This window comes from Lipophrys pholis (assembly GCF_963383615.2).
Source record: "Lipophrys pholis genome assembly, chromosome: 19".
In the NCBI taxonomy this organism is placed as follows: Eukaryota; Metazoa; Chordata; class Actinopteri; order Blenniiformes; family Blenniidae; genus Lipophrys; species Lipophrys pholis.
The window spans coordinates 18,752,148-18,822,768 of NC_137647.1; the positions used below are offsets into that span (position 1 = coordinate 18,752,148).

At 43.5% G+C, this 70,621-nt stretch overlaps 4 protein-coding genes across 6 annotated transcripts; all 4 read left to right on the plus strand.

Annotated features, from left to right (window-relative positions):
- The first annotated feature begins 1,609 nt into the window (after window positions 1-1,609).
- Window positions 1,610-16,009, plus strand: rundc3aa (RUN domain containing 3Aa). Of its 2 annotated transcripts, none has more exons than XM_080487679.1 (11): window positions 1,610-1,927; window positions 9,831-9,958; window positions 10,184-10,317; window positions 10,417-10,502; window positions 10,594-10,683; window positions 11,890-11,970; window positions 12,038-12,203; window positions 12,285-12,442; window positions 13,183-13,296; window positions 13,404-13,510; window positions 14,718-15,453. In XM_080487679.1, exons 1-11 carry the CDS (start codon window positions 1,821-1,823, stop codon window positions 14,858-14,860), a joined length of 1,314 nt encoding a protein of 437 aa, XP_080343805.1. In that variant the 5' UTR covers window positions 1,610-1,820; the 3' UTR covers window positions 14,861-15,453. The 2 variants fall into 2 exon arrangements, with proteins under 2 accessions (XP_080343805.1, XP_080343804.1); XM_080487678.1 differs by having other exon boundaries at window positions 1,631-1,927; window positions 9,831-9,946; window positions 14,718-16,009.
- Window positions 16,010-17,609: 1,600 nt separating this feature from the next.
- Window positions 17,610-30,258, plus strand: fam117aa (family with sequence similarity 117 member Aa). 2 transcript variants are annotated; one of them, XM_080487062.1, is made up of 8 exons: window positions 17,610-18,045; window positions 19,239-19,384; window positions 23,034-23,129; window positions 23,315-23,419; window positions 24,837-24,953; window positions 26,376-26,601; window positions 26,687-26,861; window positions 28,174-29,572. In XM_080487062.1, the coding sequence occupies exons 1-8, from the start codon at window positions 17,922-17,924 to the stop codon at window positions 28,385-28,387; spliced, it is 1,203 nt and encodes a 400-aa protein (XP_080343188.1). In that variant the 5' UTR covers window positions 17,610-17,921; the 3' UTR covers window positions 28,388-29,572. The 2 variants fall into 2 exon arrangements, with proteins under 2 accessions (XP_080343188.1, XP_080343189.1); XM_080487063.1 differs by lacking the exons at window positions 17,610-18,045; window positions 19,239-19,384 and adding an exon at window positions 22,105-22,545 and having other exon boundaries at window positions 28,174-30,258.
- Window positions 30,259-30,939: 681 nt separating this feature from the next.
- Window positions 30,940-40,193, plus strand: slc35b1 (solute carrier family 35 member B1). The gene is made up of 9 exons (XM_080487064.1): window positions 30,940-31,338; window positions 32,540-32,631; window positions 32,732-32,862; window positions 32,969-32,999; window positions 33,363-33,523; window positions 34,650-34,776; window positions 36,867-36,973; window positions 37,046-37,199; window positions 39,096-40,193. Exons 1-9 carry the CDS (start codon window positions 31,214-31,216, stop codon window positions 39,146-39,148), a joined length of 981 nt encoding a protein of 326 aa, XP_080343190.1. The 5' UTR covers window positions 30,940-31,213; the 3' UTR covers window positions 39,149-40,193.
- A 691-nt stretch (window positions 40,194-40,884) lies between these two features.
- On the plus strand, window positions 40,885-44,110 carry ndufa4a (NDUFA4 mitochondrial complex associated a). Its single transcript, XM_080488223.1, has 4 exons — window positions 40,885-41,034; window positions 41,562-41,650; window positions 42,441-42,501; window positions 42,792-44,110. Exons 1-4 carry the CDS (start codon window positions 40,993-40,995, stop codon window positions 42,846-42,848), a joined length of 249 nt encoding a protein of 82 aa, XP_080344349.1. The 5' UTR covers window positions 40,885-40,992; the 3' UTR covers window positions 42,849-44,110.
- Window positions 44,111-70,621: the final 26,511 nt, after the last annotated feature.

Genomic DNA, 70,621 nt, shown 5'->3' on the forward strand with positions numbered 1-70,621 from the left:
TTCCAGCAGTAACCATGTTGTCCTGTTCACGCATCCATTTAAAGAAGAAGAAAATTCAGCAGAACCATCATTTCATCTTTGATTAAAAAAAAAAAAGCCACAATTCTTGTGATTCTTTCTTTTGGTCTTTAATCCAGTGGAGAAGAGGTTTGAAAGGCACTTTTCCCTTCTCTTGATCCCAATCACAAATACCACCTCACTTTATCAGGCACTGATATCACTTATTAGACCTGAGAGAAGTTGGTTCAACTAACCGGTTGGGTGAATCGCATGAAGCCGTGAAAACGCTCTCCTATGCTTGGACAGACACCACTTTTTGGTAATGATGACTTCCAGCCAGGCAGGGCAGACCCCAGATTTAAATTCTGGGCTGATGATGGTGCAGCGAAAGTGTCTGAAAATAACATGGAAGCTCCAGGCTAACAACACAATACTACAGTATTTAAAATAATCTTCAGTCCAAGAGACGGGTAACTTTGCACTTGTTATGAGCAAATTATACTTTAACAGTTGAGTGTGTATTAACTAGGGAGCCAGCCGCTGACCACTCCTGCAAATCACTTCTCAATTACTACAGTATAAATGGGGTTTTCTACACCACAACTGCTTCTCAATTAGTGCCAACGACCTCCAGGGGGCAGCACTCAGAACCTGTTGAAAACCTCGGCGCCTCCAGGGGGCAGCACTGAAAACCAGTTGTGCTGTAGAAAAGCTATGAACCTTCAGGGGGCAGCACTGAGAACCAGTTTTGCTTTAGAAAAGCTCTCAACCTCCAGGGGGCAGCACTATCAACCTCCAGGGGGCAGCACTGAGAACCAGTTGTGCTGTAGAAAAGCTATAAACCTCAAGGGGGCAGCACTGAGAAAGCAGTTGTGCTGTAGAAAACCTATCAACCACCAGAGGGCAGCACTGAGAAACCATTTATGGTAGAATGTGGGCGTGTTGAGGGCGGGAGATGAACATGCGCACCCTTCCAGATGGACTCTGATCTATAAAAGGAAAGTGCATACAGGTCCCTGATGTTTCCACTGTTTTGTGAATTTCGCAGTGTTTCCTCTATTTTGTAGTGTTTTCTTGATTTTGTGTTTTATTTTTTCTTATTTTGTAGGTGTTTTATTTTTTCTTATTTTGTAGGTGTTTTTTTTTTTAGATTTGTTAATGTTTTCTCTATTTGGTGTTGACTTTTGGATTTGGTATTGTTTTCTCTATTTTGTAGTGTTTTTTGTTTGTGGTGTTTTGTGCTTCCAAGCCACTGTAAACATACTGACCTGTAAATGATAGATTTAATGAGCATCAATGAAGGCTAAGTGGACCATCTATCCCTCTAAAATAACCATGATGATGCAAATGCAGGAAATTATAAATAATTACTTACAATTAGAGATGAATAAATGTGGTGACACTTTTAGGTGTGTCACACATCCACATTGTTTGTGTGATTTATTGAAGTAAAAATGCTGTTACTTTGATTTGGAGATAGACTTTCATGTTGCTGGGTTTTTAATATTATTGAAGGCGTTTAAAAACAAAAGCTCGCGCTATCTAACTTATTCTGAAATAAACCGGAAGAGTTCCGCCCCACGGAAGTCGTAAATGTGTGGATGCTTTTATTCTGAAGGCGTACGCCGGAACTTCGTGTGAATATGTGTGCTTTGTAGGACGCTGGTCCTGTACTCCTCCTCTTCGGCCGCTGCCGCCGCCTCCGCCTCCTCCACCTCCTCCTCCCCCGGCAGCATCCGTGGCTCCCCGCAGAGGACAGCGGGAGTTTGGAGGTCCTGGCCTGGGCACGGATCCCGAAGAGGCCCCGGGGCCGCCGCTGGATGGAGCCGGGCTGCATTCACTCCGCCATGGCTCTGGGTCTGACATCGAAGAAGGCGTCCGCCCGGAGCGTCGGCGTGGAGCGGAAAAACCTCATTACAGTCTGCAGGTACACATCACGACACCGAGGCGGTGGGCGGCTGGGTGGAGGGTGGAGGGGTTTAATCCAGCCGGGCAGCAGGATTACCGGGGACATCTAGATGACAGTGAGGAAGAGGAAGCAGGTGTTCACCTTCACACTCCCCGTGACATCATCATCATCATCATCCTCCTCCATAGCCTTCATTTCCCTGAGAGCAGTGTATGAAATCCTATCAGCACAGTGGCGGTCTGCATGTTTACCTTTCTCCTGGAAAGTCATCAGGAGGAATCTTCTACATCTTCCTCACAGAGCTGTGTGCTCCTGCTGTCAGCTGGAGGCAGCAGGCGTCCTCCTCCATCCTCGCCCATCACGCCTGGATGGGACAAGGGCATTGGGAGCAGTGCAAGGACTCCTCCCTACACACACACACACACACACACACACAGGCTCTCCATCCTCCTCTGCCTCTTCCTCCTCCTCCATCAAGCTGGGTAATGAACTCTGATGTGCGGCCTTTATATGGCTCCAATAAATCACTGTCTGTAAGTGTGAGTGATCCGAGTGGACCCTCAACTCGCCGTTTTCCTGTAGCCTTAAAACTAACAATGATAAATTCGTTAAACTGCTTCTGCGCGTTGAGATGTGCAAAGTTTGATCAGGATGTCTAGAATTCCAATGAAAATGGGTGAAACTTCTTCATACGTCTCACAATAAGAAAAAACATTGTGATTTCAATCAGTGATGCCATATTGGAAGATGTTCACTGTGAATAGAAAAACAGAAGGATTTTTTTTCTGCAATTATTGCATTCTCCATGGATTCAAATGTGGACAAAATAAATATATAAGAATTGTTTTCACATGACAGACAATATGTGTTTTGAAAGCCTTTTATGAAATACAAAGGAAATATAGCTATGTGTACTTTAATAGTTATTATTTTCCAGAGTTAATGACATGATTAGTGATAAATACAAACACTTATGTAGATGATTGTGGCAGTAGAGCATGCCACCGCCAGTGTCACCCACAGAGACGCCGAGTCACAGCTTTCCAGAACCATAATTATTTTTATCTAAATAAATCAAAACAAACACAAAAACTCACACAGACAAACTGCTTCTCTCAGCCGCTGTCATGCCTGCGTCTCCTGCCTGTCACCCCGTGTGTCAGGGCGGCTCGTCCTTTATGGGCAGAGAGGTGAGACAACACACCTGATTCACATCAGGGCTTAATCGCCTCTCTGCCACAATGATTAATGCCTTTTTGCTTTGAGATTTGTTCCTCTAACTGCTCTGCTACCTGCAAAAGGTAGGGGTTAGAGGCGCCTGGATTGCATTTGAATCCAGTCTTCATATCAGTAAATTGACTTATTTATTTTATCTCAATAAATAGTTTATGGGCTTTTGAGTTCGAAGTTATGACCACAAATTGCTTATTTATTAATTCACTAGGAATTTAACAATCTTGGACAACAGATAACTTGACCAAGCCTTTTGTCTTAAAGCACCCTCTCATGGTTTGCTATAACCTGGTTTTCATTTTCAAGAGTTTTACAGTAAGCCATCAAATTTTGGGATAAAAAATCTAGAAACAAAAAACAAAATGTGGGGTCAATTTAGTTTTTTCCTCGATGTCGGCGCGTTACCCTTTGTGTTTTGAGAGATACTCTCGGGGACTTTCTTCTCTTGAGTGTTTCCTCAAAATTCATCTCTGTACGTGAAATGAACTGAACCCACAAAAGACAACAAAATGACGACATCCACACACATAGCCAGGCTTTTCTTTGTTTGTTTTTTTTATTCCAGTACCTTTCTGTCCCAGGTCCCGTCTTGAGTTTTAGTGGCACGAACAGTGAGGCGAACAACACAACAACACACAAAGCATTGCAAGAAAAGTAAAGTTCTCACAGGACTTACACAGAGACAGATTAGCAGGGGCACAAAAGAAACCTTTGTTTGCTGGTCCCGACTGCGCAAAGACAGGTTTTATTGTTTTAATCGCATTTTAATGACAAACAATCTGGACAAGACAGAAATAAACCTTTACAAACAGCTTCAGTAATGCTCAAAGACACAGTTTCTCTCTGGTTCCTAATAAACAACTTGACTATGATTAGGTTCAGGTTCGGGGGGGGGCGGGGCTCGATGTCCTCGCTCGTGGCAGGTTCCGACCTTCCCGCGCCGCCGGTTGATTCAAGTACTCGATGCGTGACGGCACAGTCTCTATTGGGGAGAGGTCCTGTATCAGCTGGTCGTGAGTTGAGGCTGGCTGGACGTCGCGTTCGAGGCCAGAACCGGAATCTAACATCCAGGATCAAGAACTGAGACGCAGCCAAACTGCTGCCGGGCTACAGTGGCTAAATGACGGTTAGTGCTCGATTAGTACACCGGGCCAAGCTTCGATCTACCCTAACACATCGGTACGTGTATATATTCATTTATAGAAAGTCTGACCTCTTTCCCGTCACACGTTTTAAAGTCACAATCAGCACACACAGAGATTAACCTTTACCTTGACGTCGCCAGGTGGGACGTCAAAAAGAAAACAAAGGGGGGTTTGTTTCTGTTCAGATTCGGGGTCACAGAGTTCACATCGGTTTGTTTCACGTTCCTTGATTATTTCACTCATCAACAGGCGTCCCAGTCCGGATTTAAACTGGAGTCACTTACAGTGTGGACAGCAAATGATACGCATGTGTGCTCAACACGATTGGACATGAGCATCACTTATGAGACGAGTTTGTGCACAGGGGCTCTAGGGGGGGCATTAGGAAGTCACTTAATGATACACTTGAGACTATAAATGAAAAAATGATGAGAGAAAAATAAGAAAAAGACAAAAAAAAGGAATTTTAACAATGGGGGTTTCTTTTTTTGTGTTGTGGCGCATTTAGAATAAAAGTAAAGGGGATATCAGTTGCAACTTTTGACCATGATATCAATGAAATGAAAAGACTGATATTTCCACTGAAGCGGTGTCGCTGCATCTTTGCATTGTTGACATCAGGCTAACTTTGTTCCCCTGATCTCACTGTGACAACCTGTCGTAGGTGCTGGTGGGGATTGGCCCACAGGCCAGATTTACTAGCCCAGTGAGTGTTTTTGTTGGCTGTGGGCGCCTGGAGGAGCAGCGCTGCTGCGGGCATGGTGAACCTGAGGGGGGAAGAATAAGATAAGGAGAGTGAGATGTTGCTTCCTGTAAACAGAGCGAACAGGAGGGGATGACGAGGGGGAGAATCTCGGCTCCTCCGTGGTATGGCTGGAGAGGAGGTGTGGGATAAAAATGCTGCCGTGAACACAAATAACATTCACATCTCCCAGGCGTGCCTCAGCGAGTGGGTGGCCTGTCTTTTTTTTTTTTTCCTTGTTTTCTACGCGGCGCGGTTGTAAAAAGCTTGTTTCATTGGAATACGAATCTTTGAATCTAGTTTAACGATTCCATCAAGTGCGGCTCATTAGCTGGTTGGCCCTGCTCTCTCACCGTTATCACATTCCTTTGTTGACCTCAGCCCCTCCCTCCCTCCTCGTGAACGCTCAGATCACCGATTCGCACTCAGCACTCCTCAGCCCCAACGCCTTTCACTGTCCCGACTCTCGCCCTGATCGCTCTGCACCTCCTCTGACCATGAAAACACTTCACCCAGACGCTGGTTCACAGAGGGGACCGGTGAGAGAGTGACACACCCAGATCCCATTTTGCATTTGTTACTCAGTTGTGGCTTTTTTTTTTTTCTTTTTTTTTCAAATCATAATATTCATCCCCCCCCAACCACCATCACCACCACCTCTTCCCCCCCAACAGTCCAGGATGATAAACACAGCATTGGCTGGTGTTGCAAAATGCTGCAGCCGGTGAGGAGTCCGCCTGTGTCATCTGATCCTGCTGGGTATGCCAAGACTGAAGAGGGAGATATAGGAAGAAAAAACAGAGAGAGAGAGAGAGAGAGAGAGAGAGAGAGAGGAGTCAGGGAAATGTTTATGTTGGGGTTAGAGTGTGAAAGTATGTAAAATTCTGCTACGCAGATCAAACACTGTTGTGTAAAGAGTACAGTAGCGGGGCAAACAGAGACAGAACAAGAGGGCATTTGAAGAAAGCTGAAAGTGGGCTTGGCAGAGATCCAGGCAGAGCGAAAGGGGGCACAAAGGACGCTTGTCAGTATCGGCTCGTTGTTTTTCAGTGTCAAATCGTACCAAGAGCGTGCCGCTATTCCATTCCAACCATTTGCATCTGAGGCACGTCAGCAATTCCCTCCTTCACATCAAAGCACTTCGGTTACATCAACATCTGCCCGGAACGTTTCTTTCGAGATATGTTTGCCTTCTCGGGTCAGGGAGGCCGTCTTCAACTTGCTCCTGTTAGAGTTTGGAGCTTACTCATTGCCCGGTGGGACCAAGGAAACGCTGGTGGTTTTCCCAACATTTGACAGGCAGTAATTCAAAACTTCCATCAATGGAAGTGCAACCAAAATAACTATTACTACTCGGTTCTATTCTTTGATTTTTCACGGAATATCACATTTTCCATTAAAACTTCTGGTCTGATTGACCTCAAATCAATCAGAGTTTATGGATTTTATTTACAGAAATGTTACTGAAAAACCTCTTGCAATGGTATACATTGGAATGTAGATTAATCTATTGCATTTATTGGCAATGTGTGGCCCCTTTAAATATTCTTCAGAAAAAGTAATACATCATTTCTTTCGCACAGTATATTACAAGGGAAGCCATTTTAACCATATTTGAATTTCAATTATTCCCATCATATGAAATCTGTGTGATAACATTCAGGTTAATTGGCAGCCATGTTTCTAATATATCTTTGTCGTGTCCTTTCACAGTTTTGCAACGGTTGGCTGTCAGGATAATATTTTTGTGACAGTTGCCCATCCTTAATCTACTCGATCTTTAAAAGCATCAAAGTATCAGGAGCCAGATGCTTAAAGATCAAACTTGATTGATCTACTTACTCTTTGCAAGACACACAATCAGAGAGACTTTAGAAGCCACTAACCTGTTTCCGTGGTAAATCCGTCATGACCAAACAAAGTCAAAGCTCCAAAAGTAAATTTAATCCAGTTTCCAGTCGTATAAGACCCCATGCACACGCCGACGTGGCCTCCCTATGTTCTCTGTGACATCGCTGCTTCCCTGTGACATTTTGTGCCAGTCCCCCCACCCCGTGACGCTTTCCCCCCTCATCTAGAGCGTCTTGCGTTTGGGGAAAAAGGCTTTCCGGAACGAAGTGGTGGTGGAGCCCCTGCTGAAGGAGGCGCTCCCCAGAGAGATCTTGGTCTTCCCACTTGTGATGGTGGAGGAGCCCAGAGACGTTGTGCTCCTGCCCCGGGTGATGGAGGAGTTCCCCAGGGCGAGCTTGCTCTTCCCCCTCTTTATGGTGGTGTTGCCCAGGGTTAAGGCCGTCTTCCCCTCTGTGAAGCTGGTGTTGCCCATTGGGGAGAAGCTTGTCTTCCTGACCCAGATTCGACGGGGGGGTTCGGGAATCACTCGACGTGAAGCATCGCACGCTCATGCACGCCCTGCTCTGCAAGCCCTCGAATGTAGTAGTAACATGAGCTACGATCCAGAGCAGACCAGAATGCTAAGCGTGGACAGCGCGACCCCCGTGTGGCATAATGCCTTCGTTGAGCTGGCCTACGTGGGCTTTGGAAGGCCACATACCACCCATGCGTCTCTGTGAATGGACAGAGGCAGCCGTAGGTGGCCGCAGCCTATCTGGGTGTACTGGGACAGTGGAGCGATTGTCCCAACGCCACGACGACACCGGACGGTTGAAGGAGACATTGTTGCAAAGAGGACAGTCCGAGGTGACATCACTTTCTTCTCAGCCATTGTTCCCTATACCATCTGATTGTAAGACATTCCCTGTGTGCACAGCTGTATATACCATACATGAAAGTGTCACCTTCTATGAAAGCTTAGCTGATTGCGTTCCTCTCCTTGTGTTTTGGAAGGTTTGATTGCAACCTCTCTGCTATGTGCCGTCTTGTCTATTTCAGATCTGGGCGTGGCTCCTTTTCCGTGTTAAGTGTTTATGTTTAATGTCATAATATCTTGGAATATCTCATAAAAAAACCCCAGCTCTATGCACAAATCAATCAAGCAAAGCAGTGTTTAGCCATGTTACTTTTATAAGCACTGTATCATCAGTCAACCTTCACAGTTGGCAAACTGGATTTGCTGTTCAGTGTGTGTTATGGAAACGCCACAATATCAATCCGCCATAATGGGCATACACACACACACACACACACGCACAAAAAAAATAAACTAAAATAAAACACATTTGTACCACGTTGATGACTGCACAAACAGAATATACAAGAGAACAGTGCGGATGAAAGGCACAGACATGCTCTTGTGTTTCTACATACATCACACACTCATCTGTTTCCCCTCTCTGCCAAGTCAACACCGTAAACCGTCATATCCTCGCTATCACATTTGCATAACACACCCAGCATGGCTTTGGGTTACCTCACTGTTGATCGCAGACCCATTAGATCTGCAGCTCACTTAGCATCTCCTCTCAGGGGAAGCCACCTTTGAGCTTTATACAAATAGGTGACAGATGAGTAACAACACATCTTTTTGATAGATTCTTCTCAAACACACCACCGACAAAACATAGCAGCTTTCGTTTTATTGACTTTTCATGCTACTGACCTTCTAAAACTGACCAGACATATCCATGGGTTTGTAAGTGTGTGCAGGACTCAAGTGTGAAAATTCCAGTAGACGTTGCTGTGTGTTTCTTTGCCCCTGACGAGGACCGTTTTGACCACAGACACGGACTTGGTCCCATGGGTGAAGGTCAGTGTGGTCAGGGAGCTGGTGGTCTCCCCTCGGGTGACAGAGGTCTGGCCCACTGATATGCTGGTTTTGCCCAAAGTGACGGTTGTTCTGCTCCAGGAGATGGCGTATTTACCCCAGGAGATGGCGTACTTAGTCCTCAGGATAGAAACCCTGCCTTTGGTGAAGGAGGTCTTGCTTGACGAAAATGTAGTTTTCCACTCATTGTTAGAGTCTTTTTTGGACTTCTTGCTTGCTTTGGGTGCCTTAGTCCTTGTTTCAGGCGTCCCGTCCATCTAGGTGTTCCTGCGCTTGGACATCAAGGCTTTGCGGAACGAGGTGGTGGTGGTGCCCCGGCTGAAGCTGGCCCGTCCCAGAGCTACAGTCGTCTTTTGCCTTTGGATGGTGGAGTCTCCCATGGAGGTGGTGGTCACTCCCCTGAAGATAGAGGAGTTGCCTAAGGCGACGGTAGTCTTTCCCCTGGCGATGGAGGTGCTTCCCACCGCCAGGGCAGTCTTGCCCTCCGTGATACTAGTGTTGCCCATCGGAGCGGAGGGAGTCAGCTGGAGCCTGTGCCTGGATCCCGGCTCCTAACATGCACGCCGCATAGCAAGCCCCTCTGTGGCGCCGCAGCGGGGCAAGCATGTGAGGTCAAAAGGCAAGCTGCAGCTGCAGCAGCTGCCCTAAATAGATCTAACCACAATGTATAGATAGGGGGAGGGAATTATTTGATCATTCTTTGATGCCGGCCGGTCCCTCAGAGAGACGAGACCCAAAGGGACCTGGAAGCACAGCGTGCACAAAGGCTGAAAAGACAGGGGGTTAATTGTATTGTTTTCATGGTAACACTGCCAAAGCACTGAACGGGTACATTGTGTAGTACACAAGACAATTGGGGTGACCTCAGTGTGATAAGATGGCGTGGTTCCCAAAAAAAAAAAAAAAAAGCCATTGCCACCCTGCCGTTGTTCAAATACAGTAGTACATTTGTGCGTTTGGCTACAGTATACAGTACATTTTGCATGCACACAACAGAGAGAAAGCCCAAACCTTTTAGTCTGTATGAATATGTGTTGTGTTTTTTTCTCACTCTTCTCCATATCTGTGCTTCCATTACAGATTCTCTGTAAAGACTCTCCTAGAAAAGTACACAGCAGAGCCCATAGATGACTCATCTGAGGAGTTTATTAACTTTGCCGCCATACTGGAGCACATCCTCAGCCACCGCTTCAAAGGTAACACTGCAGGTAACACAGAGCACAGGAAATGATGGACGAAATAGTTAGTGCCAGACATTTCTTATATGATCTGACAGACAAACAGCTCCCACATATGTCAAAGCAAATTCAGTTGTCAAAGGGCCATAAAATGAGAGTAATTGCACCATCAGCATTTGCAATTACTTCATATTAGAGTTTTAGTAGCTGTAGCAGAAGAAATGATTGATTGCCGTGTTTTTTCTCTTGGACCAGGCTCAGGAAGCTGGTTCAGCTCAGACGGACAGCGCAGTTTCTGGGAATACATCCGGCTGGCGTGCAGCAAGGTGCAGAACAACTGCATCGCCAGCATTGAAAACATAGAGAACATCAGCACGTCGCGAGCCAAGGCAAGGGAGTTTTCTCTGCCACAAGTGTGTGTTTGTGCACTGGACCAGAGTGAGACGAGGCCTTGTGCTCCCACTCACACTTCTGATGTATCCCTCCAGGGTCGGGCGTGGATTCGAGTGGCGCTGATGGAGAAACGTCTGTCTGAGTACGTGTCCACTGCCCTGAGGGACACCAGAACGACCAGGTCAGCTTGAATTCTTTACCTCGTAATGCCTCGTGAGGTTTTTTGCTCTCTCCACCGTGACAAAACTCGTAACGAGCTCTTGACCTGACAGGCGGTTCTACGATGACGGAGCCATTATGCTCAGAGAGGAGGCGACAGTGCTGACCGGTATGCTGATTGGACTGAGCGCCATTGACTTCAGGTGATGTGCACTAAAACGTGTATTTTCAAATTATTCCCCAGTCCCCCATGAACTTCACACTTATGACATTTGTGGTATCCGATGATTGTCTTTTATGTGAAACGTCTCAAAAGGATCAAATAATGAATAAGGAGCTTCTATGATAAGAAACGTCAGGTTTTACACCCAGACATCAGCTTGTCTCAACTTTTGTGGATCCGATCATCAGCTCCAATCACAGCATGCTCAGTAGCATCTTGCAAATTGATGAGGGCGGGGTCAAATTACAAGCTTGTGTGTGTTGAAGGAAGTAGTCCTAGATCAGCTGAATTTCATTATACTTAAAAAAAAAAAAAAGAAGAACAAAAAAAATGGAAATGATTCTAATTATAGCATCATGCGAGGTGCAGCAGCTCTCAAACTGAGGAGGAAAATTTATGGGCCTGGTTGAAATTATGAGCACCAACTGTGCGACGTGGGCCGGCTCAGTGCTGTGAACCACTTAATCAGAAGTGGGTTTTTTTTTTTTTTCAGAGGTGCTTTAAAAAGAATAGAAGCATATCAAACAGAAGATAAACAGAGATTGTGCTTTAAGAGTTGTTTTTTTTTAAATATGTGAATCATGAAAATTGCACTTCCAGAATCTAAACCAAGTCAATCTGAGCACACGTCTTGTGTAATATATTGAAGGTTGTAATTAGTAAATCCCACATTTGTTCTCGTTTCTTTCAAAGTCAGACGCACTAGTTCATGACAGTCACAGACACAGCACAATGAGATTGTAGTACCTGGAATTATGGAATCTGTGAGAGTTCCAGAAGGTGCAAAAGTTCTAAAAATGCGTGAGGATTTAGATATTTCAATTTCAAGTCTGAAGTATGAAAAGTAGCATGATCGGTCATCTTTAAGTATTAAATCTTTAAGACATGATCAATTAACCTTCTCCAGATTTAAGCGAAACCAGTGAGGGAGGCATGGCGATGCAGTGATGAAGTGTGTGTGTGTGTGTGTGTGTGTGTGTGTGTGTGTGTGTGTGTGTGTGTGTGTGTGTGTGTGTGTGTGTGTGTGTGTGTGTGTGTGTGTGTGTGTGTGTGTGTGTGTGTGTGTGTGTGTGTGTGTGTGTGTGTGTGTGTGTGTGTGTGTGTGTGTGTGTGTGTGTGTGTGTGTTTGTGTGTTTGTGTGTTTGTGCGCTTCCATTAAATCATCAAAGTCTCTTTTCTTACGCAGCTTCTGCTTGAAGGGTGAGACTCTGGACGGTAAATCCACGGCTGTGATCGACTTCACGCCCTACCTGAAGTTCACTCAGAGGTGAGGCAGGTGCAGGTTGATCTTAGCGAGCGCCACGCAGTCCTACTCACGCCTCTTTGCCGCGTAGCTACGACTACCTGAGCGACGAGGACGACCGGCGCAGCGTGGACAGCAGCAACAGCGAGGAGAGCGTCCCCGAGCATCCCTACGTCCCCCTGGTGACCGACGAGGAGAGCTGGAGCAACAAATGCCGCAAGATGGAGCAGAGGTTTAAAATCGTCTACGCCCAGAAGGTGAGCTGCGGCGATCCGAGTGGGCTCCCTGCGTGCGCCCCCGGGCCCAGCCGCTCACCCTGGTGAACGTGTGCTGTGCAGGGCTACCTGGAGGAGCTGGTGCGCCTGCGAGAGTCGCAGCTGAAGAATGTGGAGACGGAGAACAAGCGCCTGAGAGCCAAAGTGGAGGAGCTGACGGTGCAGAGCCAGCAGGAGAAGAAGGAGCTGGAGGCTATCATCCTGGAGCTTCAGGCACAACTGTGAGTGAGCGCCGTGTCGTTAATCATCTCACCCAGTGTGAATAAGAGATCAGCAAGTGCATCAAATCATGTTTATGGAGATTGTCTGGTTTTTAAAAAAAAAAAAAAAAGACCCATTTGAAGCCTTTAATGATAATCTTTATTGACCACAAGCAACAACCGACTGATATTTCTGGTGTCGCCTAATGAGTGGAGGAACGTTTAATCAACTCATTCACAGTGGGACCAGAGTCAGGTGTCCATCAAAATTACTCTTATTTGATTTCTTCTTATCAAAACTTTGTATAAACGCAAATAAGAAGGCTGCTTTGTTCTGCCGATCGATCATATTTATGAGAGGAGAGACGACCCAGCCATCAAAATTGGTAGTTTTCTAGTTGACAATCACCTGTAAAAACTCAGTTGTTTTTGTTTTTTAAAAAAAAATTTAACAGCACAACTCCTGACCCAACAAGAAAAGGTCATTTTCAGCTTTTCTGCCGTCGTCGTCGACATCAAAACATGGACGACTAAATGCAAATCGTTTCTGAAATGAAAACGCAAAAACGATTCGTTTTCACTTGAAGAAGTTGTTGTGTAAACTAAACAGGGCCTGAGGCTGTGGCGTCCATTAAGGCTATGTCTCGCTTAGGTACAAAAGAAATGATTTAGCTCAAGCCTGTCGGGGCGTTGCTCTCCTCTGTCTGATTCATGACTTGAGTTGTAGCAATCATTTTCCTCTTGTTCTGTGGTGTTTTCAGCTCGGGCCTCATGCCCTGTGACCCCTCCCACCTCTCTAAAGATCTCTCAATCCCATTGGTCAACCAGTGGTCCGCCATCACCAACAACCGCGGCGAAGTCAAACTGTTCCGCAGGTAAACTCACACGGACGCCTCGGCACTGTGCTGCTGTATATAACGGTTCTTATTCATGCGGTAAAGATCAAATTGCAAACACTTCATTGATCAAACCTGGTCTGCAGGAGGAGTTTCCACAGCTTGGAGCAGCTTTCCGCTGAGGTCAGTCTGAACTCTGACTCCCAGAAGATCGACGGGAGGCAGAACGGAGACGCTGCCTGGACCTTGGCAGGTACGAATGCATCATCAAACATTCATGACTACCCTAAAGACTTGCAGCAATACAGTTTATTTATAGAGCACTTTTCAGAAGAGAGAGAAGGTACTTATGGGGAAGAAAAATCATCAATCATAAAGAGAAAGGTGAAACGAAGAGTGCTGTTGAGGAACTGGAGACGCACACTACGAGGGACGAAGACTAAAACTAAAAAATGATGAGCAAGGATTCATCCTTGTTTCGGCCCCGTTTACGTGACAACATTTTCAAGTGAAAACAGAAAACTTTTGTTGTGTTTTGGGTGTCTGTTTACACGACAACGGTACTTGGAGCCTCCGAAAACACAACTTTTATCCATTTTAACAAGAATAAAAATCCAGGAATAAGCAGATCGTAAAGAAAGAAAACAAGTGAACAACAGACAAAAAAACCCCAAATCATCCAAATGTTGCAGACAGGTGAGAAAAGTAGTAGATCAGGATATTTTATATCCACATCGAGAGAGAGAGAGAGAGAGAGAGAGAGGAGAAGAGAGAGAGAGAGAGAGAGAGAGAGAGGAGAGAGAGAGAGAGAGAGAGAGAGAGAGAGAGAGAGAGAGAGAGAGAGAGAGAGAGAGAGAGAGAGAGAGAGAGAGAGAGAGGAGAGAGAGAGAGAGAGAGAGAGAGAGAGAGAGAGAGAGAGAGAGAGAGAGAGAGAGAGAGAGAGACATTTAATAGGGTTTTCCGGCAGTCTAAACCTATCGCAGTTTTGCTAAGAAAATGATCTACGATATTCAGAACCACCTTAAACTATCTAGTTTTTCTTCACCGTGAGGATTTCATGTGAGAGAACCCAGAGGACCAAAGAGAAAGCATGCAAACTTTACACAATAGGACTCCAAACATGGTTATTTGAGCAATTTAATGTCCTGAAAGGATAAACCCTGTCAAACTCAAACGTGTGTTGATTCCTGTATTTAAGTTATGGTGTTTACACTCACCACTTTCCTTTAAATGTCATGTTACTGATGGTTACGTGTGCAAATCAGCTGCTGTTTATCCTCCAGTGGAGCAAACATGTACCCAGATTCCTGCTGCTGTGTGAATATATTTGTGCTCCACCACTACTGAGGAGCCTTTCAGAGGCAGCCACCCATGCACACGCGCATGCATATTCATCCTCATGTTCCCGCCGTGGGCAGCCGGAGCTATGCTGCTGTCTTACGCTGCCGTTTCTCCCGCAGAGAAAGACGACACTCCGTCCATGCTGGGCCTGTGCGGCTCTCTGGCCTCCCTGCCCAGCTCCAAGTCTCTAGCCAGCCTCAAGTCCAGCGAGTGTTTGGTGAACATCAGCACCGAGCCCAGCCCCGCTCTGTCTCCCAGCTAGGAGCTGCCAGCCCAGACTGAACCCCCGTCCAGTCCGTCTGCCTGGTGATGCTGCATCAAACCCCCCCCCCTCCTTCCCCCCCTCCACCGCCTTCGCTCCTATCATCAATCGAGATCCACAAGCAGAAACCCCTAACATCCCATCCGGAAGTCATCACAAAGCCTTATTAGTCGCCCCAGTCTTTCTCTCAATCCGCTCATGTACATTCCTGACATCTCTGGAAATACATCCAACCAACCTTATTTTTCTCCCTTCTTTACTTCAACACCAGTGATCTTGTTCGTGTTTTCTTCTATTTACTCGTCAAAGTGTATCGGAGGTAACACTCACAGCTCTTTGGATGTAAACACAGACCCAATGGCAATTTGAGAAGCTCCAGATGGTGGCGTGTTCTCCCTCTTACGGACTCACCTCGTGCTGTCACTGCATCAGGACGTATGTTCCATTGAGTGTGATGGGATGTGAAGTACAACTCAACCTGTTCCACCTGTGCAGCTATTTATTGATTCTGTTGAATATCAAAGCTACCACGTGCAGTCATTTATTTCCTTTGATGGTTTGTGTTTCAATAAACTGCCTTTTTTTTTTCCATTACGCTTGTGTGTTTGTGTAGTATTCAAAGTAGATGGATGAGTTCAGTGAAAAGAGGAGCTGCTGGTTTTGGGGCTCCATCTAGTGGTCATAACAGAGAATACAGCGAATCATAACTTTAGTGGACAAATCTGTGCAAGAGATTTAGGCAGGTCTGTTTTTTATTTTTCACTAAAACAACAAAGACAATAGAATGTGATCACTTTCAGAATCCTATTCTTAATAAGATGAGCCTCACATTGCACTTCCCGCAACTGTCTTGACTACACACTGGCTGTTTCGCAACAGTGCTTCCCAAAGCCTCCACTAGGGGGCGCCAGAGAGCTTCAAAATAAATTAAATGTTGAGGTCAGGGGGCCAGATTTCCAACAATAACTCCGAACTTGCAAAAGTAAAGTTGTGTTTTAGCTGATCCCAGCAGCCTGTAAATGTGAATGATCTGAAAAACCTTTTAAGCATTTAACATAAGATTAACACTACTCATACTTTGAATTTCAAACATCTGGTAAGTCTGCAACTGTACAGTATGTGTGTATGCGAATAAAATTACTCTTCCAGTAATGTGTTTTAATATATTAGTTAAGTTTCAAAGTCCAGTTATTAATTCTTTTTTTTTTTTACGAAAAAAATTCCAAAAAGTGATAAAATACTTCCATTTGACAATGACTGCTTTGATAAAATAAGAGAAAAAAGTCTACTTTAATTACAAGCGACACCATGCATGTGGATCAATTTAAGAACACGATGCACGATCCTTAACAAATGTGGCACAGTCTGAAAAAAAAAAAACCTAATCAGAAATGAACTTCTAATGCAAGTTTTATATGAAACTTTAGCAATATTTCACTCTTCTCAGTTCCAGTCCCGTCATTGTGCCCCTGCATGAACAACACAGGTCTCATTTTACTGTCATGGACGACAACGGTCCGGCTCAGACAAGTGGCATCATTAGTGAACGACTCCTCGAGACTGGGAGGCCTCAGATGGAGAGACCTGCTCCTACCCCAGACCTTAATCCCGTAGAAAACCTCCGGGATCAGCTGAGTCACCGTGTAGAGACTCGTAACTCTGAAACCAAGAATCTCAATGAGCTGAGGGATGCTCTTCATGAAGAGTGGGATAATAAGGCACAATTTAGACAACGTTTAAAGTGAAAACGCATAATTTCGTTTGTGGTTTGTCCGTTTACACGGCAAAGGCAGACTTGCTGAAAATAATATTGTTCTCATGTTGGGCCACTAGTGGGTGCTGGCGCTTGTTTTTGTAATGAAACCGCACACGCATGCACAGAGAACCACGACTACACAGACATTCGTATGGACAGACGAGTCAACCGATTGTTATTACGCTGACTCTCAACTATAAAACTATCAAGTTCAAGGCTGTATGGACTGGGAGTCATTCCACTCTGGAGGCCGCCATTTTTGTTATTGTCCATCTGATAGCTCATGTGGCTCCGAGGACTGTTGTTGTGTAAACAAATGCCTGAAAGTTCAGCATTTTCACATAAATACGTGGCCTGAGTCGACTTGTAAACAGCATTACACGTCGTTGTCAAGACATTATCATTGTTTGCTGTGGTATACGTCACCACTGTCGTTGGCCTTCCTTTCAATACATTGTGTGAGATGAGGAAATGGCCACCGCATGCTTCCACTTTAAACGCCTCACTTTCACGATACAACCTCGCTGTAGCATTAACCTTTTTTCAAATTTTCCATAAATTTGACCAGAAAGCCAAACATCCCTGTGGTGGATGGTGAACATTGTGCCCGGGACCCCTCCTAATCCTGTGCGGTGACCTTTCAACGGTCCCCGAGCCACGGTTTGAAGGACCACACAGAAGGAGCGTACACTCTGTGTGAATAGATGCAGGGTCTGGACGTGGTTTCACAGGGAGGAGGAGGAGGAGGAGGAGGAAGAGGAGGAGGAGGAGGAGGAGGACGAGGAGGACGAGGAGAAAAAAAAAAGAACTAAAGTGGGTGGGAACTTTAAAGTTTTCAGAGTGGGCGTGGTTTTTCCTGAGACAGATGGACGTGCGGACCAATGAGCGCTCAGAACTCCGCTGCCTCGACCAATCAGATCGTTGCATTGGAGAGCGACAGAGAGAGAGAGAGAGAGAGAGAGAGAGAGAGAGAGAGAGAGAGAGAAAAAAAACACACGCTCCTAGCAGATAGTTGCACAGGTTGTGTGTGCGCGTGTTGTCAGTTCGCAGACTAGAAGAGAAACAAGTAGAAGGAAAGAAAAAGAAGAAGGATGAGACGCAGTTTGTTGTGAAGCTACAGACTCAGAAGAGGAAAGAAGTCATGGAGCTCATCATCATCACTGCAGCAAGCGGAGCTCTGGATCATCGCTGTGGATGAGTGTGATCAGGGAGGGCAGAGAAAGAAAAAGAGAAGAAGACGAAGCATAAGAAGAAGAAGAAGGAGCGTGTTTCCAGCCGTGGGAGTGTTGGGGGGTGTGGGGGAGGATGTCAGGCCGGAGTGCAGGAGCGCCTCGGGGGTGCAGCAACCCCATCCTGCAGCCCCTCAGAGCCACCGTCCCATACCAGCTCCAGAGGGGCTCGGCCCTGCTCTGCAGAGAGGTCAAGACGGGTAAATACACTGAGGAAGAGGAGGGGGAGGAGGAGGAGGAAGGGATCACTCTGCATTCACCTCCATGTGGTCCAGAGAAAAAGTTTAATCATCACGATCTGCCCCTTGAAACACACCAGGGCTGTGTATCTCTGGTGATGATCAAACTTTGCAGATTTTCTATTTGTCATAGATTTGATGGTTTTTCTTTGTCATCTGTCAACACACACTGAAGTTTTGTTCATGTGAAACTGTGATCCTTAGTTAGTCTGTGAAGTTTCAAAGAGATAACGTCTGATGCAGTGATCTAGGAAACAATCTGGAGATAAATCAGAAGTGTTTCAGGCTAAATATAATGTATAGCACCAGGGAGTGGGTAAAGAACAGATGTGTGCTGTGTCGGTTGAACTTACTATGGATCTGCCATTTTATATGACCTTTAGGCATGACAAAGGAAGATGATTTCTCCTAAAGAAAAAGCCATCTTAATAGTTTGGTGATTGGTAGAAGCTGAGTTCAATAGTATCTGACTTTCCTTTGTCCTCCTTTTCATTTCAAATGGTTTCAGTTTAAAACTGCAATTGTTGTTTCTTTTGTGAGATTTAACAGAGAAACCAGCTGATAAAGTGATCAAGAGAAGACTTTTCTGTCGTGTTGGTTAGATTTTGTATATATATGCCTCTTTAATTTGACCGCATGTGCCATCGCGGTTCTTTTCCTTACGTTGACATTGAGAATCTTCCATAACTCAGCTTGTACCGGTGCTTATTCTGTTGCAGCAAGGTCTTGTTCGTGACACGCTTAGTACCGAGCATCAAGAGGAAACTGTTTCCATGCTTCTGGAATCACTCTCTGCTCGCTTTGAGGTCTGAGAACTCCAACTCACTATGAGGGGAAAGTAAAGTCAACAAGCAGGCCTGCTCACCCTGAAACATAACACTCTTCTCAAAATGTTATTTGGACACTCGGCTGGCCCTTTTTGCACTCTGACCTGCAGGATTCCGTCTGCGTGCTTGGTGCTAACGCTGCAGCAGCTTTTTAAAGGCCTCTTTGTTTTGCCCTGGGAGCTTCTTCTCGGACTGAACCCCGAAAACTCACATCTGCAGTTTGGACACGCACTGGGGGTGGGGGTGGGGGTGTGGGGGTGTGTGGGATGCCTGCTCAGCTGTCGCACATTTGACCGAATTGTGTTTTATTTGTGTTTTCCCCTGAAGCGGACAGAACCGCGGCCCGCCCTCCGAAGCCCACCATCCGCAGAACTCTCTCCTTGGACGCAATCGTGGCGCCCTACCTGCAGGGACACTGGCCCAAAGAGGCGGAGGGCACAGCCATTACCTGTGTCAATGACAAGGCCACACAGGTGAGCGTCAGGTTGGGACAGAAGAGAGTATGTTTGTGTTGTGAGAGTAGGTGTGTCCATCCAGTGGTTGTCCTCACTTTAATGATTTGCCAGGCTGGTTTCGTATTTTCTTAAATCCCGAGGCGTTCTGAGGAAAACAGGTTGGGCGTCACACTTGTGTCACATCAATCAAACAAGTTTCCGATTGAAACCAATGACGAAACATATTTCTCATGAAACCTGTTGCGTCCTAATCTGGAAAAGTCTGGGGGTTTCTCCTCCGCGTTCAGAGGACGAGGTCTGTTACGACGGCTCTGCAGGTGTCGGCTTGGTGCCAGTGCAGAGGAAGGCAGCCAAGTGGAAATAGTCGTTTTGTTCTTCTTTAAACTCTTCTGTTCGTCACCCCCTTCCTCTCCCCACCGCCCCGACTGTATGAGCTCCCTAACTGGTGCACAAAGCCCCCCGGGGGCGACGTCGCCAAGCTCTGCGGCTTCGTCTCCGCTCCTGACACAGTTTTAAACCCGAACGAACCCCCTTCGCCTCCATTGTGAGGAGCAGACCCCTCCTGACCTCATTATACAGACACCCCATCCCCCCAGCGCTCTCCTTAACCACGCTCACACACGCTCCCCACCACCCACTAACTCCTTCTGCCTTGGTTCCCCTGCATTATGTCTGACGATCGATCCAGCTGCCGCTCGGTTCACTCTCTTACCTGTTTCAAGCACTTTCAGAAGAGTCGAGTAGTGAGTCGTTGGAAAATCTTTAGGGATGCAAATGCTTCAGAAAGTCTTGTACAGAACTTTCGAGAATAACGGACTGAAGGTCGTTTTTCATTCTGTTATGAGGAGAAAAAGCAAATAGCAGTCAGGATTTCTTTTAATTGTATCTGGATCATTGATATTTGTGTAAAAGACTCAATTTCAGCTACATATTGAGTCTTTTACTGAATATGTAACTCTAGGAAGAGTATAATTTCTGCGTTAGAAGTAGCGTTTAATGTTTAAGCCTTATGTAGAATATAAAACAATAACGTCAAGTATGGGTTCATTTGGCTGAACCTGATTGTTAATTTGACAGGATTCAGCATGCATGCTCCTCATGACTATGACTCCAGGACCTTTTATGACATTAGAGAAATCAAACAACTACCTAAAAGCAAAGTTTGTTTATATATTAATGAGCAAGGTGCTGATCAGGACTTTTTCCAGTATAACCATCCAAAAAAATACACAGTGATATTGAAAGTTTAAGTGATTTTTGTGGTGGGGGAAGCTAAAAGTACTCACCTAACTCAATTTTTTTGGACAATTCTACAGCCAAGAAATCAAAAATAAATTCACGAGAGTTAAGACTATAAGGAAGCTGTTAATCTTAAGATGAAATGACTTCTTATTGGAAGTGATAATAATCATATTGAGTACTTTTTGTGAACCTCGACATCACACAGTGGAAATCCTTTGTTCCACCGCCTCTGGTGACTCTTCAGGCCGTTTGAGTCCAACGAAGTCTCCGATGTGCTCATGAAATCATTCTGAGATGACTGGAGCTTTGTCCTGTGGTGTTTAATGCTGCTGATGCTCTTGTCAAGGTCATCTTCGATATTTCTATTGCCCTGAATGCCTTGATTTGCTATGAAGCGATTGGCCTTATGTGAGTGTACACGCAGGTTCTCAAGTATGTTCCTGTATGGCCTTACAAAATGTTCATCAAGGGACTATGTCTTGAATTATTAGTGAAAATTGGGTTTAAAAAAATTCTCAAAATGTGGCTCCTCCTCAGCTCCATGCTGCTTTCACAACAGTTGTTTTAATCTCCTTTTATCTCAGTAAATCTCTCAAGAGAACTCGTATCCCACAGCTCCAGGTTACAAATTTGACATTTAAGTTAAACAGTTCAATTATCTGTCGATTAGAATCTGTATCAGGTCCCAATGAACAATATAGAGTTTCTCTGTTGTGTGGAGAGACTATGAACACCGTAAACTATGATCAAAGTTGTAAAGGCAGAAAATGGCTACCAGTATCTAACTAGGGTAAAATAATCGAAATTTAATGTTGAAACTGTAAAACATTGTCAATAATGCTTGATTGTACTTTCTAAAGCAAACTATTTATACAAGCTCATGCTCTATCTTCATTTTATAGGTTAAACATGTTCAGGGGCTCGTTATTCGGTATAGTGTGGGACAAAAAATGCCTGTTTTGAAGCATAAAGTGGCCTAAGTTATTCATATTATACCTGCAGAGAAGGACACAGGAGGACACAGTCAACATGGTGGAAAAACTGGACTTCTTTTCAAAACTTGTCATTCGCTCAACAGTTGCTTGGATATTTCAGTCTGGAACAAATGCTGGATTCACTGACTCACTGACATTGCCATCTGTGCGTCCATACTGCTCGTATGGCAAAAGAAACGACCCTGATCTCGGCTTCCAGTCTCTTGAATGTGCCGATTTGCTGTTGAATTAAATGTTTTTTTGCATTTTCCACTCCATCTCGAAGTGAACAAGCATTTTGATGGGTCGACCTTGTGTTTTAATGACTTTATCGCCTGTTTACATCATTTAGAGATGTAAAATTGAAATGAGATAAATAAGGAACAGTTGTAGACTCTTTTCATTTTTCTCGTTGCAAATTAAGGCCATGTTGAGGTCCAAGCTGGAAACATTAGCCATGCACGCCACATGCTCAGCTACCTTGGGGTCTTTTTATAGGGCTGCGTCCCATGATCATGTTTTGGGGAGGGTAGGGTTGGTAACTCGACACCGGTGTCACCGTATGATTGACTCGGACTCCGTTTGGACTTATTTAGCCGGGGGTGAGAGGCAACAGATGAGTGGAATGAAACGAAGATGACGTTGGCATCTTCCCGAAGGCGGTTATGGCTCCTGTGAGGTTCCTCTGAGAAGCAGGTTGTACCTCAGGAGACAGACGCTCATTATTTAATCAGGCTGCAAGGGGCGAGAGGCACATGATTGCGTGTTCGCTCAGCCGACTCTGGAATGGACGGTACCAAGTCGGTGAGCGAGGAGGCATGCAGAGCTTCACTCGAGCCCTGAATTCAAGCGGGCCTTCACGGGGGGATGATGAATGGCCAGTCACCTGCTCACGGCCAGCAGGCAGCGGCGTTCAACCAGGCCTCTGCTGGTAGAAAATCAAGAGTCAACGTGAAGAAATCGGTACGGGGAATTGGAGTGAGACGCATGCGGAGCTGCGACTGACAAAAAGGAGAAGTCCTTGTGGGCGGTTGTTGTTCCTCCTTTACAGTTGCATGGCTTTACTAATAACAAGGCGGTTGTGTTTGTGTGTTGGGCGCACCGCGGCTGTTGAGAGTTGATACTGACACTTGTATTTATAGTCTGCACAGTAGTGTGTGTGTGTGTGGAAGTGGGTCTGTTTTGCAGCTGAGTGGTTTTTTTGTCGCCTTCCTCTGCACAGCTGTTGTTGGGCAGGTGTGTGGAGACAGCTGCAGGGCTCAGCGTCGGTGCGGCACTCGAAAATCCACTGGCGTAGACTGGGTTTCTTGGAGAATAGTAAAAGGCCTCCGAAAGGCCGACTCTTGACAGGCAGGACTGCTGCCAGAGAGCTCATTTTCCAGCATGGCCTCGCAGAGAAAATACTGGAGTCATTATTCACCATCCCTCTGTATGATATTTTTCTTTTAAAGACTCCAAGTTCTTGGGCAGAAGAGACGCGGGGAAGAAGAAGTGTTGGCGGACACAAGCGGTCAGCATCTTGGGGCAGTGCAGAGCACCTGAGAGAGGCAAGTAGTGTCCGCTCTATAGGAGCTCATTAATCAGTTCCTCTGTTCCTCTTTGTCTCAGCCTCCACTCTGCAGCCTCCCACTGCCAGCATGAAGCATTAACAGCCCCCGAGGGGCAAAGCCAGTCAACTAACCCCCTCATGGTGTGACCCTCGAATCATTCTTCTCCCTGGCTCTGCCCTCAGGTGGCCAAGCTGAGGCACCAGTTGCAGAAGCGTTCCCGCCACGCCCCCCCCTCAGCAGGATGCGAGCACCCGCAGCCAACGGGTCATGCAGCCGGCATCACTCAGGTAACCCACTGCCCCCCAGTCCCCACCGTGACGGGTCGGCCATCACCCTGTGTCCCACAGGCAGACTGGGGCGAGGCATAGTAACAGGGATATTAAAAAAAAAAAAAAGGATCTTTTCTTAGGACCGGCTGTCATCAAGGCTCCTGTGTTACTGCCACCTCCTCTCACACAGAAAATCTGAAACCACATGTCGTACTGTACCAATCACTCAGCATTAAACTACAATTCTGGGAATGTCATGTACAGGCAGGATCTAAATCTAGAGCAGACACAGAAGATTTTCACTTGGGCGGCTAAAATAGGACCCGGGCATTGTGGCTTAGAAAACCTCAATGACTTTGTGATGAATTATCATGCTCAGACAAATTTCAACGACCAAGAAATTAGGTCGTACAATATTAGGCCCCCTATAGTGTTGCGTTGTGGTTGCCATGACAACAGCCATACAAGTCTGAAAATTTAATTTTTGGAAACCGTTCCCACAGTCCAGTGTTTTTTGAAATCCACTGGTTGACATGTAAACGGTGGAAAACGCAGTAATTTGTCTGAAAAGTTCTGGTCATAGTAAATAGTTTTCTGATTCATATAGATTGACTAAAACTTTAGAGAATTCTCCAGTGTTTCGTGCCGCACACCGTTTTGAATTTAGCACTGTACATTTATCACACCATCATCTGCACACGTGCAGACACTTTACTCACATACAGCAGATGCTGTGTAGACCTGTACGACAATGAAAGACAGTTTAAAGGTTGGATTACAAAAAACACAGCACCCACTAGTGGCCTGACATGCGAACTGCATTGTTTTCACCATTTCTGCTATTACTGTTTCTACGGTGATCATTTTTAAAACGTCTGTCACCTGAACATGAAACATTTCTGAAACAAAACCTGCATTTACTACTTACAATTACTTTCAGGAAATAAATAAAAATTTTTTATTTGATTCGTTATCCACATGGCATGCCAGTAGTTTTACATGTCAACGATCAACGATTGAAATACGATCAATCTTGAGCAGAAGGCTCCATCTGATCACCCAAATATGTTGACATGCAGGGTATGAACACACGATGCATGAAACATATACTTTATTGTTCATTCTAGGAATCTGTCACATGTTTATTGCAAATGTTGACGTCATGATCGCGATGAATTTGTGAAATGTCGTTCGGCCCGCGCAAAATTGATAATAAAGTTTGAATCAAGAGCTCAAACAGCATGTGTACCAGATGTAAGAGCATGTGTGCTACTGTAAGCGTCCACACATACTTCCTCAGAACTGAGAAAGTTATGTCTCTCTCGCCACCTTGAGAAACCAAACAAATGTCTCTGTTTTGTGAACTTCGGCAGCCAATCGGCTCTTGTGTGGTTGTCGAGGCGACTGTGCTAACCACTGCCTCCACTGCCCTCAGACGTTGCCCCTGACGCCCCTGAACAGACTCGCCCCGCGGCTGCGGCGAAGCGTCGAAGGCCTCAACTTGGAGCTGGAGGAAGTGTTTGTGTCTGAGAAACCGGACGACGATCACGAGGTGAGGCTATGTGATGTAAGATAACCGAGATTTTATTTATATTTAATGACCGGTCAAAGAAGGTTTTTCAAAGAATTTATCACAACATTTATTGACTCATTTTGTCTGAAAGTGGTTTTCCCAACTATGTAGATCAACAAGTTCTAAAATACTGCGGTTGTCCTCTCTTACTATAATACACAGCTATAAACGCATGACATATAAAATTTATTTAACAAATCTCGTATGTTAAGTAACTTTTTAAGTCCTTGTAGCACAACTTCAGTAGATTTTGGTGTTTCGGCTTCTAGGCTGCTTACAGCTAATAAACAGATCCTATCATCAGGACCACAAACTACTGTAAGTAAGTGAGCTGCAGCACTTTGCACCAGTATTGAAGCTTAAGAACAGACTAAAGTGTGCTGCAAGAGATGTCAAATACATATTTCCAGCTGTTGTAATAGTACCATAAATGCTGAAAGAATTGAAGCCAGTATTCACCTCCGACCTGGAAGAAAAAGATTCTCAACAACGAAACTGTGTAAGAACAGCATGTTATTTTTTTTTTCTCTCTTGACTTTCGCTACAGACTCATGTTGCCACAGTGAGGAGAAACTTTCCTTTTAATATCGTACTGCTGATCGTCAGCAGTCACGGATGAAAGTTTGTAACTCGCGGTGCTTCGATGTATATTTCCCAGTAATTTCAGCTGAAGCTGTATATTTACCGTCATTTTACACCTCGTGCTTCTCTCTATAGCAGACTCCATCGGCATCTTTTATGACCCACGAGACGATTTCCGGAAATAATAACCGGTTGGTTTCACAAGTAGTGACAGGATAATGGTCATTTTAAGCCCATGTGTTGCAAGTATCAATTAAAATGGCTCCAAATGAGTGTATTTCTGGGTTCATTTCAAGAGAAAACTATTAAATGCATGAATGTTGATCAACATTCACATTAACAGTCTCAGAAATCTTTGGATTAAATCAAGCTTCACATTGTGGCGGATGAAAGAGATTTATGGACCTCACAATGATAAAAGTGCCTTTTCTCCTGGCGGCTGCTCACTTTCTCTCTTTTTTTTTTTTCTCAAGCACACGAGATACATAATACACTTTTGAGACTAGTTTTTGCACGCACAGCACTGGAGATAAACTGGAGATAAACTGTATCAGCAACATAGTTTTGTTTTGTTTGTTTTTTTGCTGTAGAAAAGCTTTTAGCCCTCTGACCTAAAATTATAGCCAAAAGCGACTCGGTGTAACGTTGTTGTTGTTTCACTATTCACGAATAAGTAAAGAAAGAACGAAATGTTTCCAGCGTGAGCTCAGATGGAGAGCTGCCACGTTGCCATCAGCGCCTCGGGGAGTTCAGAAATGTGCTGAAATGAGAATGTCTTCTGAGTTATAATGGTGGCTGTCCTCCTCTGGTACACATCAGATTTTGGATATCCCAGACGGCCACAGGGCTCCGGTCCCGGTCCAGAGATGCAGCAGCGGCTCCCAGAGCGAGCCGTCCCCGGGGCCCCTGGACCCGTCCCTCCTCTCGCCCTCACAGTCTCCGTGTCCTCTCGACCCCTCGCTGCTGTCGCCTTCGGCTTCCCCCTGTCCTCTCAACCCGTTACTCATGACTCCGTCGCAGTCTCCGTGTCCGATGGGAGAGCCGGGTGAGACGCTTCTCCTCGGGAGTGTGTTTGTAAGACGGTAAAGCTGCTGCATGGTGAGTCAACGTGTTTCTGTTTCCCCGAGCAGAGGCGGCGGACTGTGGAACTCTGTGTTTGTCTCCACCGACATCGCTCCCGTCCTTCGCCCTGGACCCTCCGCTGCTGCAGCCCTGCTCCTCGTCCCCCCGTCCCAACAAGACCTACGCTTTCCAGCGCCAGCCGCCCGAAGGCTGCGAGCGGGTTCGAGTGTGCGAGGAGGCCATGTGAGTTCAGACACCAGATCATCGATCGTACAATCACGCTGGACTTTCCTGGGCCAATGATTGGAATCATGTATTGAGCTCCATCACTGTTCTCTGTGTGCAATATACATCATTCACTACTTTATTCTGTGTGTTAATAACAACCTCTGGTGTTCAATCCAATAATTACCAACACTATCGTAAAATACTGTCACGTTTTCATATTATTCTTACTGTTATTGTTTTTAATATTTGAAAATGTTCATATTCTTGCTTCTCTTTTGTTACTGTTCACTTTCTGCTGCAACAGTGAAATTTGTTTATTTCAAAATCTTCTCTTGTCTTGTCTTATCTTATAAATTTTTAATTGAAATTAGAAGATAAAGTTCAGTTGATCATCAATGAAAAACTGTCTGCAGATATTTTTACTTTAAAGATTTTTTACACACATTTATCTGTTCGCTGCCTCACAAATAGTAATTTTTGTTCCATTTATCTTGTCATTGACTTTTTTTAGGGGCCTTTTGGACTGTCAATAATTGATTTTGAATACTCAATATTATTAGACACTGCAGCTTTAATTATTGTGTGTTGTATCAAAAGCAGCAATTTTGGGGATAAATTCAATAAATCCAGTTACCAAACAAGAAATGAATGCTTAGCTTGTGATCAGGTACAAGTTTACCTCTTCTTAAAACACAGACTTTCACATTTACTCTTATACGGTTGATGTTTTGGTTTTTTTCATTGATATTTCACAGATGTTTAAGATGATCTTTAATTTGAAAGACTTTGTTTGAATTTTGTAAAAAAAAAAAAAAAAAAGGGATTAAAGCAGAGCTGTGATTAACGGTAAACTCACAGAAACACTTTGTCAATTTTAGTTGAATTATGAATGGCAAATAAAAAGGCATTAGTTGACAGCTCTTCCTTCAAAGCTAAAAACTCTTCACTTCGCGCATCTGAAACATTCATCATGGTTCTTCAGTAATTTATACTAAACCACTATGTTGTATTATTTTATTTAAAGCTGTATTTCTGTTTTTGTCCAGTTTTTAGTATTTTATCTTCATATTTATTCGTATTTCCTCTGATGTAGTTTAATTTTCTGAGTACAGGTCACATAGATTGAATTCAGGCCACGTTCCTGCACATATGCGTGATCTTTATATAATCCTGACATGCATCTTGAGGACAGTTTGTACGGTGATTTCTCTAATCCCTTAAAGAAGACTTTGAAATGTGAACAATGTTTAAGACCACACAGCAGTCGTTTCTGTTTGTGGATGTCGGTGATGCAGTCTCATCACTCCTCTCATCTCTTCCTGTGCAGGTCTGCCTGTCAGGACGAGCCCCTCCTGCAGCCATCCTGCCCGGACCCCAATAAAGTCAACTTCACCCCGCACGGAGGCTCGGCTTTCTGCCCCGTCAGCCTCCTGAAGCCCCTCCTGCCCTCCATGGACCTCCTCTTTCGCGGCCTGTCGGTGTCTCCCGTCACCGGCTGCTCGGGTCAGGCCTCTCCCACCAGGCACCTGGGTATGCAGTAGGTGGAGGGAGGCGGCTCTGAGCGTCCCACCCGGGCCTGGAGGGAGTGGAGGCGTCGTCGGAGGCGCAGCGTGGCGTCGAGCCATGAACACTGAGCAGATTCTGTGACTGCGAGTGATCGGAGGACCTGATTATTCCCACTGGTTTTGATTCAGCTGGTGTTCACCTGCTCAGCTCCTGGACCTTCGCTGCACGTCCCAGTGTGAGGCGCTGATCGGAGTGCAAAACAGGCAAATTAAGGAAAATACTAGAAAACTGTGGTGTATGTTTTTTTTTTTTTTTTTTTTTAATCTTTCCTTTTTTATATAAATTGGCTGTAACACACAGAGACTGCAATCTGCCACGAGTGTGCTTGAAGTAGGATGCACGACATTGGATCTGATACTGATATCCTTTTTTCCATGTTTTTACAAACAATATGAAGTTTCTCTCCTCTACTGGAGTTAATCGATTGCCAAACTTCCTTTTATCGTAATGGTGAGTTCTACACGGGGACATCTTTAAACTTTTTAATACTTGAAGCTTAAACCAGTCGGCAGAAATACTGACGTCAAGCCAACACTGAATGGATTTCCCCGATGACTGCTGATGCTCCATCCCCATTTCATTGTCAAAATAAGTGACAAACCCCAAGCACTTAGAAGGCATCTTGAAACAAGCCTTACTTTATCACTACCCTTAACTCTTGCTTGATCTCCCAGTAGAGTATTGTTACTTTTAGATAAAAGATTCATGTTCATCAAAAAAATGTACTTGATGCAAAATCTGTTTGAAGAGGGTATTTTTGGGGGGGCCTGTAGTTTTTTTTTTCTGTGTGTGTGTATTTTATTTTTTTTTAATGCAATGGCCTTCTTTTCTACAGATACCTTTCTAGGAAGATTTCTATTTTTGTATCTTTGTAAGGAGTTTACAAAGCTAGTGAGGTGCTGATGAAACAAAGAGAGTTTGAGTTTATGCTTTGTTGGTCAGCGGCAGGGATGAACTTTTTCTATTAGCTTTACTTGCCCACAGCAGGCATTGATGTAACCAAACTGTTCAGTCCATCTTTTCTTTTCTTTTTTTGTATTTCTAAGGATTTGTTTGTCAGTCAAAGAAGTTGGTTCTCTGTTCCAGTTAGTATTTGTTTGCATAAATGCAATGTTGTTCATGATATAATGCAACACTGATTAAAACATGATAACAAGGAGCTTTTATTTGCCACCTTTTCTTTCAGGGGAGCTCCGGACACAATTTTAGGGTGAAAACAGTCAATATAGTCCCACGACCCTGAATTGAGTGAAGCAGTTGGATGGCAAGGCAAGGCAAACTTTATTTCTATCGCACCATTCAGACACAAGGAAATACATTAAAACAAGGCGATTAAGATTAACAGCATAAAAAGGAGAATAAAGTACAAACTTTTTAAAGATAGAGGGAATAAAATAAGTCAAATCTATTGTTTAATGGAAAGCCTGAACAAATAAAGTTTTAAGTCCTGATTTAAAAGAAAGGAGTGTTTCAGCAGTTTGTTCCATGGGAGGAACGTAGGAATTAAAAGCTGCTTCACCTTGTTTCTTCTGAACCTTTAGTAAACCTCTTCCTCTGGACCTCAGGGATCTGGATGTTTCATATTCTACTAATAAATCTAAGATGTATTCGAACCTGAAACCATTCCACGTTTTACAGACCGAAGATTTTGAAGTCGATCCTTTGACACTCAGGCAGCCAGCACAGAGATTGAAGCTCAGGTGGAATGTGCTGCACACTCTTTCGGTCGGTGAGGACTGTGTATGAGCTGCAGCTGTCTAACAGGTTTTTTTTCTTACTGAGACCTGGAAACTTGCTGTTACGAAAATAAATGCATAAACAAGTTTCTCTGAATCTTGTTTAGTTCAAAATCCTTTCATTCTTGCAATATTTTTCAGATGGTAGTCAGTCGATATTGTTATTCTCTTATTGTCATTGTTGAATTTCAGGTCTGAGTATATTTTTACACCCAGATTTCTGACTTGAGTTGATGTCCCAAGTAACAAGAGTTTTGATGAGCGCTGACCTATTTACCTTTCCCCTTTGAGGCCATTTGTTTTCAGCAGGCTGGATCTTTGCAAAGGTGTGTTTAGGAAGAGGTTTAGGCCTACTAAGTGTTCCCACAGTAAGAAGAACCAAGGTGAAGCAACTTTTCACCTGAGGACTGCTGACACACTTACTTCTTTTGAATCAGGCCTTAAAACTCTGTGCTTTGCTCAGGCTTCCCATTAAACAATGGATTTGACTAGATAATTGTGTTACTTTTATTTTAATACAGCATTCACTTGAGTTATTCTCCTTTCCATTCATTTCTTAATCGCCTTTTTTTAAATGTCTTTTAATGCCTTTATTTCCTTGTGAAGCAGTGTGAATCGCCTTGTGTCTGAGCATTACTATGTTATTAACCATGCCTCACCTTAATTCCTAATTACCGCTTGTTGTTGAACCGGCATTGGGACACGTGGATCTGCGGTTTTTTAAAACAAGCCCTGCCCCTTCACCCCAATCTAACTCTTGATTGGTCCTCGCAGCTTGACATGGACCAATCAGTGTAATCCACATCCTACTACGACAAAAGCTACGCGACATTCTTGATAAACCCAAATAACATTACATCGGATTAAAGAGGGAAACATAGATTTTTATATATGTTCGATTGGTTTATACAAATGTGTAAAAACGCCGGGCGGCCGCAGTGAGTGGAGCTAAAACACCGGGGGGAGGGGCTCGAACCGGCAGCGATAGTGGAGCGGGACGTCGGTGTGCGGGGAGCGGGGAGCGGAGCGGTGTCGGTTAGCATACCCGGGCTGCTGGTGGACGACATGGCCGCGGGGAAAGGAGCCGGGAAGCCGGCCTCGCTGTGGGACAACATGCGGATACGCTTCATGGTGTGCTTCCTGGGGGTCTTCGTTTGTTACTTCTATTACGGAATACTCCAGGAGACCATGTGAGTGCTGAATCTCGACGCTAACGGAGGAGCCCGTGGACGCACCAGACTCCATTCAGAAATATGACGATTTTGCAGCTGCTAACAAACTGACAGCTCCTCGAGAAACTCCAGCTAGAGTTTCATTTGACAACAGCGACATGCTGTTCCCTAACACATGCCACGATGTCGTGTCTGAAATTATTCCTTATTTCCTCTCATAATAAGGCTCAAAGTTTGCCGCATCGGTGCGACATGGACCAAATAAAATCGTCAGGTTTTTGACTGGAGTTTGGTGGAAGAGTTTGTGTTATTTATGTGTCTTTTAGTTTACCTATTTGTGAGAGATCGGTCACATTCAGTCGATTTAATAGATTTTTAAATTACCAACATGGTTTCTGCCAATTACTACTAGAACTACATTGACCCAGACTTTTCTTTTTTAACTATTTTTTCAAGACTTTATTGTTTGTTTTTATGGGAATAAACTGAAAGGATTTTTGGTTGAGAAGTTGTAGTGAACTAGTTTAGTTCTAGATCTAACTGTTGTTTTGGTCGTAGTCTATCCATTTATTCAAGTTATTTTTTAGATGAATAAAATCAATCTATTCGTCTTACTAATAGCACTTACTTTTATAAAAAAAAAAAAAAAGGCCTTTCTTGTCTTTTTGCAAATGTTATAGTAGCAAGGTTATCCCTAGACCCGCTCATATACACTGTTTCCAATATCTAATCACTAGAGTTTTATATAATCAGCAGACTAATAGATAATATACTTTCTTGTAATCAGTTTCCATCCAGCATGCATTAAAAAAAAGTAAATTTTTGACGGAATTCCCTACATGCACATAGTGCCATTTGTAGATCTTTTAGAAGTAAAGTGAAGTGGTCTGTGCCTCTCTGAACTGTCACACATACGACAAGACACAGGCGGTATGTAGTCCAGGGATCAGATCTGGTTACAAATGTCAACACAACTTATGTCTGTGGTGCAGTGGCCTTCTTATGAACAAGACTGGAAGCCTGCCTCTGCACAATATCACCAAAACATTGAGTGAAAGTTGATGTGTATAATCTCTTTGTAGAAAATATGTCCCTGCCACCACCATGTTGGTTGTAATGTGATACTTCAGGGCCTTTGAGCAGCCTCACAGCTGCATGCTGAGCAAACCTGATGGCTGCTGGTTTGGTTTCACGATCATTGTCTGTCTGGTTCTTGCAGCACTCGAGGAGACTACGGCCAGGAGAAGTTCAGATTCGCCCGGACGCTGGTCCTCATCCAGTGCGTCGTCAGTGTTCTGTTCGCTAAGATCTGTGAGTATGAGATGTGCTATAAACAAATTTTGTGTCGTCTTCCGCTAAAACGACCACTGTTGTTGCCAGTTTGAAACAAGCTTTCCCTGTGTGTGGTCAGTGATCCAGTTTTTCGAGGGCTCCAAGCCGGATGTCACCAAGAGCTGGCTCTATGGCCTGTGTTCTCTCTCCTACCTCGGAGCCATGGTGTCCAGTAACTCGGCCCTCCAATACGTCAACTACCCCACACAGGTGAGATTTGCTTTGGAAACCTCACCCGATTTTATTTGCTGCATCTCTTGTTGTTGTTTTTTTATTTGTAAGACGTATGCAAGTTATGTCGTTTCTGTCATCACAGGTGTTGGGAAAATCCTGCAAACCCATACCAGGTAAACCTCACGACATCTATTTGAATGTGATCCTGTGAAAGACATGTTATCTAACATACCCTACGGGTCCGGCCCATTCAAGATTAATTGCTTTGTATGTGGCCTTTGAACTAAATAGTGTTTGACACTCTTGATCTATGAAAACATAAAATAATAAAAAGGCTCATCATGAACAAGTCTCTCGTGTTTGTTGCAGATATCAAATGTAGTAATTTCCTGCTGCTCGCATGGTTGAATGCATGCCTGTGGCTGGTGTGGGTAATTTACTGAATGAGACGACTGAAAGCATGTATGAAAGTGAACAAACGAGTGTGTCAGCTCTCTCACATTCCTCGGCCTCATGAGGTGGTTGTTTCTCTGCAGTGATGATCCTTGGCGTGACGATATTGAGGAAGAGGTACCCGCTGGCTAAGTACCTGTGCGTGCTGCTGATCGTCGGCGGCGTCGCTCTTTTCCTCTACAAACCCAACAAGAGCTCGGCCGTTGCCGACGACCAGATCTTTGGCTTTGGAGAGATTCTGCTGGTGAGTTCATACACGTCACATGCTGCGGCACAGATTCCTGCTCTGCCTCAAGGGGAATAGAATGACGATCGGTTCAGTTTGTGCTAAGGCAGATTTGAAAGATTGAAACAGAAGTTATTATCATTATATGTTGTTTATGCTGTAAAAGATGTTTCCTGAAGATAAACTTCTTGTGAGATAAACGTGTTGGTATTTTACCCTAAAATATCTAAAAAGTCTGTACAACAAACTAAAATCTTTACATCTTTGGTCTGTTTAGCTATTTTGGTGATGTAGACATCTTATGTATTATGTTTATAGTACATTGTTTTCATCACACACGTGTGTGAAATTTATTTATAAAGGCAAACGACGACACCCACTTTTGGCCCAACATGATAACGACACCGTTTTCAGAGTTTCTGCCGTTGCCTTGAAAATGGACATCATTTTGAAAACTTTGATGTGTAAACATGAAACCTACCTGAGGTATTGGTACACCACTTTGATATCGTGAGAGACTTGTCAGTGGTTTTGGTCCAAACTAGATGTCAGAAGAATCTCATAAAACCTCAGGAGAAGTTGAAGAGCGTTTTATAACACATTATTCTTGCAAGACGAGACAAAATGTCACAGTACAAAGTTTGCCGGCTGTTCGCGGGAGGTTCGCCTCACGATGAAGCCGGAGAGCGCTTTCTTAAAGGCTGAGTTGTTTTGAGAAATGTTCCACGTGCATCTCTGCGCTCCAGACGCCGAAGGTTAGAAAAGTGCTGACACAGGTCACCCTCGAAACACCGGGCTGCAAAATTCATTCTTCAGGAGACAAAACAAGATTCCCCGTACTAAAGTTCAGCTCTATTTCACTGGAACGCAAGAACCCGCAACTAGACCAGCACATTATGTTCAATATTCACTTGAAATGAAACTTACTTGATACTTGTGTGTGTCACATGTTTCTCAGAAAGGCCGAAATAATTGTCACGTGAAAACAGCGATTGCGTCACAATGGAACGTTTCGAAAGAGCCGTGTGACAGTTCTGCGGGACAATTTCAAATCGACGCTCATTTAAGTCAAACGGTCCTGCAGTTACTTCCATCAGTTGTAATCACACGTGGCCCGCTTCTCTCTCCTGGCTTTCTCCCTCAGCTGGTCTCGCTGACCTTGGACGGTCTGACCGGTGTGGCCCAGGACCACATGAGATCCCGCTTCCAGACCACTGCCAACCACATGATGCTCAACATCAACATGTGGTCCACTCTGGTGCTGGGACTGGGTGAGTCCGTCACGCCGCTTCACGTCTCGCCAAAACGCCACACTTCCTGGCGCCGGACGCCGCAAGCTACATCAGGGGGGAGACACTAATGAGCGGGCTCACCTTGATGTGGTTCAGTTCTGCCAGGGAAAAAAAAACAAAAAAACAAAAAATGGAATTAATTAGAGGCACCGGTGTAATGAATGTGTTGCTGCACAACTTTCTTCACGAATAATTGTGTTGAGAGCACAGCAAAGGTTTGATTAGGTTTGGGGGTTTTATGGCTTTTGTTTTTTGAAAGAAGTTAACTGCAGATATCCTTTTTTAATTCCAGATGATCAAATGCTGCCGTTGTTGAGCCGTTTATCTAATCAATGCTTGAAGGAAGTAAAGGGCCAGAAGGTGAAATCTTAAGAGTTTTTAGTGATGAATACATGGTTAGAAGATAAACCTCAACTACCGCACAGGTACAAGAAACGGCATGTAAACCTCTTTTAAAATGTCTTTTGATCCTGATCAACCATAACTAAAGATCAGTGTCTACTTCCGCTTCAGCTCAGGCAGTTTCGTTGGATATCGGCTGTGAGAAGCTTTCTGAGCTCATTCCACAGCGTCTCTGATGGGACACGGCAAATGTGGAAGTCCTCCTGTATTTGGTTTGGACTTACTGTTTTGGTGGGATAACCTCTGAGAAACCTGGAAATTCATAGTTCTTTTCTATACAGGCGATCAGAGACGACGCAGCCTCAAATTATGACGCTCCCTCCACCGTACTTTGCCTCGGAGACGAGGTTCCCATGTTTGCGTACTTTTTTGCGCCGTAAATGCTGATGTGTCTTCTTCAAACAACTCAGCCTTTGTTTGATCATCTTGTAGGGGCCAGTTACGCTTATTAATGGAAGGTTATATAGTTTGTTCAGATTCTATTTAGATTTATTTTTGATGCATTATTTGGATACTTGGTGGATGAAAGTGTGCCTTCCTCTTACTGTCACCTATATCTTTTAGATATACATCTGGTCTAATCTTCACCACAAAACAAATAATGCAACAAAGAAATACCTAAATAAACTAAATGACTTGTCGACATTAAGTGCAAACGACTCCTACACATTTCATAAGTCATTTTGCAGTGTGGAGTGTCAGAGTAGTTTAGATGACACATTAAGCAGAATATTTAAAATGTAGATCAAAAATGTCTTTGATTGTTATTACAGTGTAACTCTGCTGTAGTGTTTATCATTCTCACCTCACACCTTACATCTTCTACTTGTGTGTCTGTGGGATTTCTCTGAGTACTCTGATTACCACCCACAGTCCAAAGATGTGTGTATTCAAGCTGTATAGGGCAGCCAGGCAGCAACATAATGAATAACAGCGTGTTGTAGCAGCTGAATTCCCACACTGCTGTAGGTGCGATGGCTTCTCTATTAAGAGTCATTGTGAGCTGTATGGACTGGTTTTGTTGCAATAAATTCTCACAAGGACAAAAACTACCATGATGCAGGAGCTAATGGCAATTGTGATAAGTGAAAAGCCTCCAAACAAATCCAATAAGAGGTGCAGAAAAAGCGAGCCGTGTTCTCTCAGGAGCCAGAAACTCATTAATTCAGCCGAGGCAAAGTGTTGAGTGTTATCTTTACAGATAAGGAGTCCTGCACCTCAAAGCCGGCGGTCCTCATAGGAGATCGCTGTAATTCGCTGAAGAGTGAGGCACATGAAACAAACACAATATAATGAGGGGCTTTCTAAGGGCAGGCACTAATGGGCTGTTAGATAAAGATCAAAAGGTCACCGCCAATATGAGGACTGAGAGACTGTTATCATTCTCACAATGTGTCTGACCTGCGCCTCACTGTCACAGTTTTAATGGTGTTTTTTTCCCACTTTATGAAAATACCTTTTGTGAGGCGTCGTGTGAGGGGATCGCTTTAGCATTAGGATGCAGCGTTAGCTTTCAGACTCCACTCATACACGCGCTGTGACTCGGCTTGACCACTTGGTGGAGCCGCACGCTCACACGTTGAAGCCCTGTCTGCTCTTCACAGCACACGAGGGCCTGAAGGAGACGTTATGAGCAGTGACAGTTCCTGACTTGTTGTTCTCCCCAGCCGTGCTGTGGACAGGAGAGGTGTGGGAGTTCCTGGGTTTTGCCGAACGCCACCCCAGCATCTTCTACAACATCGCCCTGTTTGGACTGACCAGCGCTTTAGGACAGGTGGGAGCGACTTACACAGCTCACAATAGTGGCGTTATTCTCACCAGAGTCTAATCCCGAGTCCTTTCCCAGACCTTCATCTTCATGACGGTGGTGTACTTCGGGCCGCTGGCCTGCTCCATCGTCACCACCACCAGGAAGTTCTTCACCATCCTCGGCTCCGTCATCCTGTTTGGAAACGTCATGAACAACATGCAGTGGGTGGGAACCATCCTGGTGTTCCTCGGTGAGAGCTCGTCCTACTTCAACCCCGTCTGGTCCTCTCATTTATGTCTGACTCACAGACTCCTCAAGAGAAATTATATCAGGCATGTTAGATAAATGAAACACTGTCGGGCTGCAACAACACGACTGGCTCCCTGTCAGTATCGGGGTAACAAACTGTACTGGACTATCTGTAGGACACAGCTATTGTTCGAGTGTAAATCTCAGGTATGAATGCATGAAGCCTTACTCCCTTCATTCCCTTTTTATTTATGTCACCTGGAAGTTCAGGACCGAGGTTGCAGTGCCACTAGTAGCTGTAGAGGGCAGCGTTGAGATTAGAAATGATCACCTTTTTGTTGAAGAGTGGCTGTTATCCTCTTTTTCTTCTCAATATCAATATTATTACAACCTTCTGCCATCCCCATCGTAGTTTTCATTGGCTTACTTCTTCATATCTGTGAAAAAACAAACAAAAAACAAACTACTCTTGTTCTTCCATTGGGCCAGTATGTAGAAATAGAGCGACGCCCTCTGGTGGACTCCATGCTGTCATTACAACACGATGGTGGTATACAGGCGGTTACTTTCACTCTATTTGAAGCACATAGATCTGTTTTTTTATGTCTATCTAGAGCTTAAATGAGCCTTAAGGGTCATTGTTGATGGTTCAATTAAAATCAATCACTTTAAATATCCCAGAGGTGGCCAACCAGTCAGGAGACCAAGAGCCACAAAAATTACGGTGGTACTACAAAGAGCCACATCATACAAATTGTCCTGACAAATAAACTCCTTCTCTCACAAAAACACAATGACGGAAAGTGGAATACATACACAATGTTGGATATATTTCCATATCTGGAATTAAAAAAGTTAGACAAGAGTCGGCAAGGTGTGGATTTACAGTAATAACGGGAATAATTTCACCCCCTCGGCCCACATATATGTGCAGGGACCGTCTGCAAATGACAAAACTGCTACAACAGTAAAGACAGATACTACAAACCATATATCACGATCAAACCAAGTGTTGTGGTGCGATCAAGTGAAGGCTGCAGTGGTTTTCATGACACTGCAATGCATACCAGGCACGTTATTGGGTATTTCTGTGGTATCACAAAACCAGTCAAACCAGCAGGTAAATATTTAAAAATATACGGAGGTCCTTTTTGTAATGTAATGATCAGGGTTCAACACTGCTGTGTCATGAGTTTGATCAAACCAGCGCTGGTAGCTCACAGTTTGCTTATGAGCAACATGAATATTTGATTGTTGGAGTCACGTCACCTCTGCAGAGCAGGTTGTGTCGCCACGTTTACACAGACAAATTGTCTTTTGCGGACTGAAGCACAGGCGCCACGTCAAGATATAAGACGGTAGCATAAAAAAGGAATCGGTGCAATTGAAATAATCTAGAGATCCCACTTGTACGTGAACAACACTACGTCTGAAGGTGACTCGTGTTTTTTTTATTTTTTATTTTTTATTTCAGCCTGGCGTGTTTTCCTTGGTTCCATTGGGTCTTTTTTTCATGGCTCACTCTTCTGTTTTGTGGAGATTCAGAGAAAAGCAGCCACTCGCTCGCACCGCGATCGCAGCTTCTATTGAACACCAGAGCTCAAGACTCTCGATCTACACATTAGCGGGACATACACCAGGGTGGAATAAACTGAAATTATCCCTGAAATAGGGAGACAGTTGCTGTATGTGCTTGTTAAAAGATAACAAACGGATCTGACGGGGGGATACTTAGGCTTCCCACATGCAGCGAGAGGATAACTGAAGTCAGGGAACGTAACTCCTAATTGTTTTTATAGATTAAAAGTGTAATTCTTTAACAAGGAGTGTGGAATAATGTGCATTCAGCTGGTTGGTTTCTGCTCACCCTCACAGTCTTTTGGCTTTCTCACCTCAGGTCTGGGATTGGACGCTAAATTCGGCAAAGGCCCCAAGAAGACGACGAACTAAAACATCTGGAGCACACAAAGAGAGAGTGGAGATGGATGGAGATACTCTATAGCTACCGTCTCTCTCTTCATGAGACGTCCTGTACTGGCTAACTTGAACCCCTCCGTTCAGATGTGGCCCCGATAGTCAAGTATATAAAAGAGGGTCATTGTAGTTTTTCAGCTGTGACGTGGGATCAGACCCCGTCGAAGCGGCTGAAATAAATCACCGCACCCAGAAAACTCCAGCTCACCTTCTTCAGGCGGACGTCCAACCAAACTCAACCTCTGAGCTTCATCTCATCGACTCAACTGTTTACACACCGACGCTTGAATATGTGTAATCATCAGCGAGCAAACTGATTATGTCATTCGTAGAATCTCAAACGGTTATATGTAACCTGAATCGTTTTTAATTTTATTTTCTACAAGTTAAAAATTACTTGCCATAAAAAAGGGAAATTTTTTGGTGCTATTTTTCTCTCCCTTTTTTTTTTTCCTGCTTTCACATCTTTCACGTCTGACGTTAAACAGGGAAGATCACAGCGCCCCCTGCTGCCAATGTAGGATAAGGTTAACCTGTCTACACTCCTGATTAACAACAGGCTGTTTATCTCTGTCATTTCACTGATAGTGGTGATTCATGGTCATTTCAAGTCACTGAGGTTAAGTGGTTCTGATAAGCTGGTATGAAACGGACCTTTTATCTTTAGTTTAATATTTCATGGGCAACCTGCCCACAATATTCTCTCTTCACTTTGGCTCCTGTTAAACCACTGAGGATGAGGCAGCTATAGAAGAAACATGCAAACAAGTGTGCTGGGATAAGTTCAACTGTGGCACTTCTGAAATTCTGCAACTTTTATCAGCAAAAACAAGTAATTTCTCTCTTTTCCGCCGAACAAAATGTGTCTGGAGCTGCAGGCTTATGTCCAAGCTTCAATTACACCAAAACTGTACTTGAAGTTGCAATTGTGAAGTCAAAGAACTACTTTTTATCACTGTTTTAACTACTTTAAATGACTACTTTATTAGATGAAAAAGGATGACTTTATAATAAATTTATGAAAAACATTTTTTAAAAATCTAATAGCATGAGGACCACATTTGTAATATCAGGTCTTACTGTATATATATATATATATATATTTTTTTTTTTCAATACACTTACAATTGATTCAATTGTATAATTGAAAGAATTTTCAACATCCACCTATTTTTTCAACCATGATTTTATTTTATTTTTTCTCAGTTCAAGTACTGTATTTCCATCTGCACTACACAGCCAGATCTGCAATCAAGGAATATTCCACTTAAAACCTCATATAAAACCTTTGAGATCAAGGATTTATTTATTTGGTAAACCTTACTGGGGATTCAAACATTCATTTCCATGGACTCAGATCAACATCTTATTTTATCAGCTACATAACGCACATTGAATAAGAAGTTTCGAAACGGCACTGATTAACCGTGATAACAGTTCGGACCATAACGCGGGCCCCGTATTTACACGGCTGTGGGTGCATCAAGTGAATTGGGTTGAAATTGGAGAAATCACGGGCTTTAACATTGCCAGATTAAAATGCGTTATGAAAATGAAGGGCAGAACGATGTTATAAAACATAATAAAACTACCCAATTTACTTCGTATTTTGAGCACATAAATATGAATTAATATGTCTATTTGAGGCATATAAAATGTAATCACTATTTGTTAGTGGTCCAGTTTGTCAGGCATTATGAGGAGCATCCTATGAGCGTTTCTTCAACGCGGATTAAATTGCGCACCGTTTTTGGCCCGACTCGTCGTAATCCGGTTATTTCTACACAAACCGCCACATATCTGTCTCTGGAAGCGGCAAAATGCTCGCTACAATCCGCAAACAAGTCAAACACCACCCCGCTGTGAGTATACCGTGTTTGAGTATATTAAAAAGTGATATTTAATAGCTCGTATCGACCCGTTTATGCGTAGCTAAATTAGCTTAGCTCTCCTGGTTCGCAGTCCTCATTCGACCGCTCTGACTTTGACAAACTGAACCCTGTTTCTCTTCTTATCCCTGTACTTTTATATCATATATTGGGTTTATAAATATTTTCCCGGGCCAACACCTGGTAGTTGATGCTTTGGAGTCACATACGGTCACGGCTTTTCATACCTGCGCTTTATGAGTTTAGCAGGAAATAGTAACTAGTTAGCTGGCTAGCTGGTTATTAGCAACCAGTCCCTTGCAGCCAGTTCAGAGCTGGAAACATTCTAAAGTGCATATTTATCTTGTTTGCGAGGACTGTGTGACCCAGCTTGTCCCTGCTGGATTGTTTACTGTCCGAACAAGCGGTCAACTGTCTCAAATCTGTTTTCAGATGCTGTTTTTTATTTTTTTTTCTTCTTTTCTTGAGCTGAAGTTGACAGATTGTTCCCTCTTCCTCAGCTGATCCCGCTGTTCTTCTTCATTGGAGGAGGAACAATCATGTCCTTAACCTACCTGGCTCGTCTCGGCCTGAGAAACCCTGATGTGTGGTGAGGAGGCGCCCATAACACTCTTTTTGTCACTTTTATTGTCTCTCGCCTCACTCTCGACCTTTTCCCAAAATGCCAAGTGTGTCAGGAATGTGTTCAGTGTCCAATTAGGGGGAATTTAAGGAAGACTGTGGTTTAATCTGGAGTTGCAACTGTCCGTAGTCCAATTACGACTTTCATAATTACTTTGTGAATTGTTTTTTATCAACCCTTTGGGGATGCAGAGAAACATTTTGGCGATATTTCCCCCGAGAGCTCGGCGACTCGTAATAAACTGTTATCATCTTTAAAGACGATGAGCGGCGTGATGATCTGCAGAAAGAAGGTACAAACAGGTCGCAGGCGGCTCCACGGGGAATCGTACAAAGTCCAAATGCGTGTTTATGCCTCGGGTATTTAAAGTTACCAATACCTGTTAGAATTTATTTAACTGTTTGATACTTAAAACAGCTGTAAGCAGTCTGGGTTGTTTGGAAAAGCACTTTAGAAGGAAAAACTGTTGATAAATGTGAATATATCCTCATTTCTTCAGCACTTTAGTTGTGAACTGTTAGTTCAGACAATAGAGATGTTTTTGGCCGCTTTCCTCACTATTTCCTGACATTTTAAACTCCCAACATCGAATTGATTAAACGAGGGCGCACCAGACAGAATGAGTCATTAGTTTGAGCTCCCGCTCAGGTTACTGTGTTATAGATGAAGCCGTCTCTGCTCCTCAGTGTCAAGTCACCGTGTGTCTTTACTCATCTTTAACAGCATGTACCTCTCTGCTGTCTCCTCTCCTCTGCAGCTGGGATCGCAAGAACAACCCAGAGCCCTGGAACAAGCTCGGCCCGAACTATCAGTACAAGGTGTGCCTCACTCGCCTCTCCACAAACACTCATTATCACTCTGAATGTTCCGAGCCTCCAGTCGTGGCAGACAGAGTGTAGGTGGTTTTGATCCAGCGATCATACACTGGATGTTTGCCAGAAGTGCAGCTGAGCCGCCGATAATTCCCTCAGTTGGATTATTCAAATGGGTTAATCGGGTTAAAGCTGACCTGGGATCTGATGAAGTTAACTACAAAAGTAGTTTAGCGTAAGACAACAGTGTACATACTTCAAAGTGTTGATTTGACGTGTGCGTATGTGTGTTTTAGTTTTACGCAGTGAACCTTGACTACAGCAAACTGAAGAAGGAAGGTCCTGATTTCTAAAGATCTCGCCTGCTGGACCAAAAGCACAGAGATGAATGAGCAGATCCGCACAAACAGACCCCCCCCCCCCCCCCCCTCCTGTTACAGCCAATGTGGGAATCTGAGGGATGCAGAGGCAAAAACCCGCACAAAGATTCATATTTAAGTTCCTCATCGCATCTCATTTGGCTTCTTAAAACTTTTCTTTCTCTCATTTTCAATGGTTGTCAATAAAGTCCAGGAGACTTTTCTCCTCCATACAGAGAAAATAAGTTGTGTTTGATTTATGTTTTCCTGTGTCACGTTTTCATTTGCCCCCTCACCCCTTCCACCCCGTCCTGCATGTTCCACATAGCATTCGCTGTGTTTACAGCCCTGTGTGTCCTGCTCCGGTTTCTACGTCTGCTCCGCTCTCCTCGTGTCACCTCTGTCCTGCTTCGACCCGGCTGCTGGGGAACCTTGGCCGCGGTCCAGCGCCAGGCGGACGAGGCCGAGCAGCTGCCCGCCGCGCGGCTCAAGCAGGTGTCTGAAACATGGACGGGTTCCGCGGCGGGACGTTCTGCGGCGGTTCTCCTCGTAGAATGCCATCGCTCTCAGCCAGATGAGTTTGTAAATGTCAACAGGTCGGTGCTGTTCCATCTGCGGCTCGGAGAAATGCGACAAGGATGAGCAGCCAGCGCACTGCACAAAATGTCAAGGAGACCTTCATATTTGAATAGAAGTCCACGTCTCCATTTACACACACACACACACACACACACACACACACAGGGACTCTTCACACTTCACCTCAGGGAAATGGAAATTAACTCCTGGCACAGCGTGTAACGCCGGCTCATTGCGAACCATCCGTACTGTGTGCGTGTTCACGCTGTTGATTCGAGCGACTCGACGTCTTTCTCCCAATTATCGCAATCAGCTCAAAGAAGTTCTCCAGAAATTGAAATCGCGCAAGTAAATTCATACGAATACCTGTCACTTTCAACTAACGCGGAGCCAAAACAAAAGCGAGCGGCATGCTGGGTACGTGCGTGGCAAACCCCGAGGACGGCGCGGTTAAGGAGGGAAAACAAATTAGGAAATGTTAAGTCACAAAAACACTTTTCTACCTTTTTCCATTTGTGTCAGTAGGTATTTGTTCTGTCTGTGCCAACAAACCGAGCGAGGACTGACGAACAACCAGCTGCGCTTCAGGTTTCTCGAATTAAAGGGCTTTGAGATGAACGTTTCTCCCAATTTTATATCCATTTTGGAACTTGTTGAAAAATAAAGGCTTTGAATTGAGATTGTTGAAAGGGTTGTTTTTGTTGAGAATGAAATCTCAACCTCCATATACACACGCTACACATTCAACTTGTTGAACCTCTGAAAGCCAATTAAATAAACTTCTTCAATGTTTTCATAAGAAATGCCACTGATCTAAGAATTTACACACCAAGCACAAGCTGTTAATGGAGCATTTAGAGATAAAGATAAAATAGAGATAAAATACAGCTTTTATTAGAAACTATTTAGAAATTTATTATGAATTTTAATTTTTTTTGCATTTTGTGACAGCATCATAAAACAGTGCTTTATTTTCAGATTGATTTGAAAGTTTCCTTCAATTAAAATGCATCAGATGTCAAAACATCATTTTGTAAGTTGTGTTTCCCCCCATTCCACGGGGGAAAAAAGCGTTTTCAGTGGCTCCAAGCACTGTTGTTGTGTAAATGGACCTCAAACTGCTACACAAGTTTTGAATTTTCACTCGAACCTGTTGTGTAAACGAGGCCTTTCCTTAGCTCGAGATATCTGTGACAGCGAATTCATGTAAAATACTTTTATTGAACCAAAGTCCAGGAAATCTTTGTAATTTTTACTCTTTGCTCTCCAAAGTTCTCTGACCGAAACGGCATCAGGTGCTTACAAAAATAACTTTTAACTAAGATTATAGAGAAAACTTCCTTTTGTTTTAGTGAATTAGTATCATTTCTGGAGCTCCAGCTGAGGCACGTCTGTGTGGGAAAGAGCTTCTGTCTATGTGCAATTTGTCTCATTTTATTCATTGAATTCAGAAATAACCTGCCAGGTCCCGTGTTGTTATTCGACTGATTTGCACCAAAGTACGACTGCAGGTCTTCATGTTAATAGAATAAAATCTGACGTACAGACGTTACTGGTTTTTTTTGTTTGTTGAAGAGATGCATTATGTTCATGTGTGTTTTCAGTCTGCATCTCATCTCAGAAACTGTTTTTTTTTGGTGTTTTTTTTTTAACACATTCTGTTGTTGAAGCTGTTTTCATCTGCAAGTTTTTATTCTGTTGATGGATCGCTGCTCATCTGTTCTCTCCCACTGGCTTTGTATCATCCTTTTTTCACATCATTTTGAGTCTTGCCTCTGAATTTCGAATAATTAACACTTCAACCAATAAAAGCAAAAGTAAAAATGAGCATTACTAAAATATTAAAACTGGAAAATCTATTCAGAAAAGTAATTAAAATGAGATGAATTGTAAAATAAAAAGTCAAAACGAATTAAAAATGCAGAATCCAAAGCTGTTAACGCTATTATTACTTTGGTGTGTGTGTGTGTGTGTGTGTGTGTTATAATATTCCGTTGTCTGAACATAAATCTTCTGAAACACTCAGATCAGTGGTACTTTAATTCCATGTGGGGACAAAATACAACTACAATTTTTTTGATAAAGGTTAACCTGTAAGGTTCCAGCCTCTTTTTCAGGTGGAGAGATTTTATTTCGGCCTAAAATAAAATTACACTTTTAGAACGACTAGCCCTTTGAAATGACGTAGTTGAGGTTTAATTGCAGACGGGTCGGAATTTAGTACCATCTGTGCTATTTTACGTTTCTCATGTACCAAACTATATATTTTACATATTTGTGACTACTTTTTTTCTTAAAATCTACCAGATTTCTATACATTCTTTTATGAATGCTTTTTTAAAATTCTCATTCTGTCTGTATCTACATTGATGCATCAGGAACCCCATGGCACCATGTTCTTCTCAGGCCCCATTTACACAACAACGTTTTATGCGACGACACCTGAAGGGATCCATTGACTGCAGCAGCGGACACACTGACAACGATGGAGTTAGTGTGCCGGGCCACGGGAGGGCGCTGTTGCTTGTTTTTGTAATGAAACTACACAGACGTGTGCAGAGAACAATACATCGTAAAAAATCAACCCAAGGGTATGTACTTATGAGGAATCGGATGTTCTCAGCGGTGAGTCTCAACTATTAAACTACTGATTTGGACTATAAAACTAGAATACGGACCGCGAGTCATACCGCTACCGGTCCGCCATGTTTGTTTTACAGCTGCATGAGCAGAAGGAACTGCAGTATTTACGTCAGCTGATTACAAATCAATTTATTTTGAAAATATCAGTTTGAGCAGTCACCAGTGAGAAGTGAAGGTATTCCATATCAGTTTGTATCATAAATGGTGAAGCCTGCTAATTGTTTAGTCGCACTGACATTAAATGTTTGCGGTCCGCTCCATCATTAGTGGCGGAGGAGTCGACGCTGAGGCTCAGCCGCTGACGGACAGCTGAGAGGTGACGAGGTCAAACGGCTTCGCGGCGCTGAAATCTCCCAGGAAAAATATCTCGACACGCCGAGCCGAGCCCGATCTGACCTGCATCTTTACCCTCACGCCCCCGCGCCCCCCCCCCCCCCCCCCCCCCCCCCCCCCGACCTCCGGGGTCAATCGCGGCCCTTTTTCCCGTCGCAACGCAAAGGTAACATTGAGGGAGTAATGAGGGAAAATAATGTGAGCGCGAGGTGAACCCTGCTGCGGCAAATTGTCTCTGAAAGGTCGCGCCAAAGGTCTCGCCGGCCGGAAAACAGTGTGTGTGTCCCGCAACAAAATCCTTACCCAAGCATCTTCAGCGAGCCCGAGGAGAAGTGATTAATAAACCCAGCGGCCCTGATTCTCGGGCCAGGGAACACGATGTGCACATCCGGGCCGTGCGGCGCTGACCGTCCATACAGCAGGGAGCTCCACGCCTCCTCTGTTCCCTCATCAACTATTTCTAAATCCATCTCCGTGATCAGGAAAGTTCAGCCGCGTGAGATTATGCAGAAGTACAGATGACATTTAGCTTTAATAATGTATCCGTTGTTTCTATTTTTGCCTTTGCTTCTTTCTTCGTGCGCTTCCTCTGCTCACGTTGAGTCTTTGCACGTCGAAGTCGCTTCAAGTGCTCACTTCATCTTTAATTATATCTTTTTATTTCTTTCACGCTGAGGAAGTTTGTTTATTTTGATGACCAGAATTTAATTTTAGGATAAAACAAAACATAGCAAATTCCTTTGAATTTCAACTCTAGTTTGTAAATTGTGGCCATTAGATTTTAATTTGCATATAATGTCTGTATCGTTGTAGTATTAGCATTAGCTGTGCTGTTAGCACAGTTTAATGATTGAGTGACTCATTAATTCAGTTCCTTCCATTAGAGGGAGGACGATGCTTTATAATCCTAAGGTAGAAACTGATTTATAAATAGATTACACAATGTGAAGTGTACTTAAGTATGAGTACCTCAGTGACGTGCAGCCATTGGACCCTCACCTGTCTTAATGAAAAAGATATAACATATAATAAAGCAGTACTTGAAATAGTTATATTTATCCAATGGTCTGAACCATAAATTCACTTAAAGTGTTTTTTTTTTTTTAAATAAATAAAAATGTGCACATTTCCTGTTCAACCACAGAGAAGAGACCAGTGAGTTGGCTCGGCTTCACTCTGATTGGATCTTTAATCAAATGTAAAAACATTTTTATATATCAGTCTTACGACTTTGCAGAGATTATCTGATGTGTATAATGTCTTAATTGGATTCTCAGCGATTGTACAGCTGCACTGAAGAGGACGCAGGGGAGTCAGGCAATCCCTCTGCCTCAAGGTAGGGGGCGATCGTGAGTCCACGGACTCTTATGCTTCGGCTGCAGAGGAAGAAATCTGTCATGGACATTCTTTCTTCCTGGTTTGTTTTGGGAGTTTTACTCTTTTCTGTTCAAGCTGCTGCTTTTGTCTGAGACTTGACAGTAAGTGGAGCCCCGGCTGGTTGTTTACAGGCAACAGCTGATTGCTTCTGTATCTACAGTTTTTACTGTCAAGCCCTGTATTTATTAACCATTTGCCTTGTAAAGATCAATATTTCTTTGTTTATATTAATATTGTCAGCCAGAGTTCAAATTACTACACAGATAATAGTCCACAAATGATTCAGCAAAGTAAAAAAAGTGATGGATGGATTAAGAATAATATCTAATATTTGAAGTTGAAGTTTTGCCTAAAAATCTAGTTGGTAAAATTAACCTATGCACCATCTTTCTCTGAACGGATGTGAAATACTTCCCCATTTGTACACTTCTAAAGACTACAGAAAGTTTAGTTTTTATGTCTGATTATAGCAAAGTCTCATCACCCTGAATAGCACTGATAAAAACAGAATTAAAAACCCTTAAACTCTCCGAGTCTGTTGGCAATGTCAAACTTTGTGCAGTTAAATGAACTCTTCTGTATCCAGTCTGATACAATTCTGTTGGATTTGGGTGAGCTGTGGATTTACAAAGAGTTAACTTCAATGTTGCAGTGATAATAAGGGTCGTGTTCAGTGTCACTCTGACAAATAATCGCTCACAAAGTTCCTCCCTCAGAGAATCTCGAAGGAATCTAAAGTTACTCTGATCTCATGGAGAAACTTTTGCAGTCTGTCTGCGTGAGTTTCTATTCATTTTTATTTTTCCAGATTTGATTGGTCCTCATTATCAGGTTTCCCTCTGTCCCATTAGCCTGTCCTCGGAGTCGATCCATGTGAGCGGCCGAGCTCGGATAAGAAGACAACGTGGCACAGAGTCTCAAGACTCAAAGCATCAGGAAGGAGAAGAAAACAAGGCACAGGTGGACACAATTCAGGTCCAACTCCAGAGTTCAGCACGCGGCAGGAGAAGGAAGCAGGACCACAGGATCCATTTCTGTAGGTAAGTGGTGAAACACAACCAGAAGTCAGGAAGACAGTGAGCGTCCTGGTAGAATGATCTGAACTGTGCAAACGTCACCTAAACTGGGCCTTAGCCGAATCATGTGAGTCGTAGCAGAGACATGCAGGACTCTCCACCATCACATTTTAGATACATAAACTCCCTTCCTCCTCTATCTCTTTTATCCAGGTTATAGTCGAGGGCACTGGTGCCAACTTCAGGTCAACGCTGAGGTATCGTAATATCTTCTTATGGCCACCGCGTGGATCACCCTCCTCCTCCTCCTCCTCTTTCTCCTCCTTCATCAACTGTTTGCCAACTGCCCCACCAGGCTGCAAGCTGGGCCCAAAGCTTTGGTGTATAATCAAATTTCCACTCAGTCTTTCAGAGCCGAGCGGGGAGCCATTGCATATCAAATCCAACCAGTATGCAACAGCATCATTAGTGCGGTGATTAGTAACGGATCAAAGTGGGAGCATTTATTAATAGAACTTACCGAGCTACTTTGTGTTTGTCGGAGGAAGCAGCGGTTCAGTGTGTGAGCGGTCATGTTGCACCGCCGCAGCACCGCCCATCCAGATCTGTGGGGACGTCGCCGTCTTTACTCGCGGTGCCACAGAAACACAGCTCAGTGTCCATGCCTTGTGGCTCCTGGCGACGGGGATAATAGGAGTCAACCGCCTTCATCTCTTTTAACTCAACTTGTCAACAATCTTCTATGGCGGCACGTTAACATGGTAAGAATGGGAGGATACAGTGCCTGTCTTGTGATTGGAACCATGTTGGGTTATTAACGTAATGTACTATTACGTAAGATTGAAGTAGGTAGAATTCAGTTGCAGCTAACAGAGCAGGATCTCTATTGAGTGAATCATGTCAACACGGCTCCATGTCATAGATAAACCAAATAAAACCTAACCTGATTGTATTTTATACACGTCAGCGCATCATCATTCCATAATATTCACAAGACAGCAAAATTTTAATTTTTAGATAAATTATTGTTTATATCTAATTTTGATATCCTATTAAATATGACACTACGGTCATGATTTAGTATGTTTTAAAACAAACTAAACAAAAATAAACCTATCTATTTATTGCATTATATGCTTAACTTTTAATCCTTTCCACGTGAAAATAAATATTTGAACTTCACTTTATTTTTTTAGGAAATTACAATCAACTATAACAACAATTGGGCATCGACAAACATGACATTACAGATCCAAAAGGAAAAAAATTTCAGAAAATTAAATATCAATAAACAGTTTGTCAGTTGTGAAATGTTATTCCTTGCCCTTTTGGTCATTTGATTTTGTTGGTTGGATCGGAACAGCTCAAGTTAGGATACCGTTTGTTTGCTCTTCAGCATATTTCCTGTCATATGAAATTGACAAAATGATAACGTGTTTGCTCAAATATCAGCAGGTTAGTACTTTTGGATTACTGTATTAAAACCACTACCTTACAGTCACTGAACTTTGGACCCTACCAAAACCTACACGGGGAATATTGTTGAAACAGAAATTGTGTGATTGACAACTTATCTTTGGGGGTGGGGGGGGGTAAGAGAAGATATATAAGAGCTTCCATCAGTTGCAAGGCGGATTACATCACCAACATGACCACTAACACGTTCTCCTACTGGTGGCTTGTTAGTGGACTCTTCTGCACTTGCGCATATTTCTAAAGACTACGACGCCTTACATGTCTCACACCTGTCCCGTTCTTCCTCTCTCAAGCCGAGATGAAAGTTTTCTAATAAAGATGTTCAGTGCCGATCAGCCGAAGCTTCAACGTCTGAATCGTCCCACAAACAGAACGACCTCCTGTCTGCAGCATTATTGTTTACGTCTCCCGTTTTTTTTTTGTTTTTTTTTGCTCAGTCAGACACCGACATGCTCACGGATCCATGACGGGATGAATAAAGCTCCTTTGCTCCCCCGCTGTGAGCCGAGCTGAGTAATGAGAGGAAGCCTTTTCTGCCTCTGATTCTCTACCTCATCCTTTTTGCCGCTCGGTGTTCGATTCCCGGCGGCTCTCCGCGGCGTCTCGCCTTGCCCAGTCTCCTGTCCCGCTGCCTCTGCTTCCCTACTTCCACCTTGCGCCCACACGTAGACACAGCCCGGAGTTTGTTGCAGAAGTTTTATTCCAACAGAAATCCCATTGATTCCTCGGGCCCGCTCACCGAGGATGACAAAGTGCCATTTGCAGCAGATGCGCAAAAAAAGGTCAGGGTTGTCGATGTATTTTTGCATGAGGGATTGAGTCAGGACGGCGCAATTTAACAGCCATTTCAACAGGAATACCACAGGAATTAATCATCTCCGATATCTCAGGGACAGAGGGAGAGGCCGCGCGAGCATGCTTTATGTGGTGTTTCGGAGCATGCATCACTCACTTTGCAGCCAATTCAGCATGCGGCGGCGGCGGCGGGCTGGATGGTTAGAGACTGCCTCATAAATACAAGGTCTCAGGTTTGAGCCAATGAGTCTTGTCCTTGAGTGAGACGGCGAAGCCCCCAGGATAGACGGTCAGGCCAGCGTCGGCAATGAAAAAGAATTTGCAAGGTAAAGCGTGATTAATGTGCGATTCTTCCATCAGGATGGAACGACATGAAGAATGGCAGCGAAAAAACGAGCTGACACGTCACATCCAACTTCCCATCATCCTTGGCATCTGTGTTTTGATGAGATTTTTTATTTATTTTTTTCCTTTTAGCATCCATGTAGGAAAGCAGGTCAAAATTTAAATAGCTGAAAATAGAACATCTGGCTGGGCCTTGTCAGTCAGCAGTGTGTAATGAAATATGGAAATTGGGGCACTCTTCAAAGAGATGCGGGGCTCTCGAAGCCGTCCTGGGTCTCCAGCAGGCCCCTCAGCGGCCCCGCTGGAGCCCCGCCCCTCTGAAACGTGTGCTACATTTCCAGGTGCTGCCGCCGCGGCCCAGTCCGCCGCCGGTGCCAGCTCGTTAGCGCTCGCAGCCTGGTGGAGCTGGCAGCTGGCATCATTAAACTTCAAACCGGCTCTCGACCCGGGGTGCCGCTGTGGGGAGAGACCGCCCGCTCATCCGCCTGCCAACAGCTGATTAGAGCCACATTGACACCAGCAGCCAGGTCCCATCCACCAGCCACACATCCGTGCGCCACCAAGAGCACCACCGACCGTCCCAACAGACCATTAACGCACCATTTGCCGCACGACACACTACCCAAACTGCGTCTATGCACCGTCAGCTGCATCCAGGCGCCAATATCCAACAACATGAACTATTCCAACAGGGCATCCACACACCACCTGCTGTACCAGGAAGTGTCCAAACAGCACAACCAGTAACGGCACCATCCAATCAGTGCACCTACCAACCATCAGCTGGATCCGCCAATATCCACTAACTATTCCAGCAGTGTATTCACACACCACCTGCTGCACCGTGAACTGTACCATGAAATGTACCATGAGCACATCACAACCCATCTAGTCATTGCAGCTACACATCATCAGCTCCATCAACAAGTTACTGCAGCACAATCTATCCAAACAGTTCATTCTCACAATGATGCATCCGTGCGTTCACGGCTGCACCGCAAGCCTATTCCAGTAATGCATCGAGCCACCACCAGCTGCATCTATATACCATAAGTGCACCATCAACCACCCAAACAGTGCATCCATGCACCATAACACGAGCCACAATCTATCCGAACAATTCATCTTGATACCATCAGTTGGATCCATGCGTCCAGAGCAGCACAAGAAACTAACAGACATCTTAGTACCACCGAGTGCAGCATAAATGCATCATTTGTGCACGAGGAACCGTCCAAACAGGGCTTCTACACACCAACAGCACCACAAACTCCTCCAACACTGCATTCATGTCACCACAGCTTGTATAGATCCACACCTTTTCCACTGCATTATTGTTTTAGACCAAGTCGGAGACCGAGCTGCTTTAAAAAGGGATAAGAAGTCTTGTTCAGTTTTCATTCTGCACCTTGTTATAGTTACTCTTAATACTTTTAGGGATAAAGATCTAAATTGACTACAGTGGAAAAGTTTGTCTTTTGGGATTGTGAAAGTTGAGTTGTAACGTTGTAATGTGTGTTTTTTTTAAAAAAAAACATCTACACTACTAAAGTACAGATTTTCTCTGCTCAGCGATACGAATCTGATGAGAAAAGTGAAAAACTTACATCTTCATGCTTTGATATTTGAGTGAAATAAAGCTTGGAAGACCAAAAAGGCAAAATGCTTGAAGCAATCCTCTCGCTATATTTCTTCCAGAAAAATGGAGGCTATAGATACACAGTAAGACAATCTGAAAAATCTTGAACTTCATTAATCCCGAGACATTTAAATAAAAAATGGCAAAAAGTCAGCCTCCAATATGATATTGATTTAATATGAGCATCTGAATGGGGGGAGCACTTTGACAGGTTAATGAAGTGAACTTCTGTCCTTTTCCTGTTAATAAACGCAATGAAAGAAACATCCTGTTTCAGTAGTAATGACAAACTGTTCAATATGGTGGTGACACACATCGAGTGGCATTTAGGAGAAAATCTGCAGTCTGGAAGGCAGTGATTTACTCCATCACCTCATGTGTGCTGCTGGATTTTCTTGGTTAGTTCTTATTGCGGGTTTAAGCGTGAGATCACTGGAACGACACGTGACACGCAGAGTTAAGTCTGCAAATGCACTGTGACTAGTATTAACCCATATCGCTCGTTAGTTTCTCAACAGTTGATTATTGCCGTCAAATAAATGAGCACATGAAAATATAGAAAGATAACATAAGGTAGGACTTTGACAAATGAAATATAAACGTGATAAAACCTCACCAGCTAAAACCTGAATTAAAGACACAAGTGAAAATGGAATGAAATATTATAAAAAACAAAAAAAACTATTGAGAGCCAAGCTGGGGAGGTGTGTTTTAAATGTTCTTTTACTCCTGTTGGAACAAAAACAAAGTTATTTTGAATTTGTTTTTGACTTTTGGCTGTTCTTTCCCACAGAAAGTTCAAGTATCTTGCAGCTTCATTAAAGGTGTTTATTGTACAGTTTTATTAGACGGATGAAGTCTCACCTGAAGATCTGAGGGCTCTTATGGGACATATTGTTTATTCAGGAGCAAAACCATGAAGTGCTTTTAAAAAACCAAGAAAATGAACTGGTAACCAGAGTAGAGACTCAATAATGTGTTTGTTATCAGCATACAGGTGGATATATTTGTATAATAAAAGGAAGAGGCCTTAAAGCCGATCCTCGAGGAACACCACAAGTAGCTCTGTAGGTTTTGTGAGTGATTGTCATCGATTGTCTGCAAAAAAACTGTTTGAAATGATTTAAATGAAACAATTTAAAGAGAGTCTCTAATAATCCAAGATGATTCCTGATTCTTTTTAAAAGAAATGTTTGAGTGGTGGTTTTAAAAGCAGTCCAGCAGCACTAAAACTATAAGTTAACTGGATATAAATATAATCCATAAAAACAAGCTGAAATGTTTCCCATCCATGGCATTAAAACTAAACATTTTTGTAAAATAAAAAAAAAAAAAAAAAAAAACTCTTGAAGCTGTGAGGAATTTAGATATTTACTTCACAGTCTTTTAACAGAGGTTTTCATAAGTGATGCTTTAAAAGTTGGGAAGCTCTCCTGCTGCATTCAGTCATTGCTGGAGGAGCCTCATCAAATAAGGTTTCCAAGTTTCATGATTGTTCTGTGGCGTGTTCCTTTGTTGTTTTCAGGACGAGTGCAGCATTTCTTAATCACTTTTGTTTAAAGGTTGGCGGGAGACTTGATAAATATGAAATAAAGATTAAAGAGAGCCGGGTTGGTAACACGACAGACCTTTATTTTCAAGCAAGACAATATTATCGGATCCATTCCAGTGTGGTGTGTCATTTAATTTTCAAAACTCTTTCACTTTGTCTGCTTTTGTTGTCTGTATCAATAATCAAAATAACCAGTTAAAATGGTCTGAGTGAAACAGTAGGTTGGAAAATCATTTTATTTTTAAGGAAGGGATGGGTAACTATGGGGACTTGTTAGAATGTCTCACATTAATAAGCAGTTATGTCACTTTGTCCCAGGCTTTACTTTTCCTGCCCAAATCACACACTACAATACAGAGGTAAGCTGCTGAAGCTGTACAGTAGTCGAAGCATTGAACTTTGTCTCCCCATGGACTCTTTCTGTCTCTGATGGGCCCGACAAGACGAGTGTCTCAGCTTTAAAACGTATGAAAACACCCATGTTCCAGCAGAGGCTCACTGGACTGGCCCTGATTGGAACAGAGGATCATTTTCTTCTTAAGGTGAAAGTAGTTTCATTTGCATCCATGGCCTGTAAGTCGTTTCATAAAGCTCCGTATTTTCCACTGCTGAAAATACTCGGCTCACCGTCATCGTAGCTCTTTGCTCATTGTTCCATCAGTACATTTGAAAGACATTTTAAAAGGAACCCAGCTCGATTTTATTGTGCAGGACAGATCAGTACTCTGAGGACTCGATAAATTACAGTTTCAAATGCAGTCCTACCAGTATGTGGAAGTGAAAAACTTGTAGTTAAGTACAACCGTTGTTTAGGTCCTTACATTATACTCTGCAAAAAAATTGTCATTTAATCGCTTTTAAATTAGTTTGCCAATAAAGAATTAGCAAAATATGTGTAGTCTGCACATGTATGTCTTTGAACAAAATGATTAATAGTTTAACCCTTAGTGTATTTGTTTTTAACATAGATTTTTGAATACTGAATAATCAAAGGAAAAGGCACCCATATGTTTTAAAAGGCAATTTTATGTTAAAAGAATAATCTTTGTGTCTCTAAAATGACACATGAAAAGGGTTGCTCATTGAAATTGTGGCTGAGTGAAATTACATACAGAAATATTCACAAAAGTAATTAATCAAAATACATGAGTACTCATTTGATTGCAATGTTTCCTAAATAACATTTCCTGATTGGTAGAACAGCTTTAGAAAGAAGCCCCTGAATATGCTTCACGTGGACTTTGCCCACCGTGACAAAACAATCAAAGCAGCTCACTAATTGTACATGGCTCAGTATTGTAAGATTTCTCCTTACTGATATTGCCTCCAGATAGATTGTTGGCTTGTTTGTACTCGTTCTTTGACTGGGATTCAAATGATGAAAAAGATTTAATTTGCACTCAATCAGGCTGAGGTAAATGGCAGAGCGCCCATATCTCACCAAACCCCAGTGACGCACGCGAACACGCATCCCAGCGGAGCCACAAACTGGTTCAGGCTTCGTTATCGTCCTTTTGTTTCCTAACATATCTGCTCTTATTTTTTATTTTTTTCCCCCTCCACCGCTGCTGGGCACAAGTGGAGACTTGGTAATTTCCACTGTGATTGAGTCATGAATGATAATGGCTTGATTATTTGGCAAAAATTGGTCTCTTTAGATTCATTTCATGTTCTGTGGTAATTGAGAAGCCTTTTCACTTTTTACACATCCCTCAGTCTTCATATTTCCACAGCTGAATTCTTCAGGCCAGTGGAAAACTCATTTTCTCTTTCGTGTGGTTGGAAAATCTCCAGATAATTTCCATTAATTCAATGTATTACCATACCGCAAAGCTTTAACCCAAACCTAAGAGCCAGTTTGGGAAACGTCTGGGTCTACATCCTTCTACGGATAAAGACTGCCCTCTGATACTCCGTGGTTCGGCAGAAGACTGTCGAGGAACTTCGGCTCTCCATTTGGGGCTCAGATCACTTTGTCAGCTTTGAGACTCACAGCTTGAAAGACGCCACTGTTACCCTGATAGGGTCAAATGCCACAACTCGGGAGTCTGTTATTTAAATATCGATAACTATCCTTATATATTGCTGAAAGGAAGCTTTTACTGCAACCATAACTTTCCTGCGGAATAGCAAAGAATCCATTATTGTGCTTTAAAGGTACCTCGGGGACCGGCTCGGACCGCTCCGAGGAGAAACGGCCAAGTTATGCTGATTCTGGAGAGACGACATTTGTCATTACTCAGCTTTGCCATTAATGAACACAGACAACCACAAATACCAAGGCTGACTCTGACACACACAAGAGAGAAAGAAAGAAAGAAAGAAAGAAAAAAAAAAACAAGCAGGCAAGAATTTATTAATCTGCAGAGGGATAATAGAGAACAGATATGAGGTCTGAAGGAGCTTCGATAAGGGCAGCATCTTGAATTTTCTCCTTTTTTCTTCTATTTGGATGAGCTCCTGTTAACGAGAGCTCTACGTGCGTGCGTGCGTGCATGTGTGTGTGTGTGTGTGTGTGTATGTGTGTGTGTGTGTGTGCGTGTGTGTGTGTGTGTGTGTGTGTGTGTGTGTGTTACAAACAAATGAGCAGGAGGTTAATAAGAGGTCCAGGCAGAACAACTGGCGAGAGTGGCTCACTCCTTAAAGAATCCCTAATGAGCCCCCCGTGCTTCCTTTGAGACCTCATGCATTGATTTATCACAAAGCCGGCGACAGAAAGGTCACCGGTCCAGCATGTGATGGACTTCGGCACTTTGTGGTTTTGACACGACCCTCTTATCCCCACCTTGCATCACAATTCTCTCCTTATCAGGCTGTCACACGGCCCCACATGCATCATCCCGAGCAGTCCGCAGGGGAGAAATGAAAAAAAAAAAAAAAAAGCGCACTTTCACATCAATATGTACAACATATCCAATTTTGCAGCTCTCCCTCACGCTTACTGAAAAATGACCCGCTCGTGTGAAGCCTGCGGTCTTGATCAGTTCAAAGCTGGCAACGCTGGGAGACCTTGAGAGGACATGTTTTGTCTGAGGAAAGAGACGCCTCGACTCAGGCAGCACTTCAAAGCAGATGGCAGTACTGGGATGCTGCCACAGGGAGGCGGCAGAGGGTTTGTGGGGGGGTGGAGGCAGCAGGGCGACCCCACTCTGTAAGCATTTGACCCCGGCGGTGGTGGACGGGCACGGTGTCCGTGTTCCCCTGGCACCACGCAGAGAGAGAGAGACGGAGATAGGAGTGGACTGGAGAAGCGGCGCTGCGAACAGAGCAGAACCTTCGGACTCCATCTGTCTCGTTTCACCACAGCCGAGAGGAGGGAGACGGGCAGAGCCAGAGACAGGTGGGCCCACCCCCCACCAGCTGACACCGCACCCAGCATCTGCCCACAGCCACGGCAACTTACCCGTCTTCTCATCGTCAGCGCTCAGACAGCTCGGAGCTGCTTATTTCTCTGCTTTCCAGCTCCACTTCCTCCACCTTCTGCACTTCATGTTGTGACCCAACAATGTGAGAAAATATGAAAATCTTCCTCTGCTTTTATACCATTCTGACCAAATAGTCATTCAAAAAAGCAAAAGAAAAAAGAACTTGCTTCTACTGGCACTTTGGTTGCTTTCCAGCTGCAGTTTCAACATGTGTGAATCGATGGCAGCGAACCTCAAGCAAGGAAAATCAGCAAACAAAAAGGATTTAGATGCTCTGAGACAATGTAGACATGAATAGTTAATATGTTGCATATGTTTTGTCAAGGCTGCAGAGTGGTGTAGTGGTTAGCCGACTCCTTTCCTGTTTGAGTCCAGTGGGAGCCTTTCTTGTGGGTTTTGCACATACTCTGGGATGCTCCCACAGTCCAAAAGCATATATTTAATGGTAATTGATTTTTCGTAGGTGTGAGTATGTGTCTGTCTCACTGTGATTGCCTTGTGATGGACCGGCGACCTGTCCATAGTGTGTCCTGCCTTTGCGTCCATATCGTCTGCTGGGATCGGCTCAAGCCACCTGAATGGAATAAAATTTTATAGGAACTGGATGGACGGATGTTTTGTAGATTACATCTGGCACACGGGCTTAGTGGAAAACCTGACCGGTAGTACGAGTTCATTTACATGTGTCAGGTCTGGATTGTTACCATATGCCCATTAGCAGCAGCTTATTAAATCCCCATATATTTTCATGGCGAAACACAAAAAAGCCTTTTTATCCGCTTTGTGAGAGGATTACATAATTACCCTGTGATTCACTACTTAATGAATGGAACTTTATGTATTTTACATTGAACTCATATCCGTGTGCTTGTTGTCTCCTGAAAAAAAAGGGGAAAAAAAGTATCAAAAGTCAGAACAGGTAGAGGAGGGAACCGAGTACATATCCCTGTGGTGTGCTTGTGTTGAAGGTGAGATGCTCCATCAGTATCCAGGAACTGCCTAGGCTGGGCCGATGCCCAGGTTCTGTTTCGTGTTGTGCTCGTCCAGCGCTGTGATGAGCGCATTGGCATTTGTATCTTTGACGTCGGTCTGCTGGGATGTCTGCTTTAATGTGATTGAGCCTATCAAAACATTTGGTGGCGCTATCATCGCACATTCCTGTGTAATTTCTGTTTCCTGACAGCATCTCTACCAGCAACATGTGAACAGGACTTGAATCATAGAGGGGGAATAAAGAGTAATGATTAATTTTATGGTTTCATTGGCATCATAAGGTGGGTGAGGTGAAGGAAGCCGTCTATTTTAGTAGGATGGCGCCCTTGGCGGCCATTGCTGTTATTGCCCATCGACTCGCTCATGTCGAAATATTTACTATGCATGTGATGCACATGCGCGGTAGCAGCAGTTTCATAAAGTTTCACTTTCAGTGGCTCCGAGCACCGTTGTTGTTTAACGACGCTCAAGATTCAACGAAAGTCTGCCGTTTTGTAAACATGGCCTTAGATGATATTTCCAACTTGAAGATACTGTACCACTGGCAGAGTGAGTGCTATTGTTTCCTCAAGGTCACACAAAGACACCGTAAACAGAAGGTTTTTCTACTAAGCTTTCAAGCTTCACCCTATTTAACAAGATGTGAGCCACATGGTGGATCAGTCGACTGTACCGCTGCTTCATAGCAACTGATTGTGCCTCTCTGTTTAGCAATATCATGAGAGAACGCAGAGAACAAAGGGTATAACAGCATTCTAGAAAGATGCAGGAACTATCTTTAGTTATCAGTGCTTCTAATAATTCACCATTGAGAGCAATTTAAAAGTAATCTTTGAAATGATCTTCTTGAAAAATGAAAATGTGTGGTCATATGGCCTTGACAGCCTTTCAGTGGCTTGTATGTCTTCCTCAAGTAAAGATGCAATAAAGATACTTTTAACTTTTTATTAATAGGCATCACGATAAATAAGGCATGCTGGGAAAAGCCACAATCATCACCCAAAAAAGTCAACCCCCCCCACCATCTGGATATTGACAAGCTTGAGTTTAACTTGAATCATCGTCAATAATTAAGCAAATGTGAAACTCCGCCCGCTTCCAGCAATGTGGGAGGACGACTCCCCCCAAGCTCCACCCATGCAACAGGTATCCCTCCCACAATATTCTCTTCATTCATCTGTGCGCCCTGGAATGATAATAGATGCATTGAAATCTTCCTGCAGCGCAGCTCGTACTGCGGTGCTGATGCGTACTGTGGTGAGAGCGGCCCCTCTTCTCTGTCCCACCTAATTCGGCTACATCTCTGGTGGACCAGGCTAATTTAGTTGAAAATTGATACAAAGATCGGGTTGGGGGTTGGGGGTTGGGGGTTGGGGGTGTGCGTGTGGATAAATTGTTAAGCAAGACAATCCAGCAAGTCTGATTAGGCTGAATGTGGCCAATTAGAACTGCTGGCTCCCGTCTGAAGTGGAGTGAGCTGCAGCTCTGGCCACATTAGCCTACTGGAGAGCTTTTTTTTTTTTTTTTTGGTCTGTCCCATAACGTAATTACACACGCGCTGTTACATTTATTCAGATTCATGTGAGATTTAAAGTTCTTTTAAAGTGCAGACAAGCAATAAAAGCAAAAGGGCGCAATGCAGCAGGCCGACCCATAATTCCAGTTGCAATCATAACACGGAGGGCGGCGCTCCGTTTGACACCTCGCATCCCACATTTGCCCGAAACTGAAATGCGGCGTTGACGCAGCCGCTGGTTTATGTGAAGCTGTCCAAGTGCAGAGGAGATACTTGACACTTGCTTGAACGACTGCTTCCTGTTTTCTCTCTCTGCTGTAAACAGAGTGACAGTGAGGATGTATTCGACGTTTAAAGGTCCGAAGTGAAACAGAAGATTAACCGAATTGAATCGCCTTGGCTGCAACAGACACTTTAAACGTGGTTTTAATGCAGGATCTCCACTACGCTCCCCTGCATAATATTGGTTGAAATGCTGCTCATTACCGCTGAGCCGATAGCGTGGTCACATTGATTTTATTCCACTATTTCTCATCTGGAATTCACTCTACTCAAGGTTGCCTTTGTTTATGGTCTTCCCACTACTTTGCCTGTAAATAACATCCCCTGTGTGTAACTCCCTTCAAAAGAAGACGCCGCCAATTTAAAGGCACGCTCTGAAATTCCTATAATCTTTGAATAAGTTTTAAATGAACAACAGTTGGTGGTGGGCTTACCCCAAAAATAGCATGCAAATGAGGTCCTACATATTGCTTTTATAGCTTCACGTGATCGGGGTAGCGTGCTTCCTTCTCCCATGCAAGCGGAAATTAAAGCGAAAAAAAGAAGTCATTTCAGTAAGAAGGCAGAAGATTGTGTACTTTTGTCACTTGTGCCATAAGCAGCTCGTCAGTGCAAATGTGCGCTCATCATCCAGAAGCAGTGGCGGTCACGTATCAACCGGGCGCAAAAAAATATCCTGCCCCCTGATTTGTTTTCGCCTGCATATTAGCTCCAGTGCCAGGTACGGTTTGTTACTGCTTCCCTGCTGGGGTTAATATCAGCTCTCCGTGGAGCCCAATGTCCGTCCATTCGCCGTGATTAGCCTCTAATAGATGTGCAGTTGGCCCGATGACACGGGCTGTTTGTTGACAAAGCCTGGATACCGTTTTTCTTATGAAATGCATTTAGAGGCAGTCCGGATGTTTTCCTTCCAGCAACGACCCGCACAGAACGAAGCGGGGGATTAAACATGCGGCCCTCGCATAAAGGATCGATACTGGGATTGTCATTGCCGGTTGGTAGTAATAAGACTTTACTAACCAGATTTACAGCTGCGTAATGGAAATTACGAAAGAAAAGTGCAGTGGGTAATACAGCGCACTAAAGTGCATTCACTGGCTGGAAATTAACGGCTCAAAAACGTCCAATGTGTAGTTTTTAAAAGAAGCCCTGGATCACGCTCGCCGTGGTAATAAATGATATGTGACCGGCTCCCACATCGTGGAGTCAGTGGAAGTTAAATGAGGTGGAAATATGTATTTCAAGGTGTGATAACACACCTCCATGAGCACACGGTGCTATTATAGATCCTCCTGAGCGTCTGATTCCTCCTGCAGGTAACGGCACGAACGGGGGAGCAAATTACACAAAGTGAAAATAGGCCCGTATATTAGAGAGCGGAAAGTTCCAAAACCCAGGAGCATTTCAGACGTGACAGACGCGCGGCTGCTTCTTCTGAGAGACACTGAGCCGAGGCTTTCGCCTGGGCTAAATATAAAAACCTTTTAAGCTCATGTTAGCGTCCTGTGAAATCCATTTAAACGACATTTATGTAAAAAGCCTTGAAAAGGCATTGAATTTTAAAAGCTTGATAACGGCTGAAGAATACAGGACGGGACTTTAATGGACAGCGCAGATAGGACAGGAAGTAATTACGCTGTTAATGTTGCTTAATCTTCATCACTGACCAGAAGCCTCTCATTATCTCGGCCTTCGAAAGCGGACGAATTTCAGCTGGTCGTCTGGTTGAAGCGCCTCTAAATACCAGACTTGTACACTCAAAATGTGCAATGATCATGTCAGCGGAATCTCACCCATTAAAAACAGTCTCACACTTGCTGTCACCGCACTGCCATATTTGCACTGTAGAGGAGGAGACAGATGTCCTGAATCTCCCCCCTTTCACACTTTTATAAGAGGTCTAATCCTATTGCTAGTTATTGCCTTCATTTGTCTCCGGTATTATCATTACCGCGGGAGATTGGCAGTGCCTGGAGACGCTTTTTTTGGCGGGCTCCCTGTCTTTGCTTGAAATGTGTGAGCCAGGCGTGATGGAGGCGCCTCCTGGCACTAGCGCGCTACCTATCTACTGATCATCTGTTATCTCCGACTGAACATATTGGATTATTGATTCGGAGAGGGAATGTGTTTTTTTGTGGCCGTTCAGACATCCGCGCCTGTCCGCCCAAAACCTCGACATGCTTGCTGCGTAGCCCGACGGTGACCCAATAAAAGGCGCCGTTGGAAATAGTTCTAATCCTCTTTGTCTGCTGCTTGCTTTGGACAAACTCTGGAATTGAGCTGTGCCTGATATTTCTTCCATTGTTGACTGAGACGCTGTGAAGAAAATGGTTAGGTTGGTTTCTACATCAGTGAGTCACAAAGTGTTTAGGTATTGCAGATGGGCCACTTGAGCTCATTCACAATGAGTACATCAAAAGTCTTTCTTAATTGAGTTTGCATCACTATAAACATATGACCAGATACACAATTATATCAAAAGATGATCAGAACTACTAATACAGGTGATTACATACTGCCATTCTCTTTTTATCTGACTTGTAATCACCCAGTTTGGTCTTGAAGTTGGTTTTTCATTGGAAGGTGCTGCTCCCTCTGATAGAGTACAGTTTCCTGTGTCTATGAAGCCGACTTCAGCACAACACTGGTCAGTAAAGGGGAAAGTCACTTGAAGGATATAGAGCAGTCACACAATTTACCATTTTTCTTCTTCTTATCTGAAGTGAAGTTGTAGACTTTTCATGAACATGTTGTGTAAACGGGTGTGTCGCCTCAGATAGCTAATCTAAAACACACACATAGGAGCACTAATGCTATGAGTACTGACAGCTTTAATGAAAATACGATGAGTCATGCTATTTACTTGTTGGTAGGAAATGCTAACCGACAAGTGGAAATCACTGGTGTAGAGTGAAGGGAGTGACACCGCACACATGGCTGATCTCTTTATGTTATCCATCTCAATTGGCAACACTTCTTGGAGTGATGCAAGTTTTACCTGAGCTTAAGTTTACCAGGATGAAGAGATCTGGGTGAACCGGCTCAATACCTTCACTTTTTCTGATTTGTGCTCTTCAACTCCGACTGATAGAGGCTGAAATGATATTCTCCGAGGCACAAACCTACTTTTACATTTTTTTCTAATCCCTAATTTTGCTCTCGGAGACATATTAGTGCAATACTGGGATATTCAGACAGATGTGAAAAATATTGCAGAGTAACAAATCTCGCGGCGTCAACTGTTCAAAAAAAATTTGATTAAATAACGAAATGATCTGATGTTCTCAGTGCAGACTGTTTTTGTGTTCAGTCACAATTCTCTGATGGTATTGCTTGATGCATTATCAATGCTAGTGATGAAAGTTACTAATTGATGATAGTGCTTCAGCACTGTGGTGGACAATCCTGAGTGATCCATGGGTCATTTACTTGTTAATGCCAACTACCAAGTTGTTAGTGGGAGGTAGATACTCTACTCACTCATGCGCAGAAGAAAAATTGTACACATGTACAGTAGCAGCATTTTCCAACAGTCCCACCTTGGGAGTCTTTGTTTTCAGTCACTCCAAGCCCCGTTGTTGTGTAAACAGATCCCCAAAATGCAATAAAACCTTTCTGCTTTCACTTGAAAATGTTATTTAAACTAAGTTAATCATACTTTATTAATCTCCTTTTTTTTTTTTACTCACATTGACCAATCCTATTTATATATGCATATGTATATTTGGGTTTGGGATTCAAACCTGAGAACTCCTGATCCCAAGACCACTTATCTAACCTCTGGTTCCACCATTGCCCCAACTTCTTTCAATATAAATGAGGAGCTCCTCCTCATGTAAACAGGAGCACAGCGAAATAGTAACGGAGCCCTTCTCTAAAGCAACAGGTTTAAATAATGCTAAAGCTAAACAGTCAGTGCTCTGGTTTTCTACAACCCTTTTATAATGACTTCTCGTCCGTTCCACTGGGGTTAAATTTTATAAGGCTGTTGGATAACTCTTGTTAAAGTTGAATGACGACCACAGTCACACTCTTGTCTGAACAGCCTCATGAAACAACAGATCGGAATTTATATCAAAAGAGAAAACAAGATAGTTTTTCTTGAACTGTTGCTTAACCTTAACTATAAAAGCTGTCCTCACACTGAAATGTGGATAAATGTAAGATTAAAAAGTGTCTGCACGTACACACACACACACACACACACACACACACACACACACACACACACACACACACACACACACACACACACACACACACACACACACACACACACACACACACACACACACACACACACACACACACAGTGACCGAATAAAGCGGGACATGTGCGACAGTAGGTGGATCTGTGATTTCTCCTCTGGAGGATCCATGAATTAGGACAGCCTGAATATCAGCAGAAGGAGAGAGGAGGAGTCCGTCAACAGGAGGCGTGCAGGAGGGAATAGGAGGCGACATGGCAAGGAATCTTATTGATATTTCTCCCACTTTGTTCTTGCACATGTGTGTTTCCAAAATATGTGTGTGTGTGCATGTGTGCGTGCGTGTGTGTGTGTGTGTGTGTGTGTGTGTGTGTGTGTGTGTGAGAAGATTGACCAGAGACACGATGCCGCTGTGCTGCCAAGTCGCATGAATTGTATATCACTAACTGCCTTTCATTCCTGCTTCAAGTAACGCCATCATTATTTCAGCGAGGAAGCGGAGGAGACACGTCTCCACTTGGTCTGCATATGAATTCAGCCCCACACATTTACCGGCTTTCACTCACTTTATTCGAACGGACACCGATGCAATTAAATTAGAAGCATCCAAAGAACATTTTATTACCTCTCTCGCTCCATCTTTTTACCCTCGCTCATTATCAGACGCTGTAGGTGCAGTACATGGTTACTGCTAATGCTGACCACCAATTCTCCATCATAATTATATCTCAGTCAGGCTGTACAGTAGACGCAAAATGCATAAATTCTTGAAAGCAAGTGTTTTCTCCCCTAACTAGGCCCTGGATGATTGCAGGAGTTAATGTATATTCATGAAGTGGGAATAGGTGGAATCACTTTTATGTGATATCATCTCAGGCACTGATTGATAAAATCAGACGCACAGATTGCTCCTCATATTGGAGGATGGAGACTAAAAAGGGAAAGTATTCATTTCTCTGACAATGTTGCCAAGTGTTTCTTTAGATAAAGCTTGTTTTTTTTTTATACAGCAATATTAACGCTTTAACATCTGCTTCACAAAAATGGCAATAGAAAAATAATTTACTAGACCAGAGGTGAAGTGTTTAAAACAAACAGTAGACCCAGACTCTACATTAGACACAGACTGTAAAGTAAAGCTGGACCTGGACTCTTTAAAACTGACTTGGATACGTTAAGAAAGAGCCACCAGGAGTCCTCTGTTCTAACCCCTTATTCTGTAACTTTAAACACAGCTGCAGACAACATTGCCTAAAACCAACCCTGATCCGAACTACACAACAAACGTTTATATTAAAACCATGTTAAAATAAAAATTAATAGGTGAACTAGGCATGGTGTTTAATATTGTTAAGGATGTGAAGGCCCCATAAATCATTGTGCTCCCAAAGTGAAAACATGGACACGCACGCACGCACGCACGCACGCACGCACGCACGCACGCACGCACGCACGCACGCACGCCCACACGCCCACACACACACACACACACACACACTCAGCTGTAACCTCATTGTAATATTTAATATTTGTTGGAGAAGCAAGTGAATCTAAATAAAAGGAGGTTCCACATAATAGAGAAACAATAATGTAATTAAAATCTCTCTCTCTCTCTCTCTCTCTCTCTCTCTCTCTCTCTCTCTCTCTCTCTCATATATATATATTCATATATATATGTTTATAACACACACACACACACACACACACACACACACACACACACACACACACACACACACACACACACACACACACACACACACACACACACACACACACACACACACACACTCTCTGCCCGGGTTATATTAGCCGACGGCATGCTGTCTGGAAGCTGTTAAAGCACTGGGGACCTGCTCCTACTGTCCCCAGCTGTCTATATGAATTAGTAACACACCGTGCCACTAATGCTAGCAGATCACAGTCTGAGACACCGCAGCATCTGTGCACATCTGAGCACATCAGTGTGAGCCTGCGAGTCCTTGAACTTAGCGGGGAAGTTGCCCCGAGGACGCTTTGCAACTGTCAGACAATCTGTAGGGGTGCTCTCAGGCTTAACCTACAGGAAGGAGCAACACCTCCCTTTATTTACCCGCCTGACTCGCTGCGGCTGCTGTGTGCTCAGACGAAGCCTCGAGTTTCTCATGTGCCAAAAGCCTTGCTCCTCCTCCTCCTCCTCCTCCTCCTCCTCCTCCTCCTCCTCCTCCTCCTCCAACTCCTCTTCATCTTCCATCCGCCACCTCTGCTAGGCCGTCCCATCGCCCCAGAGTTCTGCCTCGGTTTCAACTCATGACTTTTTAAATGATCCCTTCCCATCTCCCTTTCCTATTTTAGTTTCCATGTGTTTGTTTATCTCCAATCCCTCTTTCTCATGCCACACAGCCCCCTTTTTTCCCCTCCTGCAGGCAAACACAAGCGATGCCAAGAACAGCTCTGTTGGCCTGCTTAGAATTTACATATGTAAATGAGAGCCAATGTTGCTCGTAGATCTGCAATTAAGCAAACAGCTGAAGCTTACAAACAACGTCGGTCCCCATTACTTTACCAATAATAGAGTTTCTTGTGCACTGATTTATATTGCTAACCCCATTACCTTCTTTCTCCTGCCTTTATGCAATTGGTTGAAGATAATATCCTGGATCCGACTCAAGGTCTTTGATTAGTGGAGCAGCACAGTGTGTGCAAGGGAAGTAAAGAAGCTCCTCGCTCTTTGTGCAAAGATGCATGACTTACTTTTAACGCGTTTCAGGTTAAAAGAGCATACCAGCATGTGTTCATCAAAGCTTTGTTAATGTGTTTACATACTGCACGCTACAAAGAAAACAGCCCTGCTAATAAGTTATAGAGGCCAAAAGTCGGGGCCAGGATTTTACAGGCATCACACTCTGTAGTGCACAGCTGATAACAAAATACAAAGTCCCTTCACAAGTTCACATTGTAAAAAGTAAACTACCTGATGAAGGGACATGGCTCATTTAATCAACTTCAACCAATCTTAATATGTGCATAAAAATTTTATACCAGACAAGAATTTATTATCGTCACAAACAACAAGGAAAAGTTCAGCAGGGACTGTGCAATTATTCAGCTAAATTATAAACCTTATTTATAAGATGAAACTGACATGACATGTAGGTTTTGAGAGGAAGAAAAATGACATTTAATCCCTTCTGAAAACCTCGTGCACAGATGCTAAGTATTGGAGCATTTACGATCTGACATTGTTGCTGAAGATTGTGATAAAAGTTCATGGTAATCTTATTGCACATGACATGTATATTTAAGGGACAATTTTGAAACTACCTTTTGGAAAAGTTTGATGTTAACATGGCAACGTTTTAAAAAAACGATGTCCATTTACTCAGAAACGTCAGAAACGTTTAAGACGATGTAGTTAGTATGCCAGGCCACTAGCGGGTGCTGTTGTTTGATTTATAATAGACATATACTATTTAGATATTCGTTTGTTTATGATGTGCTCTGCTGCCTCACCACCTGTTGCAAGCAATTACTGTCTCAATGTGACAAATACACCTAGAAACACACAAGCCATCGCAACACGGCAAAGTAAAGATCCCATCGCGATAGATTAGCACAGATGTAACGTTCTTTAAAAACACAGTTATGATTTTTATCCAATAGATGAAAGTATCTCCAAAGCTGGTTCAGTTATTGACTGGTTGTTTGCCTAGGGAGCACAAGTTAGCTCAACATCCTGTATCAATGACTTCCTCTCTAGAAGGAATGGGGGTCGATAGAGGCCAGCACTGCCGGCTAGTGGCCAAATGAGAAAGCTACTTTTTTATCTATTTTGAAATAAGGCAGCTTTTGTTTGAGCTTGTTTGAGTTGCTGTTGTTGGATATTTGAAAAAAAAAAGAAAAAAAAAAAAGGGTGAATCTCACTGTTCTCGTCACAGTTTTCACAGTCTTATGAGTTTTTTAGAATTAGATAATAAAAAAAAGAAGCAATATAATGCCATGGTTATAATAATATATTATAATATATCCAGTACTGTGATATGTATCAAATCAGATTCTTGCCTGTACACAGTCTTCAGATGACAGATAAGAAAATATATGATTCTAACTAATGACATGCTCCTGGGGGTGGTTACCATCACTTATGTGGAATATATTCAGGGCTTCAGCAGTATCAACGCACTTCGCACTGTTAGTCACATTCACATATTCACAAACACACACGCCAATGATGACTAAGGTATTGTGGATGCTCGGCCTCCATTGGCAACAATTTGTGGTTCAGCATCTTGTTCAAGGACACGTGGACATATGAAAAGCGACTCTGACTCAAAATTGCAATTAATGGGATCTTAATCCTGCAAACAGTTTTAATCGTATCGCACATACTCTTGTGTGCATCTTTTCTTAATTTGACGCACGATGCTATATCACAAGCAAGGAACGAAACTGAAAAATGGATTTGATCACCTTTTCAACTTTTTAACTTTGATCTCAGGTCTAACAGGAGGATTTTGAAGATATTATCAAACACTGGTGATGCTGTGAGGAGCAGGACTGCTATCATCTTTTTATATCTAAATTTTGCGGCACCTCAGACACCATCCAGGCCCCCCCCCCCCCCCCCCCCCCCCCCCCGTACATACACAAACTGAGAGAGATGAGGGCAAAATCACACCTGGGAAAAAGGATCTTAAGGTACCTCACAGGGAGAACATCAACCTCTCTCTCTCCAGACTGTGGACAGGAGCGCAGGAAAACCACGAACCACAGGGGACTCTGCTCTCCCCTTTTACCCTCTGTACGCTTCTGACCTAATAATCCACTCTGAGTCATTCGCAAGCAACATTTGTAAGACTGTGGGCAGTTGTGAAGATTAGATTTAAGTAAAAGTACAGTCGCCTGATTTAATTCTTCTTTCATTAAGCAAATTCAACAAAACATACCACTACTGTTTCTAGAATCAACAACTACACATTTCTCTTATATGAGGATTGTCATTAAGGCCACATTTACGCATAGCTGGGAATATTTCCCCCTATACGTTTTCAAGAATAACATTGTTCACAGCAGACCGTTTTCAGAATTGTTTTTAATTTACACAAATCTTCTCTCACGTCATTTTCATTAAGGTTAAAACAAGTCGTAGGTCAGAGTTGGGAAACGTAAGAAGGAGAAATTCAGATATTTGTTTTCAAATATACAGAGTAAAAGTAAAGTAGTCCGAAGAAATGGTCAAGTAAAATACAGATACCTGAAAAATGCCAAACGTGTTTTCTCTAAACTGTATTTGGGAACACTTTAGTATTTTCCTTCTTTCCTACAGCTGCATGCTCATGATCTGATTGGAGAACACCTCTCACAAGAAAAATGAAGAATTATTTCTATTCCCTCGGACTCTGTGGTCCTTCAACATCAAATCATTGTTTAGCTGTAGGCAGTGTTCCCTTCTATAGCACACTGTTCCCCGAAGGCTTACATCAAGAAGGGGGGGGGGGGGGGGGGGGGGGGGACTCTACGGACAGGCTCCTGTTTGAATTACACTCCCTTATATTGGAGGCTGAGTGTGTAAATAAACTGTAGCCCATCACAGACCGTTCACCTCCATC

What these genes read in the sequence shown, in the direction of transcription:
- slc35b1 (XM_080487064.1), top strand. Translation starts at nt 31,214, where the DNA reads ATGGCCGCGGGGAAAGGAGCCGGGAAGCCGGCCTCGCTGTGGGACAAC. An exon ending in GGAATACTCCAGGAGACCAT is followed by an intron (nt 31,339 to 32,539) that starts GTGAGTGCTGAA and finishes TGGTTCTTGCAG; the next exon opens with CACTCGAGGAGACTACGGCC. An exon ending in TGTTCTGTTCGCTAAGATCT is followed by an intron (nt 32,632 to 32,731) that starts GTGAGTATGAGA and finishes GTGTGTGGTCAG; the next exon opens with TGATCCAGTTTTTCGAGGGC.
- rundc3aa (XM_080487679.1), top strand. Translation starts at nt 1,821, where the DNA reads ATGGAGCCGGGCTGCATTCACTCCGCCATGGCTCTGGGTCTGACATCG. An exon ending in TACCTGAAGTTCACTCAGAG is followed by an intron (nt 11,971 to 12,037) that starts GTGAGGCAGGTG and finishes TTTGCCGCGTAG; the next exon opens with CTACGACTACCTGAGCGACG. An exon ending in CGCTGCCTGGACCTTGGCAG is followed by an intron (nt 13,511 to 14,717) that starts GTACGAATGCAT and finishes TTTCTCCCGCAG; the next exon opens with AGAAAGACGACACTCCGTCC.
- fam117aa (XM_080487062.1), top strand. Translation starts at nt 17,922, where the DNA reads ATGTCAGGCCGGAGTGCAGGAGCGCCTCGGGGGTGCAGCAACCCCATC. An exon ending in ATGCAGCCGGCATCACTCAG is followed by an intron (nt 23,420 to 24,836) that starts GTAACCCACTGC and finishes CACTGCCCTCAG; the next exon opens with ACGTTGCCCCTGACGCCCCT. An exon ending in GTGTCCGATGGGAGAGCCGG is followed by an intron (nt 26,602 to 26,686) that starts GTGAGACGCTTC and finishes TTCCCCGAGCAG; the next exon opens with AGGCGGCGGACTGTGGAACT.
- ndufa4a (XM_080488223.1), top strand. Translation starts at nt 40,993, where the DNA reads ATGCTCGCTACAATCCGCAAACAAGTCAAACACCACCCCGCT. An exon ending in AAGTCAAACACCACCCCGCT is followed by an intron (nt 41,035 to 41,561) that starts GTGAGTATACCG and finishes CCTCTTCCTCAG; the next exon opens with CTGATCCCGCTGTTCTTCTT. An exon ending in GCCCGAACTATCAGTACAAG is followed by an intron (nt 42,502 to 42,791) that starts GTGTGCCTCACT and finishes TGTGTGTTTTAG; the next exon opens with TTTTACGCAGTGAACCTTGA.